Source organism: Bombina bombina, chromosome 2 (genome assembly GCF_027579735.1).
Source record: "Bombina bombina isolate aBomBom1 chromosome 2, aBomBom1.pri, whole genome shotgun sequence".
NCBI lineage: Eukaryota > Metazoa > Chordata > Amphibia > Anura > Bombinatoridae > Bombina > Bombina bombina.
This window is the reverse complement of record NC_069500.1, coordinates 385,583,657-385,655,745: the sequence shown is the minus strand read 5'-3', so window position 1 is coordinate 385,655,745 and position 72,089 is coordinate 385,583,657.

Genomic DNA, 72,089 nt, shown 5'->3' with positions numbered 1-72,089 from the left:
ACACTAGCAGACTGATGTTTCACAGTCAAAAAAGTTGTTTAAAAAAAATGTACAATACTGTTACAACAGATATGAGTGGTGGCACTAGTTGGCAAGTGGGTCTGGCACACACACTGGCAGGCAGGCAACTGCAATTAGATTACACTAGCAGACTGATGTTTCACAGTCAATAATTTTTTTATTTTTTTTTAAATTACACTACTGTTACAACAGATATGAGTGGTGGCTCTAGTTGGCAAGTGGGCCTGGCACACACGCTGGAAGGCAGGCAACTGCAATTAGATTTCACTAGCAGACTGATGTTTCACAGTCAAAAAAGTTTTTTTTTTAAATTTACAATACTGTTACAACAGATATGAGTGGTGGCACTAGTTGGCAAGTGGTTCTGGCACACACGCTGACAGGAAGGCAACTGCTATTAGATTACACTAGCAGACTGATATTTCACAGTCAAAAAAGTTTTTTAAAATTTTTTTTTACAATACTGTTACAACAGATATGGTTGGTGGTGGCACTAGTTGGCAAGTGAGCCTGGCACACACGCTGGCAGGCAAGCAACTGCAATTAGAATACACTAGCAGACTGAGGTTTCACAGTCAAAAAAGTTTTTTTTTTAAATATTTACACTACTGTTACAACAGATATGAGTGGTGGCACTAGTTGGCAAGTGGGCCTGGCACACACGCTGGCAGGCAGGCAACTGCAATTAGATTACACTAGCAGACTGATGTTTCACAGTCAAAAAAGTTTTTTTTTAAAAATTTACACTACTGTTACAACAGATATGAGTGGTGGCACTTGTTGGCAAGTGGGCCTGGCACACACGCTGGCAGGCAGGGAACTGCAATTATATTACACTAGCAGACTGATGTTTCACAGTCAAAAAAGTTTTTTTTAAAAAATTTACAATACTGTTACAACAGATATGAGTAGTGGCACTAGTTGGCAAGTGGTTCTGGCACACACGCTGGCAGGCAGGCAACTGCTATTAGATTACACTAGCAGTCTGATGTTTCACAGTCAAAAAAGTTTTTTTTTAAAACAAATTTACACTACTGTTACAACAGATATAAGTGGTGGTGGCACTAGTTGTCAAGTGGGCCTGGCACACACGCTGGCAGGCAGGCAACTGCAATTAGATTACACTAGCAGACTGATGTTTCACAGTCAAAAAAGTTTTTTTTTAAATTTACAATACTGTTACAACAGATATGAGTGGTGGGACTAGTTGGCAAGTGGGCCTGGCACACACTCTGGCAGGAAGGCAACTGCAATTAGATTACACTAGCAGACTGATGTTTCACAGTCAAAAAAGTTTTTTTTTTTTTTAAATTTACAATACTGTTACAACAGATGTGAGTGGTGGCACTTAGCAAGTGGGTCTGGCACACACACTGGCAGGCAGGCAACTGCAATTAGATTACACTAGAAGACTGATGTTTCACAGTCAAAAAAGTTTTTTTTTAAAAAAATTACAATACTATTACAACAGATATGAGTGGTGGCACTAGTTGGCAAGTGGGCCTGGCACACACGCTGGAAGGCAGGCACCTGCAATTAGATTACACTAGCAGACTGATGTTTCACAGTCAAAAAAGTTTTTTTAAAATATTTACACTACTGTTACAACAGATATGAGTGGTGGAACTAGTTGGCAAGTGGGCCTGGCACACACGCTGGAAGGCAGGCAACTGCAATTAGATTATACTAGCAGAGTGATGTTTCACAGTCATAAAAGTTTTTTTAAAATATTTACACTACTGTTACAACAGATATGAGTGGTGGCACTAGTTGGCAAGTGGGCCTGGCACACACGCTGGCAGGCAGGCAACTGCAATTAGATTACACTAGCAGACTGATGTTTCACAGTCAAAAAAGTTTTTTTTAAAAAATTTACACTACTGTTACAACAGATATGAGTGGTGGGACTAGTTGGCAAGTGGGCCTGGCACACACTCTGGCAGGCAGGCAACTGCAATTAGATTACACTAGCAGACTGATGTTTCACAGTCAAAAAAGTTTTTTAAAAAAAATTTACACTACTGTTATAACAGATATGAGTGGTGGCACTTAGCAAGTGGGCCTGGCACACACACTGGCAGGCAGGCAATTGCAATTAGATTACACTAGCAGACTGATGTTTCACAGTCAAAAAAGTTGTTTAAAAAAAAATGTACAATACTGTTACAACAGATATGAGTGGTGGCACTAGTTGGCAAGTGGGCCTGGCACACACACTAGCAGGCAGGCAACTGCAATTAGATTACACTAGCAGACTGATGTTTCACAGTCAATACATTTTTTTTTTTTAAAAATTACATTACTGTTACAACAGATATGAGTGGTGGCTCTAGTTGGCAAGTGGGCCTGGCACACACGCTGGAAGGCAGGCAACTGCAATTAGATTACACTAGCAGACTGATGTTTCACAGTCAAAAAAGTTTTTTTTTTTAGATTTACAATACTGTTACAACAGATATGAGTGGTGGCACTAGTTGGCAAGTGGTTCTGGCACACACGCTGACAGGCAGGCAACTGCTATTAGATTACACTAGCAGACTGATGTTTCACAGTCAAAAAAGTTTTTTTTAAAAAATTTTTACAATACTGTTACAACAGATATGAGTGGTGGTGGCACTAGTTGGCAAGTGGGCCTGGCACACACGCTGGCAGGCAAGCAACTGCAATTAGAATACACTAGCAGACTGAGGTTTCACAGTCAAAAACGTTTTTTTTTAAAATATTTACACTACTGTTACAACAGATATGAGTGGTGGCACTAGTTGGCAAGTGGGCCTGGCACACACGCTGGCAGGCAGGCAACTGCAATTAGATTACACTAGCAGACTGATGTTTCACAGTCAAAAAAGTTTTTTTATTTAAATTTACACTACTGTTACAACAGATATGAGTGGTGGCACTTGTTGGCAAGTGGGCCTGGCACACACGCTGGCAGGCAGGGAACTGCAATTATATTACACTAGCAGACTGATGTTTCACAGTCAAAAAGTTTTTTTTTAAAAATTTACAATACTGTTACAACAGATATGAGTAGTGGCACTAGTTGGCAAGTGGTTCTGGCACACACGCTGGCACGCAGGCAACTGCTATTAGATTACACTAGCAGACTGATGTTTCACAGTCAAAAAAGTTTTTTTTTAAAACAAATTTACACTACTGTTACAACAGATATAAGTGGTGGTGGCACTAGTTGTCAAGTGGGCCTGGCACACACGCTGGCAGGCAGGCAACTGCAATTAGATTACACTAGCAGACTGATGTTTCACAGTCAAAAAAGTTTTTTTTAAACAATTTACACTACTGTTACAACAGATATGAGTGGTGGGACTAGTTGGCAAGTGGGCCTGGCACACACACTGGCAGGCAGGCAACTGCAATTAGATTACACTAGCAGACTGATGTTTCACAGTCAAAAAAGTTTTTTTTTACAAAATTTACACTACTGTTACAACAGATATGAGTGGTGGCACTAGTTGGCAAGTGGGCCTGGCACACACGCTGGCAGGCAGGCAACGCAATTAGATTACACTAGCAGACTGAAGTTTCACAGTCAAAAAAGTTTTTTTTTTTTTTAAATTTACAATACTGTTACAACAGATGTGAGTGGTTGCACTTAGCAAGTGGGTCTGGCACACACACTGGCAGGCAGGCAACTGCAATTAGATTACACTAGAAGACTGATGTTTCACAGTCAAAAAAGTTTTTTTTTTTTTAAATTACAATACTATTACAACAGATATGAGTGGTCGCACTAGTTGGCAAGTGGGCCTGGCACACACGCTGGAAGGCAGGCAACTGCAATTAGATTACACTAGCAGACTGATGTTTCACAGTCAAAAAAGTTTTTTTTAAATATTTACACTACTGTTACAACAGATATGAGTGGTGGCACTTAGCAAGTGGGCCTGGCACTAGCAGACTGATGTTTCACAGTAAAAAAAGTTTTTTTTTTAAATATTTACACTACTTTTACAACAGATATGAGTGGTGGCACTAGTTGGCAAGTGGGCCTGGCACACACACTGGCATGCAGGCAACTGCAATTAGATTACACTAGCAGACTGATGTTTCACAGTCAATAAAGTTTTTTTTTTTTAAATTACACTACTGTTACAACAGATATGAGTGGTGGCACTAGTTGGCAAGTGGGCCTGGCACACACGCTGGCAGGCAGGCAACTGCAATTAGATTACACTAGCAGACTGATGTTTCACAGTCAAAAAAGTTTTTTTTTAAAACATTTACGCTACTGTTACAACATATATGAGTGGTGGCACTTGTTGGCAAGTGGGCCTGGCACACACGCTGGCAGGCAGGCAACTGCAATTAGATTACACAAGCAGACTGATGTTTCACATTCAAAAAAGTTTTTTTTTAAAAAATTTAGAATACTGTTTCAACAGATATGAGTGGTGGCACTTAGCAAGTGGGCCTAGCACACACGCTGGCAGGAAGGCAACTGCAATTAGATTACACTAGCAGACTGATGTTTCACAGTCAAAAAAGTTTTTTTTTTTTACAAAATTTACACTACTATTACAACAGATATGAGTGGTGGCACTAGTTGGCAAGTGGGCCTGGCACACACACTGGCAGGCAGGCAACTGCAATTAGATTACACTAGCAGACTGATGTTTCACAGTCAAAAAAGTTTTTTTTTTTACAAAATTTACACTACTGTTACAACAGATATGAGTGGTGGCAATAGTTGGCAAGTGGGCCTGGCACACACGCTGGAAGGCAGGCAACTGCAATTAGATTACTCTAGCAGACTGATGTTTCACAGTCAAAAAAGTTATTTTTTTAAATATTTACACTACTGTTGCAACAGATATGAGTGGTGGCACTAGTTGGCAAGTGGGCCTGGCACACACTGGCAGGCAGGCAACTGCAATTAGATTACACTAGCAGACTGATGTTTCACAGTCAATAAAGTTTTTTTAAATTACACTACTGTTACAACAGATATGAGTGGTGGCACTAGTTGGCAAGTGGGCCTGGCACACACGCTGGAAGGCAGGCAACTGCAATTAGATTATACTAGCAGAGTGATGTTTCACAGTCATAAAAGTTTTTTTAAAATATTTACACTACTGTTACAACAGATATGAGTGGTGGCACTAGTTGGCAAGTGGGCCTGGCACACACGCTGGCAGGCAGGCAACTGCAATTAGATTACACTAGCAGACTGATGTTTCACAGTCAAAAAAGTTTTTTTTTAAAACATTTACGCTACTGTTACAACATATATGAGTGGTGGCACTTGTTGGCAAGTGGGCCTGGCACACACGCTGGCAGGCAGGCAACTGCAATTAGATTACACAAGCAGACTGATGTTTCACAGTCAATAAAGTTTTTTTTTTTTAAAATTACACTACTGTTACAACAGATATGAGTGGTGGCACTAGTTGGCAAGTGGGCCTGGCACACACGCTGGCAGGCAGGCAACTGCAATTAGATTATACTAGCAGAGTGATGTTTCACAGTCATAAAAGTTTTTTTAAAATATTTACACTACTGTTACAACAGATATGAGTGGTGGCACTAGTTGGCAAGTGGGCCTGGCACACACGCTGGCAGGCAGGCAACTGCAATTAGATTACACTAGCAGACTGATGTTTCACAGTCAAAAAAGTTTTTTTTTTTAAATTTACACTACTGTTACAACAGATATGAGTGGTGGGACTAGTTGGCAAGTGGGCCTGGCACACACTCTGGCAGGCAGGCAACTGCAATTAGATTACACTAGCAGACTGATGTTTCACAGTCAAAAAAGTTTTTTTTAAAAAATTTACACTACTGTTATAACAGATATGAGTGGTGGCACTTAGCAAGTGGGCCTGGCACACACACTGGCAGGCAGGCAACTGCAATTAGATTACACTAGCAGACTGATGTTTCACAGTCAAAAAAGTTGTTTAAAAAAAATGTACAATACTGTTACAACAGATATGAGTGGTGGCACTAGTTGGCAAGTGGGTCTGGCACACACACTGGCAGGCAGGCAACTGCAATTAGATTACACTAGCAGACTGATGTTTCACAGTCAATAAATTTATTTTTTTTAAAAAATTACACTACTGTTACAACAGATATGAGTGGTGGCTCTAGTTGGCAAGTGGGCCTGGCACACACGCTGGAAGGCAGGCAACTGCAATTAGATTACACTAGCAGACTGATGTTTCACAGTCAAAAAAGTTTTTTTTTTTAAATTTACAATACTGTTACAACAGATATGAGTGGTGGCACTAGTTGGCAAGTGGTTCTGGCACACACGCTGACAGGCAGGCAACTGCTATTAGATTACACTAGCAGACTGATGTTTCACAGTCAAAAAAGTTTTTTTTTAAAACATTTACGCTACTGTTACAACATATATGAGTGGTGGCACTTGTTGGCAAGTGGGCCTGGCACACACGCTGGCAGGCAGGCAACTGCAATTAGATTACACAAGCAGACTGATGTTTCACATTCAAAAAAGTTTTTTTAAAAAAAATTTAGAATACTGTTTCAACAGATATGAGTGGTGGCACTTAGCAAGTGGGCCTAGCACACACGCTGGCAGAAAGGCAACTGCAATTAGATTACACTAGCAGACTGATGTTTCACAGTCAAAAAAGTTTTTTTTTTTACAAAATTTACACTACTATTACAACAGATATGAGTGGTGGCACTAGTTGGCAAGTGGGCCTGGCACACACACTGGCAGGCAGGCAACTGCAATTAGATTACACTAGCAGACTGATGTTTCACAGTCAAAAAAGTTTTTTTTTTTACAAAATTTACACTACTGTTACAACAGATATGAGTGGTGGCACTAGTTGGCAAGTGGGCCTGGCACACACACTGGAAGGCAGGCAACTGCAATTAGATTACACTAGCAGACTGATGTTTCACAGTCAAAAAAGTTATTTTTTTAAATATTTACACTACTGTTGCAACAGATATGAGTGGTGGCACTAGTTGGCAAGTGGGCCTGGCACACACTGGCAGGCAGGCAACTGCAATTAGATTACACTAGCAGACTGATGTTTCACAGTCATAAAAGTTTTTTTTTAAATATTTACACTACTGTTACAACAGATATGAGTGGTGGCACTAGTTGGCAAGTGGGCCTGGCACACACGCTGGCAGGCAGGCAACTGCAATTAGATTACACTAGCAGACTGATGTTTCACAGTCAAAAAAGTTTTTTTTTTAAAATTTACACTACTGTTACAACAGATATGAGTGGTGGGACTAGTTGGCAAGTGGGCCTGGCACACACTCTGGCAGGCAGGCAACTGCAATTAGATTACACTAGCAGACTGATGTTTCACAGTCAAAAAAGTTTTTTTAAAAAAATTTACACTACTGTTATAACAGATATGAGTGGTGGCAGTTAGCAAGTGGGCCTGGCACACACACTGGCAGGCAGGCAACTGCAATTAGATTACACTAGCAGACTGATGTTTCACAGTCAAAAAAGTTGTTTAAAAAAAATGTACAATACTGTTACAACAGATATGAGTGGTGGCACTAGTTGGCAAGTGGGTCTGGCACACACACTGGCAGGCAGGCAACTGCAATTAGATTACACTAGCAGACTGATGTTTCACAGTCAAAAAAGTTGTTTAAAAAAAATGTACAATACTGTTACAACAGATATGAGTGGTGGCACTAGTTGGCAAGTGGGCCTGGCACACACGCTGGCAGGCAGGCAACTGCAATTAGATTACACTAGCAGACTGATGTTTCACAGTCAAAAAAGTTTTTTTTAAAAAATTTACACTACTGTTACAACAGATATGAGTGGTGGGACTAGTTGGCAAGTGGGCCTGGCACACACTCTGGCAGGCAGGCAACTGCAATTAGATTACACTAGCAGACTGATGTTTCACAGTCAAAAAAGTTTTTTTAAAAAAATTTACACTACTGTTATAACAGATATGAGTGGTGGCACTTAGCAAGTGGGCCTGGCACACACACTGGCAGGCAGGCAATTGCAATTAGATTACACTAGCAGACTGATGTTTCACAGTCAAAAAAGTTGTTTAAAAAAAAATGTACAATACTGTTACAACAGATATGAGTGGTGGCACTAGTTGGCAAGTGGGCCTGGCACACACACTAGCAGGCAGGCAACTGCAATTAGATTACACTAGCAGACTGATGTTTCACAGTCAATACATTTTTTTTTTTTAAAAATTACATTACTGTTACAACAGATATGAGTGGTGGCTCTAGTTGGCAAGTGGGCCTGGCACACACGCTGGAAGGCAGGCAACTGCAATTAGATTACACTAGCAGACTGATGTTTCACAGTCAAAAAAGTTTTTTTTTTTAGATTTACAATACTGTTACAACAGATATGAGTGGTGGCACTAGTTGGCAAGTGGTTCTGGCACACACGCTGACAGGCAGGCAACTGCTATTAGATTACACTAGCAGACTGATGTTTCACAGTCAAAAAAGTTTTTTTTAAAAAATTTTTACAATACTGTTACAACAGATATGAGTGGTGGTGGCACTAGTTGGCAAGTGGGCCTGGCACACACGCTGGCAGGCAAGCAACTGCAATTAGAATACACTAGCAGACTGAGGTTTCACAGTCAAAAACGTTTTTTTTTAAATATTTACACTACTGTTACAACAGATATGAGTGGTGGCACTAGTTGGCAAGTGGGCCTGGCACACACGCTGGCAGGCAGGCAACTGCAATTAGATTACACTAGCAGACTGATGTTTCACAGTCAAAAAAGTTTTTTTATTTAAATTTACACTACTGTTACAACAGATATGAGTGGTGGCACTTGTTGGCAAGTGGGCCTGGCACACACGCTGGCAGGCAGGGAACTGCAATTATATTACACTAGCAGACTGATGTTTCACAGTCAAAAAGTTTTTTTTTAAAAATTTACAATACTGTTACAACAGATATGAGTAGTGGCACTAGTTGGCAAGTGGTTCTGGCACACACGCTGGCACGCAGGCAACTGCTATTAGATTACACTAGCAGACTGATGTTTCACAGTCAAAAAAGTTTTTTTTTAAAACAAATTTACACTACTGTTACAACAGATATAAGTGGTGGTGGCACTAGTTGTCAAGTGGGCCTGGCACACACGCTGGCAGGCAGGCAACTGCAATTAGATTACACTAGCAGACTGATGTTTCACAGTCAAAAAAGTTTTTTTTAAACAATTTACACTACTGTTACAACAGATATGAGTGGTGGGACTAGTTGGCAAGTGGGCCTGGCACACACACTGGCAGGCAGGCAACTGCAATTAGATTACACTAGCAGACTGATGTTTCACAGTCAAAAAAGTTTTTTTTTACAAAATTTACACTACTGTTACAACAGATATGAGTGGTGGCACTAGTTGGCAAGTGGGCCTGGCACACACGCTGGCAGGCAGGCAACGCAATTAGATTACACTAGCAGACTGAAGTTTCACAGTCAAAAAAGTTTTTTTTTTTTTAAATTTACAATACTGTTACAACAGATGTGAGTGGTTGCACTTAGCAAGTGGGTCTGGCACACACACTGGCAGGCAGGCAACTGCAATTAGATTACACTAGAAGACTGATGTTTCACAGTCAAAAAAGTTTTTTTTTTTTAAATTACAATACTATTACAACAGATATGAGTGGTCGCACTAGTTGGCAAGTGGGCCTGGCACACACGCTGGAAGGCAGGCAACTGCAATTAGATTACACTAGCAGACTGATGTTTCACAGTCAAAAAAGTTTTTTTTAAATATTTACACTACTGTTACAACAGATATGAGTGGTGGCACTTAGCAAGTGGGCCTGGCACTAGCAGACTGATGTTTCACAGTAAAAAAAGTTTTTTTTTTAAATATTTACACTACTTTTACAACAGATATGAGTGGTGGCACTAGTTGGCAAGTGGGCCTGGCACACACACTGGCATGCAGGCAACTGCAAGTAGATTACACTAGCAGACTGATGTTTCACAATCAATAAAGTTTTTTTTTTTTAAATTACACTACTGTTACAACAGATATGAGTGGTGGCACTAGTTGGCAAGTGGGCCTGGCACACACGCTGGCAGGCAGGCAACTGCAATTAGATTACACTAGCAGACTGATGTTTCACAGTCAAAAAAGTTTTTTTTTAAATCATTTACGCTACTGTTACAACATATATGAGTGGTGGCACTTGTTGGCAAGTGGGCCTGGCACACACGCTGGCAGGCAGGCAACTGCAATTAGATTACACAAGCAGACTGATGTTTCACATTCAAAAAAGTTTTTTTTTAAAAAATTTAGAATACTGTTTCAACAGATATGAGTGGTGGCACTTAGCAAGTGGGCCTAGCACACACGCTGGCAGGAAGGCAACTGCAATTAGATTACACTAGCAGACTGATGTTTCACAGTCAAAAAAGTTTTTTTTTTTTACAAAATTTACACTACTATTACAACAGATATGAGTGGTGGCACTAGTTGGCAAGTGGGCCTGGCACACACACTGGCAGGCAGGCAACTGCAATTAGATTACACTAGCAGACTGATGTTTCACAGTCAAAAAAGTTTTTTTTTTTACAAAATTTACACTACTGTTACAACAGATATGAGTGGTGGCACTAGTTGGCAAGTGGGCCTGGCACACACGCTGGAAGGCAGGCAACTGCAATTAGATTACTCTAGCAGACTGATGTTTCACAGTCAAAAAAGTTATTTTTTTAAATATTTACACTACTGTTGCAACAGATATGAGTGGTGGCACTAGTTGGCAAGTGGGCCTGGCACACACTGGCAGGCAGGCAACTGCAATTAGATTACACTAGCAGACTGATGTTTCACAGTCAATAAAGTTTTTTTAAATTACACTACTGTTACAACAGATATGAGTGGTGGCACTAGTTGGCAAGTGGGCCTGGCACACACGCTGGAAGGCAGGCAACTGCAATTAGATTATACTAGCAGAGTGATGTTTCACAGTCATAAAAGTTTTTTTAAAATATTTACACTACTGTTACAACAGATATGAGTGGTGGCACTAGTTGGCAAGTGGGCCTGGCACACACGCTGGCAGGCAGGCAACTGCAATTAGATTACACTAGCAGACTGATGTTTCACAGTCAAAAAAGTTTTTTTTTAAAACATTTACGCTACTGTTACAACATATATGAGTGGTGGCACTTGTTGGCAAGTGGGCCTGGCACACACGCTGGCAGGCAGGCAACTGCAATTAGATTACACAAGCAGACTGATGTTTCACAGTCAATAAAGTTTTTTTTTTTTAAAATTACACTACTGTTACAACAGATATGAGTGGTGGCACTAGTTGGCAAGTGGGCCTGGCACACACGCTGGCAGGCAGGCAACTGCAATTAGATTATACTAGCAGAGTGATGTTTCACAGTCATAAAAGTTTTTTTAAAATATTTACACTACTGTTACAACAGATATGAGTGGTGGCACTAGTTGGCAAGTGGGCCTGGCACACACGCTGGCAGGCAGGCAACTGCAATTAGATTACACTAGCAGACTGATGTTTCACAGTCAAAAAAGTTTTTTTTTTTAAATTTACACTACTGTTACAACAGATATGAGTGGTGGGACTAGTTGGCAAGTGGGCCTGGCACACACTCTGGCAGGCAGGCAACTGCAATTAGATTACACTAGCAGACTGATGTTTCACAGTCAAAAAAGTTTTTTTTAAAAAATTTACACTACTGTTATAACAGATATGAGTGGTGGCACTTAGCAAGTGGGCCTGGCACACACACTGGCAGGCAGGCAACTGCAATTAGATTACACTAGCAGACTGATGTTTCACAGTCAAAAAAGTTGTTTAAAAAAAATGTACAATACTGTTACAACAGATATGAGTGGTGGCACTAGTTGGCAAGTGGGTCTGGCACACACACTGGCAGGCAGGCAACTGCAATTAGATTACACTAGCAGACTGATGTTTCACAGTCAATAAATTTATTTTTTTTTAAAAATTACACTACTGTTACAACAGATATGAGTGGTGGCTCTAGTTGGCAAGTGGGCCTGGCACACACGCTGGAAGGCAGGCAACTGCAATTAGATTACACTAGCAGACTGATGTTTCACAGTCAAAAAAGTTTTTTTTTTAAATTTACAATACTGTTACAACAGATATGAGTGGTGGCACTAGTTGGCAAGTGGTTCTGGCACACACGCTGACAGGCAGGCAACTGCTATTAGATTACACTAGCAGACTGATGTTTCACAGTCAAAAAAGTTTTTTTTTAAAACATTTACGCTACTGTTACAACATATATGAGTGGTGGCACTTGTTGGCAAGTGGGCCTGGCACACACGCTGGCAGGCAGGCAACTGCAATTAGATTACACAAGCAGACTGATGTTTCACATTCAAAAAAGTTTTTTTAAAAAAAATTTAGAATACTGTTTCAACAGATATGAGTGGTGGCACTTAGCAAGTGGGCCTAGCACACACGCTGGCAGGAAGGCAACTGCAATTAGATTACACTAGCAGACTGATGTTTCACAGTCAAAAAAGTTTTTTTTTTTACAAAATTTACACTACTATTACAACAGATATGAGTGGTGGCACTAGTTGGCAAGTGGGCCTGGCACACACACTGGCAGGCAGGCAACTGCAATTAGATTACACTAGCAGACTGATGTTTCACAGTCAAAAAAGTTTTTTTTTTTACAAAATTTACACTACTGTTACAACAGATATGAGTGGTGGCACTAGTTGGCAAGTGGGCCTGGCACACACACTGGAAGGCAGGCAACTGCAATTAGATTACACTAGCAGACTGATGTTTCACAGTCAAAAAAGTTATTTTTTTAAATATTTACACTACTGTTGCAACAGATATGAGTGGTGGCACTAGTTGGCAAGTGGGCCTGGCACACACTGGCAGGCAGGCAACTGCAATTAGATTACACTAGCAGACTGATGTTTCACAGTCATAAAAGTTTTTTTTTAAATATTTACACTACTGTTACAACAGATATGAGTGGTGGCACTAGTTGGCAAGTGGGCCTGGCACACACGCTGGCAGGCAGGCAACTGCAATTAGATTACACTAGCAGACTGATGTTTCACAGTCAAAAAAGTTTTTTTTTTAAAATTTACACTACTGTTACAACAGATATGAGTGGTGGGACTAGTTGGCAAGTGGGCCTGGCACACACTCTGGCAGGCAGGCAACTGCAATTAGATTACACTAGCAGACTGATGTTTCACAGTCAAAAAAGTTTTTTTTAAAAAATTTACACTACTGTTATAACAGATATGAGTGGTGGCAGTTAGCAAGTGGGCCTGGCACACACACTGGCAGGCAGGCAACTGCAATTAGATTACACTAGCAGACTGATGTTTCACAGTCAAAAAAGTTGTTTAAAAAAAATGTACAATACTGTTACAACAGATATGAGTGGTGGCACTAGTTGGCAAGTGGGTCTGGCACACACACTGGCAGGCAGGCAACTGCAATTAGATTACACTAGCAGACTGATGTTTCACAGTCAATAATTTTTTTTTTTTTTTTTAAATTACACTACTGTTACAACAGATATGAGTGGTGGCTCTAGTTGGCAAGTGGGCCTGGCACACACGCTGGAAGGCAGGCAACTGCAATTAGATTTCACTAGCAGACTGATGTTTCACAGTCAAAAAAGTTTTTTTTTTAAATTTACAATACTGTTACAACAGATATGAGTGGTGGCACTAGTTGGCAAGTGGTTCTGGCACACATGCTGACAGGCAGGCAACTGCTATTAGATTACACTAGCAGACTGATGTTTCACAGTCAAAAAAGTTTTTTAAAAATTTTTTTTACAATACTGTTACAACAGATATGGTTGGTGGTGGCACTAGTTGGCAAGTGAGCCTGGCACACACGCTGGCAGGCAAGCAACTGCAATTAGAATACACTAGCAGACTGAGGTTTCACAGTCAAAAAAGTTTTTTTTTAAAATATTTACACTACTGTTACAACAGATATGAGTGGTGGCACTAGTTGGCAAGTGGGCCTGGCACACACGCTGGCAGGCAGGCAACTGCAATTAGATTACACTAGCAGACTGATGTTTCACAGTCAAAAAAGTTTTTTTTAAAAAAATTTACACTACTGTTACAACAGATATGAGTGGTGGCACTTGTTTGCAAGTGGGCCTGGCACACATGCTGGCAGGCAGGGAACTGCAATTATATTACACTAGCAGACTGATGTTTCACAGTCAAAAAAGTTTTTTTTAAAAAATTTACAATACTGTTACAACAGATATGAGTAGTGGCACTAGTTGGCAAGTGGTTCTGGCACACACGCTGGCAGGCAGGCAACTGCTATTAGATTACACTAGCAGACTGATGTTTCACAGTCAAAAAAGTTTTTTTTTAAAACAAATTTACACTACTGTTACAACAGATATAAGTGGTGGTGGCACTAGTTGTCAAGTGGGCCTGGCACACACGCTGGCAGGCAGGCAACTGCAATTAGATTACACTAGCAGACTGATGTTTCACAGTCAAAAAAGTTTTTTTTTAAATTTACAATACTGTTACAACAGATATGAGTGGTGGGACTAGTTGGCAAGTGGGTCTGGCACACACGCTGGCAGGCAGGCAACTGCTATTAGATTACACTAGCAGACTGATGTTTCACAGTAAAAAAAGTTTTTTTAAAAAAAATTTACACTACTGTTACAACAGATATGGTTGGGGGTGGCACTAGTTGGCAAGTGGGCCTGGCACACACGCTGGCAGGCAGGCAACGCAATTAGATTACACTAGCAGACTGAAGTTTCACAGTCAAATTTTTTTTTTTTTTTTTAAATTTACAATACTGTTACAACAGATGTGAGTGGTGGCACTTAGCAAGTGGGCCTGGCACACACACTGGCAGGCACGCAACTGCAATTAGATTACACTAGCAGACTGATGTTTCACAGTCAAAAAAGTTTTTTTTTAAATTTACAATACTGTTACAACAGATATGAGTGGTGGGACTAGTTGGCAAGTGGGTCTGGCACACATGCTGGCAGGCAGGCAACTGCTATTAGATTACACTAGCAGACTGATGTTTCACAGTCAAAAAAGTTTTTTTAAAAAAAATTTACACTACTGTTACAACAGATATGGTTGGGGGTGGCACTAGTTGGCAAGTGGGCCTGGCACACACACTGGCAGGCAGGCAACTGCAATTAGATTACACTAGCAGACTGATGTTTCACAGTCAAAATTTTTTTTTTTTTACAAAATGTACACTACTGTTATAACAGATATGAGTGGTGGCACTAGTTGGCAAGTGGGCCTGGCACACACGCTGGCAGGCAGGCAACGCAATTAGATTACACTAGCAGACTGAAGTTTCACAGTCAAATTTTTTTTTTTTTTTTAAATTTACAATACTGTTACAACAGATGTGAGTGGTGGCACTTAGCAAGTGGGCCTGGCACACACACTGGCAGGCAGGCAACTGCAATTAGATTACACTAGCAGACTGATGTTTCACAGTCAAAAAAGTTTTTTTTTAAATTTACAATACTGTTACAACAGATATGAGTGGTGGGACTAGTTGGCAAGTGGGTCTGGCACACACGCTGGCAGGCCGGCAACTGCTATTAGATTACACTAGCAGACTGATGTTTCACAGTCAAAAAAGTTTTTTTTTAAAAAAATTACACTACTGTTACAACAGATATGGTTGGGGGTGGCACTAGTTGGCAAGTGGGCCTGGCACACACACTGGCAGGCAGGCAACTGCAATTAGATTACACTAGCAGACTGATGTTTCACAGTCAAAAATTTTTTTTTTTTACAAAATGTACACTACTGTTACAACAGATATGAGTGGTGGCACTAGTTGTCAAGTGGGCCTGGCACACACGCTGGCAGGCAGGCAACGCAATTAGATTACACTAGCAGACTGAAGTTTCACAGTCAAATTTTTTTTTTTTTTTAAATTTACAATACTGTTACAACAGATGTGAGTGGTGGCACTTAGCAAGTGGGCCTGGCACACACACTGGCAGGCAGGCAACTGCAATTAGATTACACTAGAAGACTGATGTTTCACAGTCAAAAAAGTTTTTTTTTTAAAAAATTACAATACTGTTACAACAGATATGAGTGGGGGCACTAGTTGGCAAGTGGGCCTGGCACACACGCTGGCAGGCAGGCAACTGCTATTAGATTATACTAGCAGTCTGATGTTTCACAGTCAAAAAAGTATTTTTTTTTAAATTTATACTACTGTTACAACAGATATGAGTGGTGGTGGCACTAGTTGGCAAGTGGGCCTGGCACACACGCTGGCAGGCACGCAACTGCAATTAGATTACACTAGCAGACTGATGTTTCACAGTCAAAAAAGTTTTTTTTTAAATATTTACACTACTGTTACAACAGATATGAGTGGTGGCACTTAGCAAGTGGGCCTGGCACACACGCTGGCAGGCACGCAACTGCAATTAGATTACACTAGCAGACTGATGTTTTACAGTCAAAAAAGTTTTTTTTTAAATATTTACACTACTGTTACAACAGATATGAGTGGTGGCACTTAGCAAGTGGGCCTGGCACACACACTGGCAGGCAGGCGGGCAACTGCAATTAGATTACACTAGCAGACTGATGTTTCACAGTCAAAAAAGTTTTTTTTCGTAAAATGTACAATACTGTTACAACCGATATGAGTGGTGGCACTAGTTGACAAGTGGGCCTGGCACACACACTGGCAGGCAGGCAACTGCTATTAGATTACACTAGCAGACTGATATTTCACAGTCAAAAAAGTTTTTTTTTTACAAAATTTACACTATTGTTACAACAGATATGAGTGGTGGCACTGCAGGCAGGCAACTGCAATTAGATTACACTAGCAGACTGATGTTTGACAGTCAAAATTACACAGGCAAAAAAAAAAAAAAAAGATCTTCTAGCCCTAAAAAGGGCTTTTTGGGGTGCTGTCCTTACAGCAGAGATCAGATGAGTCCTTCAGGACTGTAGTGGACACTGAATACACTAGCCTAGCTATCAATTTCCCTATAAAATCAGCAGCAGCTACACTATCCCTCCTCTCACTAAGAATGCAGGATCAGAATGAATCTAAAATGGCTGCTGCACAGGAGCTGGGAGGGTCTGGGAGGGAGTGTCTGCTGCTGATTGGCTGATATTTGTCTGCAGACTGTGAGATACAGGGTCAAAGTTTACTCAATGATGACGAATAGGGGGCGGATCGAACATCGCATATGTTCGCCCGTCACTGCGAACGCGAACAAGCTATGTTCGCCGGGAACTATTCGCTGGTGAACTATTCGCGACATCACTAGTCAGAAGAACCCTTCTTTAATGCAGTCCGGATTGCCGACCTTTGATTGACCATGCAGGTGCTTAAATCATCGGACTTCTTTCCTACATAAAAAAGTCTGCAAATGCAGTGTAGGAGACACACAATATGTATTGTTGTACAGGTCATCCTATGCTTATGATAGAACTTTTGACGCTTGTGTGGATGAGTGAAGTATTGTCCTGTGATTAGGCCTCTGCATGTTGTGTAGCCTATGCAGCGAAAGCAACCATTCTTCTCTACAGTCAGCCAAGAGCTCTTTATGTAGCTTTTTTGTAGGTCCGTATTAACAAGGATATCTCGAAGAGACCTAGACCGTTTAAAGCCCACCATTGGTGGTTGCATATGCTGAAAGGGAAGAGATTTATCAGTTGTTAATATATGCCAATTTTCATGGAGATGTTTACTGATAATTTTCACCAGTGTAGGTCGTAACAAATGTCATTCTATTCTCAGTTGTACCCCTGTGTTTTACCAGTGCTCCTTCTTGTAATACAGCTTGAGTTTGTTCCTATAACAGCTTTGATGGGTAGCCCCTCTCTACAAACCTGTTCCTCATTTCGTCCAGTTGGCATTCTCTGTTGGACTCGTCTGTATTGTTGTGGATCACCCTTTGTAGTTGTGATTTTGGTAAAGCACTCTTAAGTGCTGGAGGATGATAGAATGTATAATGTTGCAGGGAATTCCGATCCGTGTCTTTCCTGAACAGAGTGGAGTGTATTCTTCAATCAGTTTTGTACAGGCATACATCCAAAAACTCAATTTTCTTAGTGTTGTAAATTTTGTTGTAAAATTTGATCTGCTGGTCCTTAAGGAGGTTTGTTCCCACTGTTTCAAACATAGCCATAAAAAGATTGGCATAGGATGGGGCCACAATCGACCCCATCGCCGTGCCCTGAAGTTGTAGGTAGAAATGTTGTTCAAATTTAAAATAATTTGTTTTTAAACAGAACTTCAATAAGTGGATCAGCACATCCACCGGTGGACCCACATATGGGTATTTCAGCAGGTGGTATTGAGTCGCTAAGAAAATCAAATAGCTGATAAGGAGCACCAGGCAATCGAAAATTATAAAACTTAGCTTTTATTTCAGCTTGCAGCCGTATGTATCAAACAATGCTAAAATCCATATATCACATCAGAAAACATGGGTAGTATTCCTGCTTACGCATTTCGGCGTTTGCCATACTCATAGCATAAGGAATAAATACCACTGTGCACCTATTTACATATCTCATCTTCCTCTGATTGGTTAATAACAATTAAAACCAAACCCTCATATGTCTAGGTAAAGTGTATGCTGGTAATTTTGTATCATGTAGACTGTTTATATCATATGAAGTCTGTTTTATTATATCTGGTAATATATTGTACAAGAGTATAGGTAACACAAGAAATAGGAGATACAATATTATCAGTTAGATGAATTTAGATGAATTTAATGTTCAGAATTTATAACAGAAATCCAATAAGAGTATTGGTATAATGTACTCATAATTTGTGTTTATTATATCTTATGTCTTTTAGCATAAAGATAGAACATAATCTATATCAGATTAGAGAATCTGTTAGTATACTCAAAATTTATGGAAAGTCTCAGTTCATAAAGTAGAAATTTTAAAGTCCATATAGTTGGCTAGGAATCAAGTGGTTCATTAAGAGCAACATTAAGCCCCAGGTGATGTGGTCTGTTAGGAGTTTAGAACACATGAAAACATCAAATCAGTGACAGGGTAGAGGGTTTGGTTTTAATTGTTATTAACCAATCAGAGGAAGATGAAATATGTAAATAGGTGCACAGTGGTATTGTTCATTATGCTATGAGTATGGCAAATGCCGAAACGCGGTAAGCAGGAATGCTACCCATGCTTTCTGATGTGATGTATGGATTTTAGCATTATTTGATGCATATGGCTGCAAGCTGAAATAAAAGCTAAGTTTAATCATTTTCGATTGCCTGGTGCTCCTTATCAGCTATTTGATGTTATAAGTATTTGTGGGGGCAAGAGAGCACAGACTATTAAGGCCACTGAGAAAAGGCTTGATTGTCCAGACCCTGGGAACCGGTGAACTTCACAGACGTGAACAGTCTAAGGAGCATCAGGAGTGAGAGACAGAGACCTGCAGATGACGTCATCAGCTATGGCCCATGGTTGATGGAGGGAGCCAGGTACAGGTCGGAAGCAACAGCAAAAAGTGAGGCAAGAGTTACAAAGCATGGCGTATTGCTATCCAGACAGCTCCTGTGGACCGACCGTGGAGGAGAACGGGCTGCATGAGGAATTGTGACACAAGCACTGGTAAGACCAGATGATTAATACACAAACTTTTTTAATGTAAACACGATCGTCTCTCAGACCGGATTACATGCCGGATATCTGCCGTTACACTTGAAATGGTAAATGACTCTAATGGAAAATTTAACTGTGGAGGAATAATTGATTATATATTGGATCCCAGTTTAATATGTTATATATGTGTCCCAATTGGTGCTTAGGCTAAAGAACTGTGTTTGTTTGGTATTGAGTCGCTAGTATGCCCTCCGGGTGTGGAATGTGTATAAACTGATGACATCCAGTGTCACCAGTATGTCACCTTCCTCACACTCTTGGAGATAATTTTCAAAAGCATAGTAGAGTCTTGTAAAAAAACTATCCATCTGTAGTACCAGTGGCTGAAGAAAGGAGTCAACGAACTTGGCAATAGGCTGTTGTAGGGAGCCAATAGCAGACACAATAGGCCTTTCAGGTGGGTTGGTTAAGCTTTTTTGTATTTTGGGCAGGGATAAAGTATTGGTACCCAAGGAAATGTTAGTTAGGTAATCAAGTGTAGATTTATTCAAGATTCCTTTGTTATGTTGTTCCATTAGAAAGGTGTCAATTTGACTTTTGTATTTATTCACTGGATTGTTGGGTGATTTGAAAGTTGCAAGAAAAAAAAAAGCTATCCTCAGAGAAGATTTTAAGGATACAAACTGCTCTCTCAGCAAATTAATACATAGGGGACAAATCCAAAAGCCAGTCCAAGGACAGTATCTGAACCTAATACAATGCAGAAGGCATGGGACAAGACAGCATCAGAAGTCATGAGCCAGGCCAAGAACCAAAGTAGCAGCCAAGGAAGTAATGCCAAGGTCAGGAGCAAGAACATGCAAAAATGAATCCATCAGTATAAAGGTGAAGAGGAGGGGTGGTGCAAACTGGCCAGTATTGAGTGTAAAGTTATAGATTGGCTAGGCTACAAAAATGCTGTGGATATGGATGTTAGCATTCTCACATGGTGCTCTGATCAGTTGAAAAAGTGGTATCTATTTGCCTTTTTCCCATCAATTTAAAATTGCTGTCCGTGCAAAGTGATTTAGTGATTATTAAGTTTTCACTTCATGCACTTAGGTATTATCTAATGCATAGATATGTCTCCCCTCTGTTTTAATTTCTGTGTTGACAATGCTTTGTAGAATTTTTTTTATTGATGCTGCAACCTTTGGCTTTTGGAATGTATTGTTTATAGGTCATTTAAAAAAAAAAAAGATTGATTTAATTAATCTATAAATGCTCAGATATGGCAAAGGGGACAATATTTCCCCCTATGTGCAAATATATATATTGCCTGGGATATGGTTATATAGCACAGAGAATATGCAGTGGTCTCAGGGTGTTCATTATGGGAAGATGGTAAATACCGTCAAACACAGAAGTTCTGATGTATGGGAAGTAAATAAATGCACTGCATAAGGCTACAAACCTAGACACTTTGGCAGTGACATCTCTTCTCGAGTGCTCTAATTTGATGCTTGCATATGTACTGCATGCAGTACTTTATGCTGTGTAGCCTGGATGCTTACATCCCACTGGCTATGCCTATGATCTTGCGTTATAAGAAGCTTTTTTAAACAGGTGTAGGAAGCTGCATTTCTAAATTTGTCATAACAATACACACTTAATTTATTTGTCGTTTGGCAGTGGGGACACAAAATGAATGTGATAGCTGACCAAGTCACCTTATGATGTGTAGTTAAACACTATTTTGTTGCCACTAGCCTTGTGCAGTGCATATACTGTCTATACACAAGAACTTATGTGTTTGACATTATTTTTATGCTCCTATAATGAACATCCTGAGGCCACAGCATAGTCTCTGTTATAGTTTTAAAATGGCTGATCAGTGATTTATCTGTGAGGCGCAACTTTATTAATGTGAATTTAACGTTTTAGTAAACTAACTTTTGGCAGAGAAATCATTATTATAAGCAGATATCTACATTATTACTATCAGCAACAAGGGCAAGGGAGGCAAAATCAGCCCACATAGGATTGGGAGAAAATACATCCTTTGCTCAGAAACTATTTTCTTTTTACTAAATAACATTTCTCCAACATAGGTGTGTCCGGTCCACGGCGTCATCCTTACTTGTGGGATATTCTCTTCCCCAACAGGAAATGGCAAAGAGCCCAGCAAAGCTGGTCACATGATCCCTCCTAGGCTCCGCCTACCCCAGTCATTCTCTTTGCCGTTGTACAGGCAACATCTCCACGGAGATGGCTTAGAGTTTTTTAGTGTTTAACTGTAGTTTTTATTATTCAATCAAGAGTTTGTTATTTTAAAATAGTGCTGGTATGTACTATTTACTCTGAAACAGAAAAGAGATGAAGAATTCTGTTTGTATGAGGAAAATGATTTTAGCAACCGTTACTAAAATCCATGGCTGTTCCACACAGGACTGTTGAGAGGAATTAACTTCAGTTGGGGGAACAGTGAGCAGTCTCTTGCTGCTTGAGGTATGACACATTCTAACAAGACGATGTAATGCTGGAAGCTGTCATTTTCCCTATGGGATCCGGTAAGCCATGTTTATTAAGATAGTAAATAAGGGCTTCACAAGGGCTTATTAAGACTGTAGACTTTTTCTGGGCTAAATCGATATATTAACACATATTTAGCCTTGAGGAATCATTTAATCTGGGTATTTTGATAAGATTATATCGGCAGGCACTGTTTTAGACACCTTATTCTTTAGGGGCTTTCCCATATCATAGGCAGAGCCTCATTTTCGCGCCGGTGTTGCGCACTTGTTTTTGAGAGGCATGACATGCAGTCGCATGTGTGAGGAGCTCTGATACATAGAAAAGACTTTCTGAAGGCGTCATTTGGTATCGTATTCCCCTTTGGGCTTGGTTGGGTCTCAGCAAAGCAGATACCAGGGACTGTAAAGGGGTTAAAGTTAAAAACGGCTCCGGTTCCGTTATTTTAAGGGTTAAAGCTTCCAAATTTGGTGTGCAATACTTTTAAGGCTTTAAGACACTGTGGTGAAATTTTGGTGAATTTTGAACAATTCCTTCATATTTTTTCGCAATTGCAGTAATAAAGTGTGTTCAGTTTAAAATTTAAAGTGACAGTAACGGTTTTATTTTAAAACGTTTTTTGTACTTTGTTATCAAGTTTATGCCTATTTAACATGTCTGAACTACCAGATAGACTGTGTTCTGAATGTGGGGAAGCCAGAGTTCCTTCTCATTTAAATAAATGTGATTTATGTGACAATGACAATGATGCCCAAGATGATTCCTCAAGTGAGGGGAGTAAGCATGGTACTGCATCATTCCCTCCTTCGTCTACACGAGTCTTGCCCACTCAGGAGGCCCCTAGTACATCTAGCGCACCAATACTCCTTACTATGCAACAATTAACGGCTGTAATGGATAATTCTATCAAAAACATTTTAGCCAAAATGCCCACTTATCAGCGTAAGCGCGACTGCTCTGTTTTAGATACTGAAGAGCATGACGACGCTGATGATAATGATTCTGAAAGGCCCCTACACCAGTCTGATGGGGCCAGGGAGGTTTTGTCTGAGGGAGAAATTTCAGATTCAGGGAAAATTTCTCAACAAGCTGAACCTGATGTGATTACATTTAAATTTAAGTTGGAACATCTCCGCGCTCTGCTTAAGGAGGTATTATCCACTCTGGATGATTGTGACAATTTGGTCATCCCAGAGAAACTATGTAAAATGGACAAGTTCCTAGAGGTCCCGGGGCTCCCAGAAGCTTTTCCTATACCCAAGCGGGTGGCGGACATTGTAAATAAAGAATGGGAAAGGCCCGGTATACCTTTCGTCCCTCCCCCCATATTTAAAAAATTGTTTCCTATGGTCGACCCCAGAAAGGACTTATGGCAGACAGTCCCCAAGGTCGAGGGAGCGGTTTCCACTTTAAACAAACGCACCACTATACCCATAGAAGATAGTTGTGCTTTCAAAGATCCTATGGATAAAAAATTAGAAGGTTTACTTAAAAAGATGTTTGTTCAGCAGGGTTACCTTCTACAACCAATTTCATGCATTGTCCCTGTCGCTACAGCCGCGTGTTTCTGGTTCGATGAGCTGGTAAAGGCGGTCGATAGTGATTCTCCTCCTTATGAGGAGATTATGGACAGAATCAATGCTCTCAAATTGGCTAATTCTTTCACCCTAGACGCCACTTTGCAATTGGCTAGGCTAGCGGCTAAGAATTCTGGGTTTGCTATTGTGGCGCGCAGAGCGCTTTGGTTGAAATCTTGGTCAGCTGATGCGTCTTCCAAGAACAAACTACTTAACATTCCTTTCAAGGGGAAAACGCTGTTTGGCCCTGACTTGAAAGAGATTATCTCTGATATCACTGGGGGTAAGGGCCACGCCCTTCCTCAGGATCGGCCTTTCAAGGCCAAAAATAAACCTAATTTTCGTCCCTTTCGTAGAAACGGACCAGCCCAAAGTGCTACGTCCTCTAAGCAAGAGGGTAATACTTCTCAAGCCAAGCAAGCTTGGAGACCAATGCAAGGCTGGAACAAGGGAAAGCAGGCCAAGAAACCTGCCACTGCTACCAAGACAGCATGAAATGTTGGCCCCCGATCCGGGACCGGATCTGGTGGGGGGCAGACTCTCTCTCTTCGCTCAGGCTTGGGCAAGAGATGTTCTGGATCCTTGGGCACTAGAAATAGTCTCCCAAGGTTATCTTCTGGAATTCAAGGGGCTTCCCCCAAGGGGGAGGTTCCACAGGTCTCAGTTGTCTTCAGACCACATAAAAAGACAGGCATTCTTACATTGTGTAGAAGACCTGTTAAAAATGGGAGTGATTCATCCTGTTCCATTAGGAGAACAAGGGATGGGGTTCTACTCCAATCTGTTCATAGTTCCCAAAAAAGAGGGAACGTTCAGACCAATCTTAGATCTCAAGATCTTAAACAAGTTTCTCAAGGTTCCATCGTTCAAAATGGAAACCATTCGAACTATTCTTCCTTCCATCCAGGAAGGTCAATTCATGACCACGGTGGATTTAAAGGATGCGTATCTACATATTCCTATCCACAAGGAACATCATCGGTTCCTAAGGTTCGCATTCCTGGACAAGCATTACCAGTTCGTGGCGCTTCCTTTCGGATTAGCCACTGCTCCAAGGATTTTCACAAAGGTACTAGGGTCCCTTCTAGCGGTGCTAAGACCAAGGGGCATTGCTGTAGTACCTTACTTGGACGACATTCTGATTCAAGCGTCGTCCCTTCCTCAAGCAAAGGCTCACACGGACATCGTCCTGGCCTTTCTCAGATCTCACGGATGGAAAGTGAACGTGGAAAAGAGTTCTCTATCTCCGTCAACAAGGGTTCCCTTCTTGGGAACAATAATAGACTCCTTAGAAATGAGGATTTTTCTGACAGAGGCCAGAAAAACAAAACTTCTAGACTCTTGTCGGATACTTCATTCCGTTCCTCTTCCTTCCATAGCGCAGTGCATGGAAGTGATAGGTTTGATGGTAGCGGCAATGGACATAGTTCCTTTTGCGCGCATTCATCTAAGACCATTACAACTGTGCATGCTCAGTCAGTGGAATGGGGACTATACAGACTTGTCTCCGAGGATACAAGTAAATCAGAGGACCAGAGACTCACTCCGTTGGTGGCTGTCCCTGGACAACCTGTCACAAGGGATGACCTTCCGCAGACCAGAGTGGGTCATTGTCACGACCGACGCCAGTCTGATGGGCTGGGGCGCGGTCTGGGGATCCCTGAAAGCTCAGGGTCTTTGGTCTCGGGAAGAATCTCTTCTACCGATAAATATTCTGGAACTGAGAGCGATATTCAATGCTCTCAAGGCTTGGCCTCAGCTAGCGAGGGCCAAGTTCATACGGTTTCAATCAGACAACATGACGACTGTTGCGTACATCAACCATCAGGGGGGAACAAGGAGTTCCCTGGCGATGGAAGAAGTGACCAAAATCATTCAATGGGCGGAGACTCACTCCTGCCACCTGTCTGCAATCCACATCCCAGGAGTGGAAAATTGGGAAGCGGATTTTCTGAGTCGTCAGACATTGCATCCGGGGGAGTGGGAACTCCATCCGGAAATCTTTGCCCAAATCACTCAATTGTGGGGCATTCCAGACATGGATCTGATGGCCTCTCGTCAGAACTTCAAAGTTCCTTGCTACGGGTCCAGATCCAGGGATCCCAAGGCGACTCTAGTAGATGCACTAGTAGCACCTTGGACCTTCAAACTAGCTTATGTATTCCCGCCGTTTCCTCTCATCCCCAGGCTGGTAGCCAGGATCAATCAGGAGAGGGCGTCGGTGATCTTGATAGCTCCTGCGTGGCCACGCAGGACTTGGTATGCAGATCTGGTGAATATGTCATCGGCTCCACCATGGAAGCTACCTTTGAGACGAGACCTTCTTGTTCAAGGTCCGTTCGAACATCCGAATCTGGTCTCACTCCAGCTGACTGCTTGGAGATTGAACGCTTGATCTTATCGAAGCGAGGGTTCTCAGATTCTGTTATTGATACTCTTGTTCAGGCCAGAAAGCCTGTAACTAGAAAAATTTACCACAAAATTTGGAAAAAATATATCTGTTGGTGTGAATCTAAAGGATTCCCTTGGGACAAGGTTAAGATTCCTAAGATTCTATCCTTCCTTCAAGAAGGATTGGAAAAAGGATTATCTGCAAGTTCCTTGAAGGGACAGATTTCTGCCTTGTCTGTGCTACTTCACAAAAAGCTGGCAGCTGTGCCAGATGTTCAAGCCTTTGTTCAGGCTCTGGTTAGAATCAAGCCTGTTTACAAACCTTTGACTCCTCCTTGGAGTCTCAACTTAGTTCTTTCGGTTCTTCAGGGGGTTCCGTTTGAACCCTTACATTCCGTTGATATTAAGTTATTATCTTGGAAAGTTTTGTTTTTGGTTGCAATTTCTTCTGCTAGAAGAGTTTCAGAATTATCTGCTCTGCAGTGTTCTCCTCCTTATCTGGTGTTCCATGCAGATAAGGTGGTTTTACGTACTAAACCTGGTTTTCTTCCAAAAGTTGTTTCTAACAAAAACATTAACCAGGAGATCATCGTACCTTCTCTGTGTCCGAAACCAGTTTCAAAGAAGGAACGTTTGTTGCACAATTTGGATGTTGTTCGCGCTCTAAAATTCTATTTAGACGCTACAAAGGATTTTAGACAAACATCTTCCTTGTTTGTTGTTTATTCCGGTAAAAGGAGAGGTCAAAAAGCAACTTCTACCTCTCTCTCTTTTTGGATTAAAAGCATCATCAGATTGGCTTACGAGACTGCCGGACGGCAGCCTCCCGAAAGAATCACAGCTCATTCCACTAGGGCTGTGGCTTCCACATGGGCCTTCAAGAACGAGGCTTCTGTTGATCAGATATGTAGGGCAGCGACTTGGTCTTCACTGCACACTTTTACCAAATTTTACAAGTTTGATACTTTTGCTTCTTCTGAGGCTATTTTTGGGAGAAAGGTTTTGCAAGCCGTGGTGCCTTCCATCTAGGTGACCTGATTTGCTCCCTCCCATCATCCGTGTCCTAAAGCTTTGGTATTGGTTCCCACAAGTAAGGATGACGCCGTGGACCGGACACACCTATGTTGGAGAAAACAGAATTTATGTTTACCTGATAAATTACTTTCTCCAACGGTGTGTCCGGTCCACGGCCCGCCCTGGTTTTTTAATCAGGTCTGATGATTTATTTTCTTTAACTACAGTCACCACGGTATCATATGGTTTCTCCTATGCAAATATTCCTCCTTAACGTCGGTCGAATGACTGGGGTAGGCGGAGCCTAGGAGGGATCATGTGACCAGCTTTGCTGGGCTCTTTGCCATTTCCTGTTGGGGAAGAGAATATCCCACAAGTAAGGATGACGCCGTGGACCGGACACACCGTTGGAGAAAGTAATTTATCAGGTAAACATAAATTCTGTTTTTATATTTGCTGGGAAATGAACAGGGTGTGTATAATATAGTATAGGAAGTTGTATCAATAATGGTCCACTATAGAGACATTCCAGAATACCTTAGCTGAAATGTTTCATTTTTCATAGTAGATGTTTGTTATGTAACCCATACTCGTATTGTTAATTTTGTGGGAATTGTGTGGTATGACTATTAGAAAAAGGAAACCCCCCCTCCCTTTCAAACATATTTACAGTCCAATTTGCCATTGAGAAGGGATCTATGTAGAGCTAACAATGTAAACTACAATACTTTCTGACAGATTCAGATGCTTTACATTAGCTTAATCTTTGCTGGTGTTAGCGTTTGATTTATTAAATTCACGAAGCCACCAAGTCAATGACATTTGTTTTGACTGTATCACACACATATGTAGTTGTTAATGTGTTCCAGGAGTAAAGCATGCAATACTTAAAGGGATATGAATCCTATTTTTTTTATTTCATGATTCAGATACAGCATACAATTTTAATTTACTTCTGTTATCAATTTTCTTTATTCTCTTGGTATCTTTTGCTGAAAAGCAGGGATGTAGGAGCTGGTCCATTTCTAGAGCACTATATGGCAGCAATTTTTCAAGACTGTTATCCATTTGCCAGAGCACTAGATAGCACCACTATTTCCTGCCATGTAGTGCTCCAGATGCCGCCTACCTAGGTATCTCTTCAACACAGAATATCAGGGGATAAAGCAAATTTGATAAAAGAAGTAAATTAAAAACTTTATTAAAATGACAAAAAAAGGAGATTTTTGGGTTTCAGATCCCTTTAAACATGGCATTTAGACCTGATAAGGGCTTTAGTGACCAAAAAGCTGATCTGAGACGTACATCTGATTTGATCATTTACCTCTGTGATTACCTTGTATGTGATTCTCTGCAGACTGCCCCCTTATTTTAGTTCTTTTGACAGACTTGCATTTTAGCCAATCAGTGCCGATTTATAAATATCACCACGGGAGTGAGCACATTGTTATCTATATGGTACACATGAACTAGCACTGTCTAGTTGTAAAAAACTGTCAAAATGCACAGAGATAAGAGGAAGCCTTAAAGAGCTTCGAAATTAGCATATGAGCCTACCTATTTTAGCTTTCAACAAAAAATACCAAGCGAACAAAGCAAATTTGATTATAAAAGTAAATTGGAAGGTTGTTTAAAATTGCATGCCCTATCTGAATCATGAAAGTTTTATTTTGACTAAACTGTCCCTTTAATGGTCATAAATGTATGCAGCCTTTAACGTTTTTAAAATATTGATCTGTGGCCCCCATAAGTTAGGAAGTTGGCCATCACTGGTGTAGAGGATTCTGTGCAAACATTAAAATTGAAAAAATAATGTTGTTAAAGGGGTAGTAAAAACATTAAGGGCCAGATTACGAGTGGAGAGCTATTTAGCACTCCCAATTGAGGGTTAACTGCGCTAGGTTACGCTCGTATTGTAGTTTAAAGTAAACTGTTTTCGCTCGCAAGCTAACCCAATGCATGTTAAAAGCCGAAAATTAGGATATCGTGCACGTGATAATCTATTCCCCCCTAGAAGTCAATGGAAAAAAAAGTGGGAAAAAAACCCTACTCGCACTCAAACACGATCGCATATTCTCAAGAGTGCTGAACTGACAGCAAAATATTAATATTTTACATTCCAATGTTCTGCCCGTAGCAGAATATGTTCTATTTATTCATAAATACATCTGTATATATCTGATGTGTTTTTTCTTTGGTATATAATATAATTAACAGATAGACAGGACATGGAAAATCTTCCCAGTGCGGCTCAAGGTGTGTGGTGTATGGGGAGGGAATCCCAAGTTCAATCGGTAGTTTAGGTTAGAGTGAAACAGAACGTCTAACAGACTCTAATACGTAATATAGGCTTGTACTCACAGTCGTATGTCATGGAGGCTTTAGTAGCAAAGTAACAAGGTCTACGGTATAGCATATATGGTAACGGCTGAAATCGGAATGGTGCACAACTCACCACTCTGCTCCTGAATCCTTTCGCTTACCCGTGCCTCTCACCGGACCTTGCTCTCCTGCTTGTAAAAGTGATTGCCTACTTCCCGGCATCTGTAAAGAGATGTGCCGCTCCAACACAAATGAACCGCTGTCTCGCTGTACGCCTTCACAGTATACTTCCGGTCTGTGATGTAATCAGTCCTTTCAACCAATGGGATTCCCTCCTATGTCTCCGTAGCCCCAAAGCACTGCCGTGATCACCTGTGTGCCGAGATTCCAACCCGGTAAACTTCTCCAAAATGTATACACACACAAATAACTGGGTGAGTCTCGAGGCACAATTCTGTAAAAAACTTCAAGCTTTATTCGAAATAAGTTAAAGCCTTACTCATAGACTTACTCATGTCTATGAGTAAGGCTTTAACTTAGCCGAAACGCGTAAGACAATCCAGCTTATTGTTCTTATGAACCCAATCTTGTTTTAAGAAAGTGTTTTTCTTATGGTTTTCAAATAAAGCTTGAAGATTTTTACAGAATTGTGCCTCGAGACTCACCCGGTTATTTGTGTGTATATATATTTACCAATATAAATCTATACCTATATATATATATATACGTTTGCCAAACAAAAATCTACATATATACCACCTAGATTCATTCAAAATAGAAATAGAAATAATACACATAACTATACACATAAGGATGACTATCACAATAACTACCATTATGGAAATTATAACTCATCCCAACAGTCACGTTTTTTAGACCACCGCAAACAAATATCACCAAGACCGCAATATCTCTATCAACATCACTACAATCCAAAACTCCAACAAAACAGGAACCAATACCATCAACAACAAATTCCAAGACAATCATATACAAATCACCCACAGAAAGAGTCTCAGATACAACTAGACATACGAACAACTCCATTTTGGAGACAAAAAACAAATCCACAAAAAAGAGGAAGGGGAGAAGAAGAAGAGGGTGCAGAGCAGGAAGAATGGTCCAACTAAAAAAAACAAAAAGGGACAAGATCAACAAAGATGTAACAGAAAAAGATAATTGTATTATAATTTTTAATCTTTACATTAAAGTACTAACAGAGACAGAAAACAACATACTACAGAAGGGTCTAACTTTTGCCCCTAAAAAGTGCCCAAACGCCTTTGAATTATTCATAGACACACATAAATTTATAATTAAATTGACCCTATATAGACATTTCGAAAAAATAAAGAAAGACCGTATTAAAAATATGGAAACCACCGATGTAAGGGATCTAGATGATCAGGATTTAGAATCTCTAATTAACTTAGAACAATTATTTATAGAAAGCAACATGACAGATAGCCAAGCAGACATAAAAATAGAAGATTCAACTAAAATCTGCTTTGGTCCTCACACTAAATTTAAACCCTCTTCTACCTTCTTTCCCACACAATCTAAAGGATATCATATTCCGGTCTTTTACCAACTTGTACAAGATGACCTATATAAAATGTGCAGTGAACACAAGATAAAACATGACAATTTAACTAAAAAAGAAAAGAACATTCTAAAGCAACTTAAGGACAATACAGACATTACAATAAGAGAGGCAGACAAAGGAGGCAGTATTGTCATCCAAGATAGAATAACATATATTCAAGAAGCAGAGAGATTACTAAAAGATGAGAAGACATACAATAAAGTACAGAGTGATCCCACACAACCTTTTTTGAAAAAATATAAGAGTCACTTAGACACAGCGAAATCTGAAGGGGTACTAAATGAACAGGAGATAAAAATTTTAACACAAAATACACAGAAGGTAGCAACCTTTTATCACCTACCGAAAATCCATAAAGACCAACAGAACCCACCGGGGAGACCGATAATTTCGGGCATAGGGTCATTAACAACCAAATTATCAGAATTTGTAGATTCTTATTTACAGCCATTAGTACCAACCTTGAGAGCATACATTAGAGATATCCCACACGTCATAGAAAAACTAACTAACATAGAATGGAAATCAAATTACAAATGGCTCACACTAGATGTAAGCGCACTTTACACTAACATACCCCACCATCAAGGTATTGAAGCAATTAAATACTGGCTCAATAAGATCACCAACCTCGAGGAAAATAAAAAGGAGTTCATAATAGAATCAATAAGATTCATTCTGGAAAAAAAATATTTCAAATTCAATAATGACTTCTATGTACAGATTGGCGGCACAGCTATGGGGACTAAATTTGCCCCTAGCTACGCCAATCTGTACATGGGACTATGGGAAGATACCCACATCTGGAACAACAACCCCTTCATGTCCAAAATAGTGACATGGGCCCGCTTCATAGATGACATTATAGTCATATGGAGTGGTGATGACACAGAATTGAGAAATTTTGTGTCATATATAAATCAAAATGACTATAACCTCAGCTTTACATAAAAAAACAGTATAATAGAAATAGAATTTCTTGACTTAATTTTATTTACAGAAAACAATAAGATTATGACCAGACTTTACAAGAAACCGACCGACAGTAATAGTTACCTTAATGCCACGAGCGGACATCATCAAAATTGGATAAATAATATCCCATTTGGACAGTACCAGAGATTAAAAAGAAACTGCTCAAAAAATGGAGATTTTGAGGTAGAATCTAAATCTTTAACAACTAAACTATTACATAAGGGCTATAAAGAACAAAATTTGAAAACTGCTTATGAAAAATCAAAATAAAAATAAGAAGAGAAACACAGGAATTACTTTCATAACTACCTTTAATACAGGTGCAAAAGAAATATAACAAATTTTTAAAAAACATTGGCATGTATTAACTAAAGACCCACTACTAAAAGACATTGGGGACAAAAAAACAGAAATAATATATAGAAAAAACAGAAATCTAAAATCCATAATAGCACCAAGTAAACTTAAGACTAAGGAGAAAGACAAAACCAAAAGCAATTGGCTGGGATCAAACAGTATAGGATTTTTCAAGTGCAACAGGTTAAATTGTGTAGCCTGTACACATCATTACAATGGCAACAAACCGACCAAAAAAATTGTCTCAACCTCTACCAATAAAACTCACAACATCACCACACTAACTAATTGCAAAACAGACTTCGTTGTGTACCTTCTTGAATGTAGTTGTAAATTTCAATATATAGGGCGAACAACACGTCCCTATAAGAAAAGGCTACTAGAGCATATTAGGAATATTGAAGGTGGTGAAAAGAACCACAGTGTACCATTACATTTTAAAAACCTTCATAACAAGGATCCTACGAACCTAAAAGGAACTATTTTAGAACACATTAGAAAATCCCCTGAATGCACCACTAGGGAATTATATTTGAGAAAAAGGGAAACCTTTTGGATTCATCAGTTCGGAACAATGAATCCAAGAGGTTTAAATAAGGATATTGACCTTGCCGCTTTCCTAGAATAAGGAGAATCCAATTGTAAAGAGATTTATTTACTTTTTTCATATACACTCTATCTTTCTAAACCTGACAAGACCATAAATGTAATCTTTATAAGTTTTTCCCTCCTTTTTTACCAATTATATACCCTTCTTCCCCCCCCCCATCCCGCTGCCTCAGTCCACTCCCCACTTCCCTGACTCCATCTCATCCAACAGATGTCTCCAATTATAAGTTGGGAATATTCTCATACATGCCATATAACATTCAAGAATCTCTACCTATCCCCCCTCCCCCCCCCCTTTTATTGGACAAAACTAATTATAGGACATACATGAAAAAACATACAAAAAACCCCAAAAAGTCAAAAAACACACAAAAAAAATGTAAATTGAAGTGTTGTTACCTTTATTCACTTTTGTATTATGTATATCAAGCAACTGTTTTTCATTGGGTAATACAAAACAAAAACATTCAAACACTATATGATATGAATGATGATTGAATTACTATAGATCTAGACCAAGAGTTAACTACAGCTACAAACAACTATTATGTTTTAAGTACTTTTACATTTAATGTGAATAATACTGGATCAATTAAATCCATTCAATTGGGAATTTTATAAACGATAAGTAATATATATTTTTAAAAAAAACAAATAAAATAAAAAGATAGAATTTAAATTTGCATATAGATTCTATAATAATAAAGACAAAAGTTTTTGCAGCTTAATACATTGAGCGAAAAAGCAGCAAAAAACTTGAAATTATATCATCATTCATTACGTACAAAAAGAACATTTTCATTCACCCTGTAGAAATGTCTAAAGCACTAATGTTATATACATTTGTGGGTGCAATCCATTATGTAATTAACCATAATCGGAACCAAAAATCAGCTGTTAAAGAAGCAGATTACGCTCTGGTCTGTTTGAAATAATATCAAGACCACACTGATCGTATTCAAAACAGCATGTAATATACTATATATCGTATGACTACCTGCTCACTCAGTGTTTCATCTATTATTATAGTTATGCCCTAATGTTTAGTACCTGTATATATTATATTCATGTAAACACTGAACGTAACCATAGTAACTACAGAAAACACCATAGACACAGACGCAAGTACCATAGTTACGTACACACTTAATTTACGTCACACGTCACGCTTTTAAGACAACCACTACCCAAGCACGCTTACAATAGAAAAGATCACGCCTTGGGCAGTCAAGATGATGGACAGATATGTTGTCTAATCGTATACAATTATTGAACTTTAGGGGCGTGCCGCCGCCCGGCTTTTATACCCAAAGATAAGTAATAGGAACAACATGAATACCCTCTGAAGAAGAAGGAGAAATACACCTTTGAAACGCGTAAGGGACTATATATAACTCCAATTGGAGTGCTTTTATACCACATATACTATTCGGACTGTGTATTTATTTGCCTATTTAAAACACCCATTGGGGCTTGTGTTTTAACACGGAACGATCATCTACATATGGGAGGAACTGTTCTCTTTTGACTAAGACACAGCATTACCGGTTTCCCATATATACAGGCTACTGCTAAGTGTGTTGTACATACCTCATATGTTTGAGGATTTTTAATGTGAGTGGCCATCTGTCTGTTTTTATATATCTTTTTATTTTAATAAACAGTATTACACTATGTATTTTTTCTCTTCTGCCTCTTATTCTTCATAAATCTGCTGGATCACTGGAGAGAATTTACCACCAGTCTGCAATCTGGATCTCAACTCCATACTCTGAGAGGAGAAGAATAAAAGACAAGGCCAAGTACACTTTGCCACTGCAGATCTTCGGAAGTTTCCCACTTACAGAGGCGGCAACTTACCTCATATGATTGAGGTTTGTTCTGGTAAGTGCAATACCTACCAGATATCAATGTGTGATAAACCGACTAATTACTATTTCTTATTTTAATTTTGAATGGACTTTATTAATATTACTTTTTTAATATTGGTTTTGTAACAAAAAATCTTTCAAATTTTATTTTATAAGATTTTGACTAAGGAGTTATTATAACAAGTGGTTTAATTACTAATCACTACCACAGACTTTGTAGAATACTACATATACAAACATATCCAGACTGATTCTCCTTAAAACAGTGAAATGTAAGAACTGATCTTTGCCTAGCGCTTTTCTCATCCTTCACTGTCCATATATATATATATATATATATATATATATATATATATATATACACATATATATATATATATGTATATACTGTATATATATATATATATATATATATATATATATATATATATATATATATATATATATACAGGTATAGATATATACAGAGATATATAGAAATGTTTATTTATAAATACATAAAACATATTCTGCAATGTGCAGAAGATTGGGATATGAAATATTTACAATAAATATACAGTATAACACTTTATTAAATATGAATATTGCATAAATATGTTTTTACATGTTTTCATCTACTTTACTTCAAAGGGCTCCAATGCACTTAAATATGTCTTATGCGTGTACATATGCATGTATGTGTTTATGTCTGTAATATAGACATATAAATACATACATACAAACATTTATACATTCACACACACATATATATATATATATATATATATATATATATGCATATCCATATTTAGACATGTATACAGTATGTATGTATCTCAATGTTAAAGCCCTTTGCCTCAAGCTTCATATCTTTGAGACCTTACAACTTTTTTGTGCAATATTTTTGTTTTAATAATTTTTATCAGATAGAGTTACAATGAGTGTAACTTTACTTTGCAATGTATTTTTTATGTACCCCTAAACCGAGGCCCCCCCACATCGCCGCCACTCTATTAAAAATTTTTAACCCCTAATCTGCCGACCGCACACCGCCGCCACCTACGTTATCCCTATGTACCCCTAATCTGCTGCCCCTAATACCGCCGACACCTACATAATATTTATTAACCCCTAATCTGCCCCCCTCAACATCACCGACACCTACCTACACTTATTAACCCCTAATCTGCTGACCGGACCACACCGCTACTCTAATAAATGTATTAACCCCTAAAGCTAAGTCTAACCCTAACCCTAACACCCCCCTAAGTTAAATATAATTTAAATCTAACTAAATAAATTAACTCTTATTAAATAAATTATTCCTATTTAAAGCTAAATACTTACCTGTAAAATAAACCCTAATATATCTACAATATAAATTATAATTATATTGTAGCTATTTTAGGATTAATATTTATTTTACAGGCAACTTTGTATTTATTTTAACCAGGTACAATAGCTATTAAATAGTTAATAACTATTTAATAGCTACCTAGTTAAAATAATTACAAAATTACCTGTAAAATAAATCCTAACCTAAGTTAAACCTAACACTACACTATCAATAAATAAATTAAATAAAATACCTACAAATAAATACAATTAAATAAACTAAAGTACAAAAAATAAAAAAGAACTAAGTTACAAAAAATAAAAAAATATTTACAAACATTAGAAAAATATTACAACAATTTTAAACTAATTACACCTACTCTAAGCCCCCTAATAAAATAACAAAGACCCCCAAAATAAAAAAATGCCCTACCCTATTCTAAAATTAAAATAGAAAAGCTCTTTTACCTTACCAGCCCTTAAAAGGGCCATTTGCGGGGCATGCCCCAAAGAATTCAGCTCTTTTGCCTGTAAAAAAAAACATACAATACCCCCCCCAACATTACAACCCACCACCCACATACCCCTAATCTAACCCAAACCCCCTTAAATAAACCTAACACTAAGCCCCTGAAGATCTTCCTACCTTATCTTCACCACACCGGGTATCACACCGATCCGTCCTGGCTCCGATGTCTTGATCCAAGCCCAAGCGGGGGGCTGAAGACATCCATCCTCCGGCTGAAGTCTTGATCCAAGCGGGCAGAAGAGGACATCCGGACCGGCAAACATCTTCATCCAAGCCGCATCTTCTATGTTCTTCCATCCGATGACGACCGGCTCCATCTTGAAGACCTCCAGCGCGGATCCATCCTTTTCTTCCGACGACTAGACGACAAATGAAGGTTCCTTTAAGGGACGTCATCCAAGATGGCGTCCCTCGAATTCCGATTGGCTGATAGGATTCTATCAGCCAATTGGAATTAAGGTAGGAAAAATTGCCTGATCCAATTAGCCAATCAGATTGAGCTCGCATTCTATTGGCTGTTCCGATCAGCCAATAGAATGCAAGCTCAATCTGATTGGCTGATCGGATCAGCCAATCGGATTGAACTTGAATCTGATTGGCTGATTCCATCAGCCAATCAGATTTTTCCTACCTTAATTCCGATTGGCTGATAGAATCCTATCAGCCAATCGGAATTCGAGGGACGCCATCTTGGATGACATCCCTTAAAGGAACCGTCATTCATCGGGAAGTCATCGGTGAAGATGGATGTTCCGCGTCGGCGGGATGAACTACATGGATCCGGAAGAAAGAAGATTGAAGATGCCGCTTGATAGAAGACTTCAGTCGGATTATGGACCTCTTCAGCTCCCGCTTGGATGAAGACTTCAGCCGGATCATGGACATCTTCAGCCCCCCGCTTGGGCTTGGATCAAGACATCGGAGGCTCTTCTGGATCGATTGGTGAACCCACCGTGGTGAAGACAAGGTAGGGAGATCTTCAGGGGGGTAGTGTTAGGTTTATTTAAGGGGGGTTTGGGTTAGATTAGGGGTATGTGGGTGGTGGGTTGTAATGTTGAGGGGGTATTGTATGTTTTTTTTTTACAGGCCAAAGAGCTGAATTCTTTGGGGCATGCCCCGCAAAGGGCCCTTTTCAGGGCTGGTAAGGTAAAAGAGCTTTTCTATTTTCATTTTAGAATAGGGTAGGGCATTTTTTTTTATTTTGGGGGTCTTTGTTATTTTATTAGGGGGCTTAGAGTAGGTGTAATTAGTTTAAAATTGTTGTAATATTTTTCTAATGTTTGTAAATATTTTTTTATTTTTTGTAACTTAGTTCTTTTTTATTTTTTGTACTTTAGTTAGTTTATTTCATTGTATTTATTTGTAGGTATTGTATTTAATTAATTTATTGATAGTGTAGTGTTAGGTTTAATTGTAGGTAATTGTAGGTATTTTATTTAATTAATTTATTGATACTGTAGTGTTAGGTTTAATTGTAACTTAGGTTAGGATTTATTTTACAGGTAATTTTGTAATTATTTTAACTAGGTAACTATTAAATAGTTCTTAACTATTTAATAGCTATTGTACCTGGTTAAAATAAATACAAAGTTGCCTGTAAAATAAATATAAATCCTAAAATAGCTACAATATAATTATAATTTATATTGTAGCTATATTAGGGTTTATTTTACAGGTAAGTATTTAGCTTTAAATAAGATTAATTTATTTAATAAGAGTTAATTTATTTAGTTAGATTTAAATTATATTTAATTTAGGGGTGTTAGTGTTAGGGTTAGACTTAGCTTTAGGGGTTAATACATTTATTAGAGTAGCGGTGAAGTCCGGTCGGCAGATTAGGGGTTAATAATTGTAGGTAGGTGGCGGCTACTTTGGGGGCGGCAGATTAGGGGTTAATAAATATAATATAGGGGTCGGAGGTGTTAGGGGCAGCAGATTAGGGGTACATAGGGATAACGTAGGTTGCGGCGGTGTACGGAGCGGCAGATTAGGGGTTAATAATAATATGCAGGTGTCAGCGATAGCGAGGCGGCAGATTAGAGGTTAATAAGTGTAAGGTTAGGGGTGTTTAGACTCGGGGTACATGTTAGAGTATTAGGTGCAGACTTAGGAAGTGTTTCCCCATAGGAAACAATGGGGCTGCGTTAGGAGCTGAACGCTGCTTTTTTGCAGGTGTTAGATTTTTTTTCAGCACAAACTGCCTGATTGTTTCCTATGGGGGAATCGTGCACAAGCACGTTTTTTAAGCTGGCCGTGTCCGTAAGCACCGCTGGTATTTAGAGTTGCAGTGGCGGTAAATTATGCTCTACGCTCCCTTTTTGGAGCCTAACGCACTGAAAACGCAGCCATTCTGTGTACTCTAAATACCAGCGGTATTTAAAAGGTGCGGGGGAAAAAAAGCATGCATAGCTAACGCACCCCTTTGGCCGCAGAACTCTAAATCTAGCCGAGTATTTGCTAACATAATAACCATGGCTTGCCTTGTCTACTCCTCCAAATAAGGCAAATTGTGGTGGAATTTGTCTAATGAGAAACAATTGCGGAAAACAAGGTGTTACTATGTTTTTAAACTGTTGAAACTTGACTAATGTGTTATTCTATAGCAAGAAAACAAAAAATATAATGTAATTACAATGTGCTTAGTGACCCTTTAACCCTTTGCTACCGGGAATTTCAGAGAAAACTTGCCCAAAGTACTGGAGAATTGTTAGCATTTTTGCTATCACTCTGTTTAAACAAAAATAGAGCCTTTGTTTTTATTATTTTACTATGAAAACTATATATTTATTTTTTGGCAAGAGATCTTTTAGAGGATGATAGTTTCAACTAGCTATTTATTCACATATTTTCAAAATTATTGTAAAATTACCCAAAAAAGTAAAATAGACAAAAAGATTCATTAGGAACGGTGGACGTGCAACAGAGCAGCAGCAAGCCTTAGGGCTAGATTTATGAAGAACTTGCTCGCCGTAATTTATCAAGCAGCGGTCACCAGACCACCGCTTCCCTAACCTCTTCGCCACCTCTAAGGTGGCGAAATTCAATCTCCTTGGTCTAGTCAGACAGAGGAGATTGACAGCTCCTGCCCGCGCTTGATTGGCTGTGCGCGGGCAGGGGGCAGGATTGCACGCAAGCGCAAAATTGCGCTCGTGTGCAATGGCGAATACCTGCGGGTAATTTCGCCCCGCCACAGGCAAGCTGAGGCGTATAGGTGTGCGTATACGCGCCCCTGTATGCCTCAGCTTTAATAAATCTAGCCCTTAAGGGCTCCATGCTATAATTCTAAGAAAACATTTATTTTCAAGCAGATAATAGCCCTGTGTGATCTATTCTTAGCACAGAAGGTGTTTAGAGCTATTTCATCACAGGAGAAAAGACATCTGTCCCCCACTGGAGGCAATACTGCCTGTTATATGCCAGAACCATTGACTTAAAAGTATTCACAACTTAGTTATCACTTTGACTTAGGAGTAGTCACCACTTAGTTGTCACTTTAGAGGGGTGTGAGCACATAAACTCCCTTAAAGCTCAAGTATATTGCAGGACCAACTTACCTATAGCCTTGACTGCTTCTTTTACAAATAAGCCCACTCTGGTTTCGGCAGTGACTGGAGTAATAGACCCTGAGAAACCACATGGCAGAGTCGCTGTTTGTGAAGAGCGGCCTAAATGGAAGGAGCTAAACTGAGACAGTGATCTCAAGCCCTAACAGTGACTCACCTACCTTGATCTTGGTGAATTTCGGCTTTACTGCAGTGGTGGGAAATTAATCGGCAGCTATCTTGGTATGGAAGAAGAAGCGACGACAGATGCTAGCTACCATTGCAGGCTTCTCTACCCTTTGACAATTACCACTCAAAATACAGCTGGCACAAATATTGGCATCTATGCTGTTTTGGATCCACAGAAGGTTTAAAAGTTATATCTTTATAAGTCTGCCGGCTGAGGTCTTCCTGGCGTGGCTCTGTAAAAACAAGAGCCTGACCTAAGGCTTTTCCACAGACATCTCTGCCCTCTCATCCTAGAACCAAGGGATAATAAGGGGGTGTACACCTAGCCTCAGACTTTTACCTTTTGCTGACTTGCTCCGTTACCACTTTCACATTCATTTATATTGGCAAAAGACTCTTTTAAAGCAAAATGTTGCCTAATTTAATCGTTTCTATTACTGTTGTTACACAGCTACTGTGGTATTTTTCTATTACTGTGGTATTTATGATTGCTGTACCATGCACATGCCTAGACTACTGGTCTTTGCGGGCGTAATAGTCAGGGATTCGATATTACAAGTCACACGTTCTGTCTTTCCCTCGCGTGATATGGTCTTTTCCGCAAAAATCCATTCCGCTATCTTATTAAAAAAAACTTACTTGTAAAAGAAAATTAAAACCTAAGCTTAAACTAAAAAAATAAATAACATTATATGAAAAAATATATTTTGGAAAAAATAAAAACCCTACCGTTACCAAAAATAAAAAACCTACCATTACAGAAAAAAAAATTCCATTACAGAAATAAAAAGTGGAGCACTATTTTAACGTGCTCCCGTAAAAGGAAAAAGTTACAAGCCATTACAAGTGGTTAATGCTGCCGCGAGCTTGCAGGAGCACTTTGCACAATTGCTAAGCACAATTAACTAGAGGTCAGACCTCTGGTTAATTAAGAAAATATGCCCCAAGTGCCCCCAAATAAAGTGGACTGTTCCTTTCCTGCAATAAAAATTATAAGCATCTTTATTTTTAGTTTAAACCCCTAGTACTGTATATTGCAGCACCAAGATAGATTTAACTATATCATTCTAATATAGAAAATACATTTTTCTTCAACACAGCTGCTATTATATATAAAACTAAAGCAGTAACTAAACGCATTTAGTAGTTATTTTCGGTTACATTTGAGTTACCACAACAGTGACTGACCACGGATTAATATCTACATCCTAGGCAATTTAAAGGGATAGTACCCTTTCCCACCCTATATCCTTCTTACTTATTTGAGTAGCAATCCCTAAATCCAGCATAGTTTCCTTGTGTTTTTAACGTGTTACCATTTTTAACTGAATCATGAAAGTTTAATTTTGACTAGACTGTCCCTTTAATAAAAGTTATATTTTAATTTTAACTCTGCCTATTAAAACCTGTTCTATTTCAAGCTATTTGGAAAGTGAGTGCTTGAAGTTGTACATTAATATCAGTCTTGTACTGATACAGTTGTATAAAAATCAAAACGCTTTGTGGTAGAATCATGTCCGCTCGACCTTGCTAAATGCTGACAGCATACGCTGTCTGCATTTAACATTGCACAAGCATTTCTGGTGAAATGCTTGTGCAATGCCGCCCCCTGCCCACTCACGGCCAATCAGATTGGATCGGGATGATTTCAGTCTTACGACTGCTGCTTCTTAACTTCCGTTTCTGGCGGACCAGAAACGATGGGGCGTCCATGCAGCATCCACTGCTTAATAAATCGACACCTTTGTCTTCCTTTCTTGAAATTAACCCTTTTTAGATGTTATTACTTAAAAAGTTAATTTGTTACGGAATGTGCTTTTTTTTTTAAAGTAATTCTGTATTCGTAATTTCTTTCGAAAGTGTCTATTGATCAATTGCATTATCAACCTTGAACTTAGAAATTCAAATGTGTATATTATAAATATTAAATGTCCAAACTCATGTATTTATGATTAATGTTTATTTTGAAATAAAAAATAAATGAATACAATTGTATTCATAAGTAAAGCAATGCAATGCAATGTAATTATACATTTCTCTTACTTGGTGTATTCAGTCCACGGATTCATCCTTACTTGTGGAATATTCTCAATCCCTACAGGAAGTGGCAAAGAGAGCACACAGCAAAGCTGTCCATATAGCTCCCCTCAGGCTCCGCCCTCCCAGTCATTATTTTTGCCGCTCTAACAAGTAGCATCTCCACGGGAGGGTAAAGAGTATGTGGTGTTAGATTTGTAGTTTTTTATTTCTTCAATCAAGAGTTTGTTATTTTAAAATAGTGCCGGTTTGTACTATTTACTCTGAGGCAGAAAGGGATGAAGATTTCTGCTGAGAGGAAAAAGATTTTAGCATGTTGAAACTAAAATCCATTGCTGTTCCCACACAGGACTGTTGAGTACAGGAGAACTTCAGTTGGGGGGAACAGTTTGCAGGCTTATACTGCTTAAGGTATGTTCAGTCATTTTTTCTAACAAGACCTGGTAGTGCTAGAAGACTGACAGAAATCCCATGAGGGAAGGTAAGCCATTTTCTGAGACACAGTATAGAATGATGGCTTCAGTTAAGGGCTTTAATACTGGCAGACACTGTGATGGGCTAAATCGATTACTTTATTAGGGTAATCTTATGTTTATTAAGCGTTTTAGACGTTGGAAACACTTTTTGGGGACTTTTTTATGCCTGGCATTTTGTAAGACAGCTAATCTGACTCAGAAAGGCCCCATTACTCTAGAGTGATGGAGGAGGGGGCCTCATTTTCGCGCCTCAATTGCACAGTTAATTTGCAACACAGCTCCATGCAGCTTCATGTGCAGAGCCTTTAGAGTACAGGAGGACTTCAGGGAGGCCTAATTACACCTGCAATTAACCCTAAAGGAAGGTAAAGCCACAGCAAAGATTGTGGCATCGTACTGTAGTGGGTTAAACCGGGTGTTTACTTCATTTTGCTCCGGTTTGGGCATTAAGGGGTTAAACGATTTGAAAATTTTTGTGCAATCATTTCAAGGCATTAGGATCATATGGTGAAAATTTCATTAAGATCGGATGGTTTTTGATGATTTGGTAAAAAAGTGTGTGCCTTTTATTATTTAAAGAGACAGTAACGTTTTTTCAAAAAGTATTTTTTTCAACATTTTAGTGTGGTCTGAGTCTGTCAAACATGTCTGAGCCTTCAGATAGACCTTGTCCTTTATGTTCAAAAGCCATGGCAGTACCCCCATTGCATTTATTTTTAAAGTGTGCAAAAACATCTAAGCATTTTAAAGATCATCCAGTGACAATTAAAAATGCTGCCCAGGATGATTCCTTAACGGAGGGTAATGAGGATAGTCCTTCTTCCTCCCCCCATGTGTCTACACCAGTTACGCCCACGCAAGCGATGCCTAGTACCTCTAGTGCATTGGCCCCTATCACTTTACAACAATTAGCAGCAGTAATGGATAATTCCCTTGCAGCATTTTTATCCAAACTGCCAGTTTTTCCAAGAAAGCGCGATAGCTCAGTTTTAAATACAGAGGATGAGCAATCTGAAGCTTTGGATAATTTATCTGTAGTACCCTCACAAAACTCAGAGGTAGCAGTGAGGGAAGGGCTGTCTGAGGGAGATATTTCTGACACAGGAAAAGTTTCTCAGCAGGCAGAGTCAGATTCCTAAGCGTTTAAATTTAAGCTGGAACACCTCCGCGTCCTGCTTAAGGAGGTTTTAGCTGCGCTGGATGATTGTGACCCCATGGTGGTCCCTGAAAAATTGTGTAAGATGGACAGATTTCTAGAGGTCCCTGTATACACTGAGGCATTTCCGATCCCAAAGAGGCTGGCGGATATTGTGACTAAGGAGTGGGAGAGACCAGGTGTACCCTTTGTTCCCCCACCTATCTTTAAGAAAATGTTCCCCATAAACGACCCTAGGCGGGACGCGTGGCAGACGGTCCCTAAGGTAGAGGGGGCTGTTTCAACACTGGCTTAGTGTACAACTATACCAATAGAGGACAGTTGTGCTTTCAAAGATCCTATGGATAAAAAATTGGAAGGATTGCTGAAGAAAATTTTTGTTCAGCAAGGTTTTCTGCTTCAACCAATTGCCTGCATTATTCCGGTAACTACTGCAGCGGCATTTTGGTTTGAGGCTCTGGAGGAGAGACTTCATACGATGAGGTCATGGATAGAATTCATGCTTTAAAGCTGGCTAATTCTTTTATCACTGATGGCACTTTCCAATTAGCTAAGTTAGCGGCGAAAAACTCAGCGAAGAGCGCTTTGGCTCAAATCGTGGTCGGCAGATGTGTCGTCCAAAACGAAACTGTTAAATATTCCCTTCAAGGGGAAAACCCTATTCGGCCCAGAGCTGAAAGAAATTATTTCAGATATCACCGGGGGAAAGGGCCATGCCCTTCCACAAGATAGGCCGTTCAAGGCCAAAAACAAGGCTAATTTTCACTCCTTTCGCAACTTCAGGAGCGGACCTGCTGCAACCTCTGCTGCCGCAAAGCAAGATAACGCTTCACAGCCCAAAGCAACCTGGAAACCCTTGCAGGGCTGGAATAAGGGTAAACAGGCCAAGAAGCCTGCTCCTGCTACCAAGACAGCATGAAGGGGTAGCCCCCGATCCGGGACCGGATCTAGTAAGGGGCAGACTTTCTCTCTTTGCTCAGGCTTGGGCAAGAGATGTTCCAGATCCCTGGGCATTAGAAATAGTTGCTCAGGGGTACCTTCTAGAATTCAAGGATTCTCCCCCAAGGGGAAGGTTCCACATCTCTCGTTTGTCTTCAGACCAAACAAAGAAACAGGCGTTCTTACGCTGTGTAGAAGATCTTCTAAAAATGGGAGTGATACACCCAGTTCCAATTGCAGAACAAGGACTGGGCTTTTACTCAAACCTGTTTGTAGTTCCCAAAAAGGAAGGAACTTTCAGGCCAATCCTGGATCTAAAAATTCTAAATAAATTCCTCAGAGTTCCGTCTTTCAAGATGGAAACCATTCGGACAATCTTGCCGATGATCCAGGAAGGTCAATATATGACTACCGTGGATCTAAAGGATGCGTATCTACATATTCCTATCCACAAAGATCACCATCAGTTCCTAAGGTTTGCCTTTCTGGACAAACATTACCAGTTCGTGGCCCTTCCTTTCGGGTTGGCCACCGCTCCCAGAATTTTCCCAAAGGTGCTAGGGTCCTTCCTAGCGGTTCTAAGACCGTGGGGCATTGCAGTAGCACCTTACCTAGACAACATATTAATGCAGGCGTAGTCCTTTCACAGAGCCAAGGCTCATACGGACATCGTTCTGGCCTTTCTAAGGTCTCATGGGTGGAAGGTGAACGTAGAAAAGAGTTCTCTGTCCCCGCTCACAAGGGTTCCCTTTCTGGGAACACTAATAGACTCGGTAGAAATGAAAATCTTTCTGACAGAGGTCAGGAAGTCAAAACTGCTGAATACTTGCCGAGTTCTTCATTCCATTCCTCGGCCTTCCGTGGCTCAATGCATGGAAGTAATTGGTTTAATGGTTGCGGCAATGGACGTTGTCCCTTTCGCCCGAATCCATCTCAGACCACTGCAACTGTGCATGCTCAAACAGTGGAATGGAGATTACGCAGATTTGTCTCCTCAAATTCAAATGGATCAAAGAACCAGAGGCTCTCTTCTCTGGTGGTTGTCTCAAGTTCACCTGTCTCAGGGAATGAGTTTCCGCAGACCGGAGTGGATCATTGTCACGATCGATGCCAGTCTGGTAGGCTGGGGTGCGGTCTGGAACTCCCTGAAGGCTCAGGGACTAGGGTCTCGGGAAGAATCTTTTCTCCCGATAAACATTTTGGTGCTGAGAACGATATGCAATACGCTCCAGGCGTGGCCTCAACTAGCAGAGGCCAAATTCATCAGGTTTCAGTCGGACAACATCACGACTGTGGCATACATCAATCATCAGGGAGGAACAAAGAGTTCCCTAGCGATGAAGGAAGTAACCAAGATCATCAAATGGGCGGAGGATCACTCCTGCCATCTATCTGCAATTCACATCCCAGGGGTAGACAACTGGGAGGCGGATTTTCTAAGTCGTCAGACTTTCCATCCGGGGGAGTGGGAACTCCACCCGGAGGTTTTTGCTCAGCTGACCCAGCTATGGGGCATTCCAGAGTTGGATCTGATGGCGTCCCGTCAGAACACCAAACTTCCCCTTTACGGATCCAGATCCAGGGATCCCAAGGCGGCATTGATAGATGCATTAATAGCGCCTTGGTCATTCAGTCTAGCTTATGTCTTTCCACCGTTTCCTCTTCTCCCTCGGCTAATAGCCAGAATCAAACAGGAGAAGGCTTCGGTAATTCTGATAGCGCCTGCGTGGCCACGCAGGACTTGGTATGCAGACCTAGTGGACATGTCATCGGTCCCACCATGGAAACTGCCATCGAGGCAGGATCTTCTAATCCAAGGTCCTTTCAAGCATCCAAATCTAGTTTCTCTGCAACTGACTGCTTGGAGATTGAACGCTTAATCCTAGCTAAGCGGGGTTTCTCTGATTCAGTTATAGATACTCTGATACAGGCCAGAAAGCCTGTCACCAGGAAAATTTACCATAAGATATGGCGGAAATATGTTTGGTGGTGTGAATCCAAGGGTTACTCGTGGAGTAAAGTTAGGATTCCAAGGATATTGTCTTTTCTCCAAGAAGGTTTGTGGAAAGGTCTGTCAGCTAGTTCCTTAAAAGGACAGATATCTGCTCTGTCTATTCTGTTACACAAGCGTCTGGCAGCTGTACCAGACATTCAGGCGTTTGCACAGGCCCTAGTTAGAATCAAGCCTGTCTACAGACCTGTGGCTCCTCCATGGAGTCTAAATTTAGTTCTTTCAGTTCTTCAAGGGGTTCCGTTTGAACCTTTGCATTCCATAGATATCAAGTTATTATCTTGGAAAGTTTTGTTTTTAGTAGCGATTTCTTCTACTCAAAGAGTTTCAGAATTGTCTGCTTTGCAGTGTGATTCACCCTATCTGGTGTTCCATGCAGATAAGGTTGTTTTACGCTCTAAACCTGGTTTCCTTCCAAAGGTGGTTTCTAAAAGGAATATTAACCAGGAAATCATTGTTCCTTCTCTGTGCCCTAATCCAGTTTCTAAAACGGAACGACTGTTGCACAATCTCGATGTGGTTCGTGCTTTAAAGTTCTATCTAAAAGCAACCAAAGATTTCAGACAAACATCATCCTTGTTTGTTGTGTATTCTGGTAAGAGGAGAGGTCAGAAAGCGACTGCTACCTCTCTGTCATTTTGGCTGAAAAGCATCATCCGATTGGCTTATGAGACTGCTGGTAAGCAGCCTCCTGAACGAATTACAGCTCATTCCACCAGAGCTGTGGCTTCCACATGGGCTTTCAAGAATGAGGCTTCTGTTGAACAGATTTGTAAGGCAGCGACTTGGTCTTCACTGCATACATTTGCCAAATTTTATAAATTCGATACTTTTGCTTCTGCGGAGGCTATTTTTGAGAGAAAGGTTTTGCAAGCAGTGGTACCTTCCGTTTAGGTTACCTGACTTGTTCCCTCCCTTCATCCGTGTCCTATTGCTTTGTTATTGGTATCCCACAAGTAAGGATGAATCCGTGGACTGAATACACCAAGTAAGAGAAAACAGAATTTATGCTTACCTGATAAATTACTTTCTCTTACAGGTGTATTCAGTCCACGGCCCGCCCTGATATTTAAGTCAGGTTCAAATTTAATTTACAATAACTACAGTCACCACTGCACCCTATGGTTCTCCTTTTTCTCCTAACCGTCGGTCGAATGACTGGGGGGGGCAGAGCCTGAGGGGAGCTATATGGACAGCTTTGCTGTGTGCTCTCTTTGCCACTTCCTGTAGGGATTGAGAATATCCCACAAGTAAGGATGAATCCATGGACTGAATACACCTGTAAGAGAAAGTAATTTATCAGGTAAGCATAAATTCTGTTTTTTAAATAAAGAATAAGTATTAATCATGTGTTCCCTCACACTGATGTTTACAGCAGGGTCCTGTGAAGAAAATTCGTTTTGAATTATTTCATGTTCATAATCATAATCTACAACAATATCTAGATTATCTTCAATGGCTAAATTATGAAGCATACAACACAAAGTTATTATGTCTACAGCCTTTGTTGGCTGATATTTCAATGCTTCTCCAGTTTTATCTATACAATGGAATCTACTCTTAAGAAGTCCAAATGTACGTTCAATAGTGGATCTTGCTTTTGAGTGTGCGTCATTAAACTTCATTTCTTTTCTGTTTGCTGGTTTGGAGACAGATGTGATTAACCATTTGTAACATGGGTATCCTGCATCTTCTGTTGGATGTATGATTTATGGTTAGTATTAGAAATAATTTATGGTATGTATTAGACAATTAAAAATCTTAGTACATAACTTAACAAGTATCAAACCATTTCCACAAATTCCTACATTCATATCTTCATAAAGGAGTGATTGCTTCAGAATATAAGAATCATGTGCACTCCCTTGAAAAGCTGACAACAGAGAAATAATTTTGTATTTGTGGTCACATACTACTTGAGTGTTTAGAGAGTGCCACCCCTTTCTGTTAAAATATGTTTCTGGATGATTAATCGGTGCAAAAATGTGTTTGTGTGTGCAGTCAATACATCCTAGAGTATATGGTATTCCATAATGTTCATAGAAATATTCCTTAATTATATTTTTCTCATTTTCAGTAATTGGAAATTTAATAAATCTGTTGAAAACATTAATAACCTGGTTAAGAAATCTGGAAAAAGCACTTTGTGACACACCTGTTATTGAACTGGTGGTATGTTGGAAAGAACCTGTTCCCAAAAATGAAATGTAGTCAATAATTTAACAATTCCTGTTATTGCTCTATTTCTCCTTGTTCTAGGATACAAATCAACTTCGTAAATTCGTAAAGGGTAATTATAACTGATTTGTTATATCTAAATCTTTGAAATACAATATCATCAGGCATGTCACTTAAAAATTGTCTTTCTCTGTATGTTCTGGGCCTGTATACCCTGTGTGTCTTTGTGGTTGTTGTTTCTGAAATTAATCCTTGAGATTGTTCAACATCATTTTCATTCAATATTTCTTTCATATTTGTATATTCCCTTCTTCTCCTTTGAATTCTTCTATCTTGAAATAATGCATAATATATATATTCTGCCATCTGTAATTATAAATACAAAATTGAATACTAAATTAAATATTTTAGTAAATGTAAAATCTTATTTTTCAAAATCATTTTCGTAAACCTACCCTCATGAAATTGAATTTTGCACACGTTTTTTTCAAATTACGTCAAAATATTTATAGTCTAGCAATTGCTTATTCTGACGCTCTTTGATCATGTCATTTGTGATTATTGCGCATTTTGTAATGTAAGGTTTTACAGTGAAAACATACGCAATCATTCTTCGCTATTTCAATATAAACTTCGTAAATGTATTTGTGAATATTCATAACTGCAATCGTTACGTAATTCGACATTATAAAAGTACCCTTTTTATGGCGTGAAATTTTCTATGCTACTTTCCTGAGGAAACTTAAAATTTGATTTTCATTCTCCAAAGCAAAACAAGTGTATATAAATTCAGAAAATATTAACAATGGTAAGTTCATATATTCTACCATATTATATATTTATTGTATATGTTATTTTACATTTCCTTTTATTTTTTAAAGAAATATGACACATTTAATGCTAATGATATTTTATAAAATATTTTTTAAATATTTTATTCATAGGTTCTACCAACTGGAGTATCATTCCAAAATAGTGAGTCTGGTAGAAACCCTGCATTCACAGAAGAGGAAAATCTTGCATTAGCACAGCAAATGGAAATGTATTATGATAAACTGTTTGGATCCATGTCTGCAAAAACTTCTAATTTTGAAAATAATTTAATATGGGAAAAATTGCAAAATCTGTATCAGCTGTAGGTGTTAGGCCCAGATCAGTGTCCAAATGCAAAAAAAGATACTCTGATTTAAAAATTAAAGTTAAATCAAAAATGTGAAAAAAAAACTGAAAGAAAGAAAACAGGTGGCGGAACATATGTACCAATCACATACTCTGAAAAGATAATTAGAGAATTAATCCCAGCTGCAATGGTTTCTGGAGTTCCTGGACTTACTAATATTGGTGTAAGAACAGGTCATTTTGAATATGTTTATGGATAATGTAATTAAATATATGTATGTGAAATAAGAAATATAGCAAAGAATGAAGGACAAGCACCACTGCTGACTTAAAACAACGATTTATTCCAGAAAGTTAAAAATATATTTAGGACAGCAGTATCCTGATATAAAATGGGTTAGAAAGAGCAGAGCAAATTAGGGCTTAAGCGTTTCAGCATAAAGCCGTAGTCATAGCCTAACACTTTGCTAACACCCTCAAGTTTAAAAAGCACATATGTACCAATCACATACTCTGAAAAGATAATTAGAGAATTAATGCCAGCTGCAATGGTTTCTGGAGTTCCTGGACTTACTAATATTGGTGTAAGCACAGGTAATTTTGAATATGTTTATGGATAATGTAATTAAATATATGTATGTGAAATAAGAAATATAGCAAAGAATGAAGGACAAGCACCACTGCTGACTTAAAACAACGATTTATTCCAGAAAGTTACAAATATATTTAGGACAGCAGTATCCTGATATAAAATGGGTTAGAAAGAGCAGAGCAAATTAGGGCTTACGCGTTTCAGCATAAAGCCATAGTCATAGCCTAACACTTTGCTGACAACATCAAGTTTAAAAAGCACACTCTAAAAGCTAATTGGGTATCTGGGTAACTCCTCTTTAACCCTTTCCTAACATGCCACATACTATGTGATGATAGATATACCAATGAGGTTTATACAACCACTGGGCTGGTTATTATCAATGCTTAACCCTTTCTTTATTATTGTGAATTAAATTTCTTTACACACAAGTAAAGGCAATATATTGTGATCTGACAGCACATTCTCACCTTGGTATATCCAATTTTAGACGACCTAGGTAACAATATTCTTTTTGATTAAAAATGTGTTCAATTTGTATGAAATATCTAACTGTCATTCCAATGGAGTTTTAACGTAGTGTCACATCCTGATACAATTCATGTAAAAAGGTTATGACTAGCATGTCTTGAAACTATGTATCGCCAACTTGTAACAAAGTAACCCAGAACCTACCTATTCACCGGGATACATCCCCCTGACAAATCTAGGAAGCATTAGTAGCTTTTACTTATATTTATATATTAATGGATAGGATATCCTACTGGATTAGTGTCATCTCTGTCACTTAGATATAATCAGTACAGTGTGACCAAATAAGAAATAAAATAAAAGATAAGAATAAGCATATAATGATGCTACTATCCTCAGCTATATTAATCCTTTGGGTTCAGTGTATATGTGGATAATATGAAGCTCCAGTTAAAGTTTAACCTATGCGACTACCTAGTATGACATTACATTGATTTTTGCTGTTATAGTCTGGGGGGCAGATATGACGAAATTACCTGGGATATAATTACTCCCAGTAGTTAATCAGGTCATATCTTGAGTTCATGCCCTCTGGTTGTCTGGTTTTAAGTCTGAACATCCAGAAGGCCTCTCTCTTGGCAAGTAGTTTATCTACATCGCCCCCTCTCTTTGGTGTTTTGACCTTCTCAATGGCACACCATCGTAGCGTATCAATGTCACCTTTGTGTTTATTCTTAAAGTGCCACACCAGAGGGGTGTTGGATTTACCCCTACTGATAGTGGATAAGTGCTCTCTGATTCTAGATTTTATGTCTCTAGAGGTGAGACCTATATATTGCAATCCACATGTGTGGCAATATAATAGGTAAATAACCTCTGTAGACATACAGTTTAGACAAGACATTATCTTGAACGTCACTCTCCCCTGTTACGTATGAAGTGAACTGCTTAGTTTTCATTAAGTAATCACACGGTTTGCATTTGTGGTGACCACAGGGGTACATGCCCAGAAATATAACCAAAAATAAAAAACATTTCTTTTTTTGTTGCAGAAGAACAAAATGAAAGCTCACAAGAAAATATTGAGACACCATCATTGGATCTTAATGAATCTAATATTAATGAAAATGAAATGTTTGATAGTTTAGAATGTAATATAATTAATAAAGAAATAAGTGTTTAAAGTGAACTACCACCCACCAATATATCATCTCAAAATGAAATACCAATAAATGTAGTGTTGGATTTATCACAAGTCACATTTTCAATTAGTAACATAGAACAGGAGGAGGAAAACACCATTAGCAAAGAAGCTGAACATACAATTATTTATTTACAAAATGGAAATAATTCATTGCCATCAGACAATGAGAACAATCCTGAGGACAATGAATTTTATAAGGATGTTGGTGAATTTAGTTATAAATTAATACAACATAATGATTTATTACGTGACAGACTTGAGATTATGAATAACACCATGCTTGAATTTAAGGAAGAAATAGTTCAACAAAATCATGCAATAGAAAAACACATTAGTGAGTCCTTAAAATCAATAGCTCAGTCAATGATTTTTCTATGTAAAAAAAATGATTGTACTAATACACCTTTAAATTTAAATGTTAGTTCTTCAGAAAATGCTGAAAATTTAAATTCATTTGTAACAGAATCAACCAATTTAGGTCATTCAGATATTGATGGAATAAATTCGGATGTTATAATTTCTGATGGAAAAAGAAAAGGAAATCAGAATTCTGGGGCGCAATCCGATATACGGCGCAGGTTTCGGCGCAAGCGTGGAAACCTGTGCCGCCCGTAGTTTGACCTCGCACATCGAGCTATCACATATACGGCGCCGGCAGTTGCTAAAGCTGTAAGTCGGACAAACTAGCGATGTCCAGAAATAAGCGTAAGTACAAATTTCTGGAGTCGCCAGTGACTTACGGCACTTTAGAAACTGCTGCCGCATAAAAAAACTAACTAAAGTATAAAATATCCCGTAACTGTCTAATGCGCCTCCCAAAAATAGCCCGACACGTATACCCCTCTATCCGCAATCCCCCCTCTCACTCCTAACAATAAATGTATTAACCCCTAAACAACCGCTCCCGGACCCCGCCGCCACCTATATTATATGTATTACCCACTAATCTAACCTCCCTACACCACCACCACCTATTTTAAATATATAAACCCCTAATCCGATCCTCCTACACCGCCGCCACCTATTTTAAATATATATACCCCTATTATGATCCCCCTACACCGCCGCCACCTATTTTAAATATATATACCCCTAATCTGATCCCCCTACACCGCCGCTACCTGTTTTAACTCTATTAACCCCTAATATGATCCCCCTACACCGCCGCCACCTATTTTAAATATATATACCCCTAATCTGATCCCCCTACACCGCCGCCACCTATTTTAACTCTATTAACTCCTAATATGATCCCCCTACACCGCCGCCACCTATTTTAAATATATATACCCCTAATCTGATCCCCCTACACCGCCGCCACCTATTTTAACTCTATTAACTCCTAATATGATCCCCCTACACCGCCGCCACCTATTTTAAATATATATACCCCTAATCTGATCCCCCTACACCGCCGCCACCTATTTTAACTCTATTAACCCCTAATATGATCCCCCTACACCGCCGCCACCTATTTTAAATATATATACCCCTAATCTGATCCCACTACACCGCCGCCACCTATTTTAAATATATATACCCCTAATATGATCCCCCTACACCGCCACCACCTATTTTAAATATATATACCCCTAATCTGATCCCCCTACACCGCCACCACCTATTTTAACTCTATTAACCCCTAATATGATCCCCCTACACCACCGCCACCTATTTTAAATATATATACCCCTAATCTGATCCCCCTACACCGCTGCCACCTATTTTAAATATATATACCCCTAATATGATCCCCCTACACCGCTGCCACCTATTTTAAATATATATATACCCCTAAAATGATCCCCCTACACCACCGCCACCTATTTTAACTATATATACCCCTAATATGATCCCCCTACACCGCCGCCACCTACATTAACTCTATTAACCCCTAATATGATCCCACTACACCGCCGCCACCTATTTTAACTCTATTAACCCCTAATATGATCCCCCTACACCGCCACCACCTATTTTAAATATATATACCCTTAATCTGATCCCCCTACACCGCCGCCACCTATTTTAACTCTATTAACCCCTAATATGATCCCCCTACACCGCCGCCACCTATTTTAAATATATATACCCCTAATCTGATCCCCCTACACCGCCGCCACTTATTTTAAATATATATACCCCTAATATGATCCCCCTACACTGCCGCCACCTACATTAACTCTATTAACCCCTAATATGATCCCACTACACCACCGCCACCTATATTAACTATATTACCCCCTAGACCTAAGTCTAACCCTAACACCCCCTAACTTAATTATTATTTAAATAAATCTAAATAATATTAATATTATTCACTAAATAATTCCTATTTAAAACTAAATACTTACCTATAAAATAAACCCTAAGATAGCTACAATATAATTAATAATTACATTGTAGCTATTTTAGGGTTTATATTTATTTTACAGGTAAATTTGTATTTTTTTAACTAGGTACAACAGCTATTAAATAGTTAATAACTACTTAATAGCTACCTAGTTAAAATAATTACCAAATTACCTGTAAAATAAATCCTAACCTAAGTTACCATTACACCTAACACTACGCTATCAATAAATTAATTAAATAAACTACAATTCTCTAAAATACAATTAAATACACTAAACTATATTACAAAAACAAACAAACACTAAATTACAAAAAATAAAAAAAGATTACAAGAATTTTAAGCTAATTACACCTAATCTAAGCCCCCTAATAAAATAAAAAAGCCCCCCAAAATAATAAAATTTCCCTACCCTAAAATAAATGAAAAAAGTAATCAGCTCTATTAAAAAAACCTAAGTCTAACCCCCAAGTGGTCCTTACCTGTCCTGAAGACCGGCGGATAAGGTCCTGTTCCAGGAGGAGAAGTCTTCTTCCAAGCGGCGACCTCTTCTTCTTCCAGGAACCAGCCGGCGCGGAAAGGAGGAGTTGAAGACAGATGACTGCGGAGCTGAAGACCGTCCACTCTGGAACTGAAGACCGGCGATGCTGGAACTGAAGATCGGCGACGCTGGAACTGAAGACCGGAGCCATGGAGCGTGGAGGATCCTCTTCATACGATCTCCGCCGTACACTGAATAGGAATTCAAGGTACGCGATTAAAGGACCACTTGGGGGTTAGACTTAGGTTTTTTTAAGGGGGGATCGGGTGGGTTTTAGAGTAGGGGTGTGTGGGTGATGGGTTGTAATGGGGGAGGGTTGTTCTTTTTTTACAAGTAACAGAGCTGATTACTTTGGGGCAATGCCCGCAAAAGGACCTTTTAAGGGCTGGTAATAGAGCTGATTACTTTTGTAATTTAGTTTAGGGTAGGGAAATTTTAATATTTTGGGGGGCTTTTTTATTTTACTAGGGGGCTTAGATTACGTGTAATTAGCTTAAAATTCTTGTAATCTTTTTTTTGTTTTTGTAATTTAGTGTTTTTTTTTGTAATATAGTTTAGTGTATTTAATTGTATTTTAGTTGAGATAATTGTAGTTTATTTAATTAATTTATTGATAGTGTAGTGTTAGGTGTAATGGTAACTTAGGTTAGGATTTATTTTACAGGTAATTTTGTAATTATTTTAACTAGGTAGCTATTAAATAGTTATTAACTATTGTACCTAGTTAAAATAAATAAAAAGTTACCTGTAAAATAAAAATAAACCCTAGGCTAGCTACTATGTAACTATTAGTTATATTGTAGCTATCTTAGGCCTAGATTTAGAGGCCTAGATTTAGAGTTTTGTCTGTAACGACCCGCGTAGCTAACGCTGGCTTTTTTCTGGCCGCACCTTTTAAATACCTCTGGTATTGAGAGTTCACAGAATGGCTGCGTTAGGCTCCAAAAAGGGAGCGTACAGGCATATTTACCGCCACTGCAACTCTCGATACCAGAGTTGCTTACGGACGCGGCCAGCTTCAAAAACGTGCTCGTGCACGATTCCCCCATAGAAAACAATGGGGCTGTTTGAGCTGAAAAAAAACCTAACACCTGCAAAAAAGCCGCGTTCAGCTCCTAACGCAGCCCCATTGTTTCCTATGGGGAAACACTTCCTACGTCTGCACCTAACACTCTAACATGTACCCCGAGTCTAAACACCCCTAACCTTACACTTATTAACCCCTAATCTGCCGCCCCCGCTATCGCTGACCCCTGCATATTATTTTTAACCCCTAATCTGCCGCTCCGTATACCCCCGCCACCTACATTATCCCTATGTACCCCTAATCTGCTGCCCTAACATCGCCGACCCCTATATTATATTTATTAACCCCTAATCTGCCGCCCCCAACGTCACCTCCACCTAACTACACTTATTAACCCCTAATCTACCGACCGGACCTGAGCGCTACTATAATAAATGTATTAACCCCTAATCCGCCTCACTCCCGCCTCAATAACCCTATAATAAATAGTATTAACCCCTAATCTGCCCTCCCTAACATTGCCGACACCTAACTTCAAGTATTAACCCCTAATCTGCTGACAGGAGCTCACCGCTACTATAATAAATTTATTAACCCCTAAAGCTAAGTCTAACTTTAACCCTAACACCCCCCTAAATTAAATATAATTTAAATCTAACAAAATAAATTAACTCTTATCAAATAAATTATTCCTATTTAAAGCTAAATACTTACCTGTAAAATAAACCCTAATATAGCTACAATATAAATTATAATTATATTATAGCTATTTTAGGATTTATATTTATTTTACAGGTAACTTTGTATTTATTTTAACCAGGTACAATAGCTATTAAATAGTTAATAACTATTTAATAGCTAAAATAGTTAAAATAATTACAAAATTACCTGTAAAATAAATCCTAACCTAAGTTACAATTAAACCTAACACTACACTATCAATAAATTAATTAAATAAAATACCTACAATTATCTACAATTAAACCTAACACTACACTATCAATAAATAAATTCAATACAATTCCTACAAATAAATACAATTAAATAAACTAACTAAAGTACAAAAAATAAAAAAGAACTAAGTTACAAAAAATAAAAAAATATTTACAAACATTAGAAAAAAATTACAACAATTTTAAACTAATTACACCTACTCTAAGCCCCCTAATAAAATAACAAAGACCCCCAAAATAAAAAAATGCCCTACCCTATTCTAAATTACAAAAGTTCAAAGCTCTTTTACCTTACCAGCCCAGAACAGGGCCCTTTGCGGGGCATGCCCCAAAGAATTCAGCTCTTTTGCCTGTAAAAAAACACATACAATACCCCCCCAACATTACAACCCACCACCCACATACCCCTAATCTAACCCAAACCCCCCTTAAATAAACCTAACACTAAGCCCCTGAAGATCTTCCTACCTTATCTTCACCTCGCCGGGTATCACACCGATTGGTCCTGGCTCCAAATTCCTGGGTCCTCATCGGATGAAGATAGAAGATGCCGCTTGGATCAAGATGGTTGCCGGTCTGGATCGCCTCTTCTTCCCGGATAGGATGAAGATTTTGGAGCCTCTTCTGGACCTCTTCAGCCGCCGGATGATGGATGTCTAGCCCCCGCTTGGGTTGGATGAAGATTTTGGAGCCAGGACTGATCGGTGATACCCGGTGAGGTGAAGATAAGGTAGGAAGATCTTCAGGGGCTTAGTGTTAGGTTTATTTAAGGGGGGTTTGGGTTAGATTAGGGGTATATGGGTGGTGGGTTGTAATGTTGGGGGAGGGGTATTGTATGTGTTTTTTTACAGGCAAAAGAGCTGAATTTCTTGGGGCATGCCCCGCAAAGGGCCCTGTTCAGGGCTGGTAAGGTAAAAGAGCTTTGAACTTTTGTAATTTATAATAGGGTAGGGCATTTTTTTATTTTGGGGGTCTTTGTTATTTTATTAGGGGGCTTAGAGTAGGTGTAATTAGTTTAAAATTGTTTTGTAATATTTTTCTAATGTTTGTAAATATTTTTTTATTTTTTGTAACTTAGTTCTTTTTTATTTTTTGTACTTTAGTGAGTTTATTTAATTGTATTTATTTGTAGGAATTGTATTTAATTAATTTATTGACAGTGTAGTGTTAGGTTTAATTGTAGATAATTGTAGGTATTGTATTTAATTAATTTATTGATATTGTAGTGTTAGGTTTAATTGTAACTTAGGTTAGGGTTTATTTTACAGGTAATTTTGTAATTATTTTAACAATTTTAGCTATTAAATAGTTCTTAACTATTTAATAGCTATTGTACCTGGTTAAAATAAATACAAAGTTGCCTGTAAAATAAATATTAATCCTAAAATAGCTATAATATAATTATAATTTATGTTGTAGCTATATTAGGGTTTATTTTACAGGTAAGTATTTAGATTTACATAGGAATAATTTATTTAATAAGAGTTAATTTATTTTGTTAGAATAAAATTATATTTAACTTAGGGGGGTGTTAGGGTTAATATTAGCTTTAGGGGTTAAAAAATGTATTAGAGTAGCGGTGAGCTCCGATCGGCAGATTAGGGGTTAATACTTGAAGTTAGGTGTCGGCGATGTTAGGGAGGGCAGATTAGGGGTTAATACTATTTATTATAGGGTTATTGAGGCGGGAGTGAGGCGGATTAGGGGTTAATAACTTTACACAGTAAAGTAGTTAAGAGCTTTTGAACCGGCATTAGCCCAGAAAGCTCTTAACTACTGACTTTTTTCTGCGGCTGGAGTTTTGTCGCTAGATTTCTAACGCTCACTTCAGACACGACTCTAAATACCGGAGTTAGAAAGATCCCATTGAAAAGATAGGATACGCAATTGACGTAAGGGGATCTGCGGTATGGAAAAGTCGCGGCTGAAAAGTGAGCGTTAGACCCTTTCCTGACTGACTCCAAATACCGGCGGTAGCCTAAAACCAGCGTTAGGAGCCTCTAACGCTGGTTTTCACGGCTACCGCCAAACTCTAAATCTAGGCTAGAGTTTGGCGGTAGCCATCAAAACCAGCGTTAGAGGCTCCTAACGCTGGTTTTAGGCTACCACCGGTATTTGGAGTTAGTCAGGAAAGGGTTTAACGCTCACTTTCCAGCCGTGACTTTTCCATACCGCAGATCCCCTTACGTCAATTGCGTATCCTATCTTTTCAATGGGATCTTTCTAACTCCGGTATTTAGAGTCGTGTCTGAAGTGAGCGTTAGAAATCTAACGACAAAACTCCAGCCGCAGAAAAAAGTCAGTAGTTAAGAGCTTTCTGGGCTAACGCCGGTTTATAAAGCTCTTAACTACTGTGCTCTAAAGTACACTAACACCCATAAACTACCTATGTACCCCTAAACCGAGGTCCCCCCACATCGCCGCCACTCGATTAAATTTTTTTAACCCCTAATCTGCCGACCGCCACCTACGTTATACTTATGTACCCCTAATCTGCTGCCCCTAACACCGCCGACCCCTATATTATATTTATTAACCCCTAATCTGCCCCCCACAACGTCGCCTCCACCTGCCTACACTTATTAACCCCTAATCTGCTGAGCGGACCGCAACGCTATTATAATAAAGTTATTAACCCCTAATCCGCCTCACTCCCGCCTCAATAACCCTATAATAAATAGTATTAACCCCTAATCTGCCCTCCCTAACATCACCGACACCTAACTTCAAACATTAACCCCTAATCTGCCGACTGGAGCTCACCGCTATTCTAATAAATGTATTAACCCCTAAAGCTAAGTTTAACCCTAACCGTAACACCCCCCTAAGTTAAATATAATTTTTATCTAACGAAATAAATTAAGTCTTATTAAATAAATAATTCCTATTTAAATCTAAATACTTACCTGTAAAATAAATCCTAATATAGCTACAATATAAATTATAATTATATCTTAGCCATTTTAGGATTAATATTTATTTTACAGGCAACTTTGTAATTATTTTAACCAGGTACAATAGCTATTAAATAGTTAATAACTATTTAATAGCTACCTAGTTAAAATAATTACAAAATTACCTGTAAAATAAATCCTAACCTAAGTTACAATTAAACTTAACACTACACTATCAATAAATGAATTAAATAAAATACCTACAATTATCTACAATTAAACCTAACACTACACTATCAATAAATAAATAAAATACAATTCCTACAAATAAATACAATTAAATAAACTAACTAAAGTACAAAAAATAAAAAAGAACTAAGTTAAAAAAAATAAAAAAATATTTACAAATATTAGAAAAAAATTACAACAATTTTAAACTAATTACACCTACTCTAAGCCCCCTAACAAAATAACAAAGACCCCCAAAATAAAAAATGCCCTACCCTATTCTAAATTACAAAAGTTCAAAGCTCTTTTACCTTACCAGCCCTTAAAAGGGCCCTTTGTGGGGCATGCCCCAAAGAATTCAGCTCTTTTGCCTGTAAAAAAAACACATACAATACCCCCCCCAACATTACAACCCACCACCCACATACCCCTAATCTAACCCAAACCCCCCTTAAATAAACCTAACACTAAGCCCCTGAAGATCTTCCTACCTTGTCTTCACCATGCCAGGTATCACCGATCGTTCCAGTCTCCGAAATCTTCATCCAAGCCCAAGCGGGGGCTAGACATCCATCATCCGACGGCTGAAGAAGTCCAGAAGAGGCTCCAAAGTCTTCATCCTATCCGGGAAGAAGAGTAGATCCGGACCGGCAACCATCTTCTTCCAAGCGGCATCTTCTATCTTCATCCGATGAGGACCGGCTCCATCTTGAAGACCTCCACCGCGGACCCATCTTCTTCTTCCGATGACTTCCCGACGAATGACGGTTCCTTTAAGGGATGTCATCCAAGATGGCGTCCCTCGAATTCCGATTGGCTGATAGGATTCTATCAGCCAATCGGAATTAAGGTAGGAAAATTCTGATTGGCTGATGGAATCAGCCAATCAGAATCAAGTTCAATCCGATTGGCTGATCCGATCAGCCAATCAGATTGAGCTCGCATTCTATTGGCTGATCGGAACAGCCAATAGAATGCAAGCTCAATCTGATTGGCTGATTGAATCAGCCAATCGGATTGAACTTGATTCTGATTGGCTGATTCCATCAGCCAATCAGAATTTTCCTACCTTAATTCCGATTGGCTGATAGAATCCTATCAGCCAATCAGAATTCGAGGGACGCCATCTTGGATGACGTCCCTTAAAGGAACCGTCATTCTTCAGTTGGACGTCGTCGGAAGAAGATTGGTCCGCGCTGGAGGTCTTCACGATGGAGCCGTTCCTCATCGGATGAAGATAGAAGATGCCGCTTGGATCAAGATGGTTGCCGGTCTGGATCGCCTCTTCTTCCTGGATAGAATGAAGACTTTGGAGCCTCTTCTGGACCTCTTCAGCCACCGGATGATGGATGTCTAGCCCCTGCTTGGGTTGGATGAAGATTTTGGAGCCAGGACCGATCGGTGATACCCGGTGAGGTGAAGATAAGGTAGGAAGATCTTCAGGGGCTTAGTGTTAGGTTTATTTAAGGGGGGTTTGGGTTAGATTAGGGGTATGTGGGTGGTGGGTTGTAATGTTGGGGGGGGGGTATTGTATGTGTTTTTTTACAGGCAAAAGAGCTGAATTTATTGAGGCATGCCCCGCAAAGGGCCCTGTTCAGGGCTGGTAAGGTAAAAGAGCTTTGAACTTTTTTAATTTAGAATAGGGTAGGGCATTTTTTTATTTTGGGGGCTTTGTTATTTTATTAGGGTGTAATTAGTTTAAAATTGATGTAATATTTTTCTAATGTTTGTAAATATTTTTTTATTTTTTGTAACTTAGTTCTTTTTTATTTTTTGTACTTTAGTTAGTTTATTTAATTGTAGTTATTTGTAGGTATTGTATTTAATTCATTTATTGATAGTGTAGTGTTAGGTTTAATTGTAGGTAATTGTAGTTATTTTATTTAATTAATTTATTGATAGTGTAGTGTTAGGTTTAATTGTAACTTAGGTAAGGATTTATTTTACAGGTAAATTTGTAATTATTTTAACTATTTTAGCTATTAAATAGTTCTTAACTATTTAATAGCTATTGTACCTGGTTAAAATAAATACAAAGTTGCCTGTAAAATAAATATAAATCCTAAAATAGCTATAATATAATTATAATTTATATTGTAGCTATATTAGGGTTTATTTTACAGGTAAGTATTTAGCTTTAAATAGGAATAATTTATTTAATAAGAGTTAATTTATTTCGTTAGATTTATATTATATTTAACTTAGGGGGGTGTTAGTGTTAGGGTTAGACTTAGCTTTAGGGGTTAATACATTTATTAGAATAGCGGTGAGCTCCAGTCGGCAGATTAGGGGTTAATTTTTTAAGTTAGGTGTCGGCGATGTTAGGGAGGGCAGATTAGGGGTTAATACTATTTATTATAGGGTTATTGTGGCGGGAGTGAGGCGGATTAGGGGTTAATAACTTTATTATAATAGCGGTGCGGTCCGCTCGGCAGATTAGGGGTTAATAAGTGTAGGCAGGTGGAGGCGACGTTGTGGGGGGCAGATTAGGGGTTAATAAATATAATATAGGGGTCGGCGGTGTTAGGGGCAGCAGATTAGGGGTACATAGGGATAATGTAAGTAGCGGCGGTTTACGGAGCGGCAGATTAGGGGTTAAAAAAAATGCAGGGGTCAGCGATAGCGGGGGCAGCAGAATAGGGGTTAATAAGTGTAAGGTTAGGGGTGTTTAGACTCGGGGTACATGTTAGGGTGTTAGGTGCAGACGTAGGAAGTGTTTCCCCATAGCAAACAATGGGGCTGCGTTAGGAGCTGAACGCGGCTTTTTTGCAGGTGTTTTTTTTCAGCTCAAACAGCCCCATTGTTTTCTATGGGGGAATCGTGCACGAGCACGTTTTTGAAGCTGGCCGCATCCGTAAGCACCGCTGGTATCGAGAGTTGAAGTTGCGTTAAATATGCTCTACGCTCCTTTTTTGGAGCCTAACGCAGCCATTCTGTGAACTCTCAATACCAGAGGTATTTCAAAGGTGCGGCCACAAAAAAGCCAGCGTTAGCTACGCGGGTCGTTACCGACAAAACTCTAAATCTAGGCCTAAGGGTTTATTTTATAGGTAAGTATTTAGTTTTAAATAGGAATAATTTAGTTAATAATATTAATATTATTTAGATTTATTTAAATAATAATTAAGTTAGGGAGTGTTAGGGTTAGACTTAGGTTTAGGGGGTAATATAGTTATTATAGGTGGCGGCGGTGTAGGGGGATTAGATTAGGGGTTTATAAATTTAATATAGGTGGTGGCGGTGTAGGGGGATCATATTAGGGGGTAATAGAGTTAATATAGGTGGCGGCAGTGTAGGGAGATCATATTAGGGGGTAATAGAGTTAATATAGGTGGCGGCAGTGTAGGGGGCTCAGATTAGGGGTTACTATATTTAAAATAGGTGGCGGCGGTGTAGGGGGGTCAGATTAGGGGTTACTATATTTAAAATAGGTGGCGGCAGTGTAGGGGGGGTCAGATTAGGGGTTACTATATTTAAAATAGGTGGCGGCGGTGTAGGGGGATTATATTAGGGGTTACTATATTTAAAATAGGTGGCGGCGGTGTAGGGGGGTCAGATTAGGGGGTAATACATTTAATGTAGCTGGCGGCGGTGTAGGGGGATCAGATTAGGGGGTAATACATTTAATGTAGCTGGCGGCGGTGTAGGGGGGTCAGATTAGGGGGTAATACATTTAATGTAGCTGGCGGCAGTGTAGGGGGATCAGATTAGGGGGTAATACATTTAATGTAGCTGGCGGCAGTGTAGGGGGGTCAGATTAGGGGGTAATACATTTAATGTAGCTGGCGGCAGTGTAGGGGGGTCAGATTAGGGGGTAATACATATAATATAGGTGGCGGCGGGGTCCGGGAGCGGCGGTTTAGGGGTTAAACACTTTATTAGGGATTGCGGCGGGGGATTGCGGTTGACATGTAGATAGACATTGCGCATGCGTTAGGTTTCATTTTGCAGGCAGTTTAGGGAGTTACGGTGCTCCAATACTCAGCGTAAGGCTTACTACGCCTGCATTTTGTGGCAAGGTGAAAATGGAGTAAGATTTTTTGCCACGTAAGTCCTTACGCTGTATATTGGCTACCAAACTGCGCGGGTTTGGTATATCACTCTATGGGCCAAAAAACTACGGCCGAAGGGTGAAATATACGAGCGTAACTTCTAGGTTACGCCGTATATAGGATACCAAACCAGCGCAATATTTGGCGTCGCCGGCTTTTGTGGGCAACGCTGCATATCGGATCGGGCCCCTGATGGTAATCTTCCAGCTAGTAAAAAAAACCAATAAGAAAATATAGAAAAAGAAAATAAATTTAATATGTGTATATTATTATTCTGTGAGTTAAACATAGTAATTTTAAATAAATAAAGATAAAATGCTCATTGTAAAATATTTGTAAGATTGTTTTGTTTAAGAAATATTAAAGGGACAGTGCACACAAATATGCAGACAACCATGTGTATTATAAACTAATATGATTTTATAATGATATAAACATCCATGTTCATTAATTATATAATCATACTTGTGAACACCCCCGACTAAAATCATAAATCAAATGTACCTGTCCCTTTAATACATGTGAGATAAATATGTACCGCTAGATTTGGAGTTTTGTCGGTAACGACCCGAAAAACTAACGCCGGCTTTTTTCTGGCCGCACCATAAAAATAACTCTGGTATTGAGAGTCCACATAAAGGCTGCGTTAGGCTCCAAAAAAGGAGCGTAGAGCATTTTTAACGCAGCTTCAACTCTCAATACCAGCGGTGCTTACGGACGCGGCCAGCCTCAAAAACGTGCTCGTGCACGATTCCCCATAGAAAACAATGGGGCTGTTTGAGCTGAAAAAAAACCTAACACCTGCAAAAAAGCTGCGTTCAGCTCCTAACGCAGCCCCATTGTTTGCTATGCGGAAACACTTCCTACATCTGCACCTAACACTCTAACATGTACCCCGAGTCTAAACACCCCTAACCTTACACTTATTAACCCCTAATCTGCCGCCCCCGCTATCGCTGACACCTGCATTTTATTTTTAACCCCTAATCTGCCGCTCCGTAAACCGCCGCTACTTACATTATCCCTATGTACCCCTAATCTGCTGCCCCTAACACCGCCGACCCCTATATTATATTTATTAACCCCTAATCTGCCCCCCACAACGTCGCCTCCACCTGCCTACACTTATTAACCCCTAATCTGCTGACCGGAGCTCACCGTTATTCTAATAAATGTATTAACCCCTAAAGCTAAGTCTAACCCTAACACTAACACCCCCCTAAGTTAAATATAATTTACATCTAACGAAATTAATTAACTCTTATTAAATAAATTATTCCTATTTAAAGATAAATACTTACCTGTAAAATAAATCCTAATATAGCTACAATATATTTTAGGATTAATATTTATTTTACAGGCAACTTTGAAATTATTTTAACCAGGTACAATAGCTATTAAATAGTTAAGAACTATTTAATAGCTAAAATAGTTAAAATAATTACAAAATTACCTGTAAAATAAATACTAACCTAAGTTACAATTAAACCTAACACTACACTATCAATAAATTAATTAAATAAACTACCTACAATTACCTACAATTAACCTAACACTACACTATCAATAAATGAATTAAATACAATTCCTACAAATAAATACAATTAAATAAACTAGCTAAAGTACAAAAAATAAAAAAGAACTAAGTTACAAAAAATAAAAAAATATTTACAAACATAAGAAAAATATTACAACAATTTTAAACTAATTACACCTACTCTAAGCCCCCTAATAAAACAACAAAGCCCCCCAAAATAAAAAATGCCCTACCCTATTCTAAATTACTAAAGTTAAAAGCTCTTTTACCTTACCAGCCCTGAACAGGGCCCTTTGCGGGGCATGCCCCAAGAAGTTCAGCTCTTTTGCCTGTAAAAAAAAACATACAATACCCCCCCCCCAACATTACAACCCACCACCCACATACCCCTAATCTAACCCAAACCCCCCTTAAATAAACCTAACACTAAGCCCCTGAAGATCTTCCTACCTTGTCTTCACCTCACCGGGTATCACCGATCGGTCCTGGCTCCGATATCTTCATCCAACCCAAGCGGGGGCTAGACATCCACTGAAGAAGTCCAGAAGAGGGTCCAAAGTCTTCATCCTATCCAGGAAGAAGAGGCGATCCGGACCGGCAACCATCTTGATCCAAGCGGCATCTTCTATCTTCATCCGATGACGACCGGCTCCATCCTGAAGACCTCCACCGCGGACCCATCTTCTTCCGGCGACGTCCAACTGAAGAATGACGGTTCCTTTAAGGGACATCATCCAAGATGTCCAAGGTAGGAGTATTCTGATTGACTGATGGAATCAGCCAATCAGAATCAAGTTCAATCCGATTGGCTGATCCAATCAGCGAATCAGATTGAGCTTGCATTCTATTGGCTGATCGGAACAGCCAATAGAATGTGAGCTCAATCTGATTGGCTGATTGGATCAGCCAATCGGATTGAACTTGATTCTGATTGGCTGATTCCATCAGCCAATCAGAATATTCCTACCTTAATTCCGATTGGCTGATAGAATCCTATCAGCCAATCGGAATTCGAGGGACGCCATCTTGGATGACGTCCCTTAAAGGAACCGTCATTCTTCAGTTGGACGTCGCCGGAAGAAGATGGGTCCGCGGTGGAGGTCTTCAGGATGAAGACTTTGGACCCTCTTCTGGACTTCTTCAGTGGATGTCTAGCCCCCGCTTGGGTTGGATGAAGATATCGGAGCCAGGACCGATCGGTGATACCCGGTGAGGTGAAGACAAGGTAGGAAGATCTTCAGGGGCTTAGTGTTAGCTTTATTTAAGGGGGGGTTTGGGTTAGATTAGGGGTATGTGGGTGGTGGGTTGTAATGTTGGGGGGGGTATTGTATGTTTTTTTTACATGCAAAAGAGCTGAACTTCTTGGGGCATGCCCCGCAAAGGGCCCTGTTCAGGGCTGGCAAGGTAAAAGAGCTTTTAACTTTAGTAATTTAGAATAGGGTAGGGCATTTTTTATTTTGGGGGGCTTTGTTGTTTTATTAGGGGGCTTAGAGTAGGTGTAATTAGTTTAAAATTGTTGTAATATTTTTCTTATGTTTGTAAATATTTTTTTATTTTTTGTAACTTAGTTCTTTTTTATTTTTTGTACTTTAGCTAGTTTATTTAATTGTATTTATTTGTAGGAATTGTATTTAATTAATTTATTGATAGTGTAGTGTTAGGTTAATTGTAGGTAATTGTAGGTAGTTTATTTAATTAATTTATTGATAGTGTAGTGTTAGGTTTAATTGTAACTTAGGTTAGTATTTATTTTACAGGTAATTTTGTAATTATTTTAACTATTTTAGCTATTAAATATTTCTTAACTATTTAATAGCTATTGTACCTGGTTAAAATAATTACAAAGTTGCCTGTAAAATAAATATTAATCCTAAAATAGCTACAATATAATTATAATTTATATTGTAGCTAAATTAGGATTTATTTTACAGGTAAGTATTTATCTTTAAATAGGAATAATTTATTTAATAAGAGTTCATTAATTTCGTTAGATGTAAATTATATTTAACTTAGGGGGGTGTTAGTGTTAGGGTTAGACTTAGCTTTAGGGGTTAATACATTTATTAGAGTAGCGGTGAGCTCCGGTCGGCAGATTAGGGGTTAATAATTGAAGTTAGGTGTCGGCGATGTTAGAGAGGGCAGATTAGGGGTTAATACTATTTATTATAGGGTTAGTGAGGCGGATTAGGGGTTAATAACTTTATTATGATATCGGTGCGGTCCACTCGGCAGATTAGGGGTTAATAAGTGTAGGCAGGTGGAGGCGACGTTGTGGGGGGCAGATTGGGGTTTAATAAATATAATATAGGGGTCGGCGGTGTTAGGGGCAGCAGATTAGGGGTACATAAGGATAACGTAGGTGGCGGCGCTTTGCGGTCAGCAGATTAGGGGTTAATAAGTGTAGGCAGATGGAGGCGACGTTGAGGGGGGCAGATTAGGGGTTAATAAATATAATACAGGGGTCGGCGGTGTTAGGGGGAGCAGATTAGGGGTACATAAGGATAACGTAGGTGGCGGTGGGCAGATTAGGGGTTAAAAAAATTTATTCGAGTGTCGGCGATGTGGGGGGACCTCGGTTTAGGGGTACATAGGTAGTTTATGGGTGTTAGTGTACTTTAGAGTACAGTAGTTAAGAGCTTTAGAAACCGGCGTTAGCCCAGAAAGCTCTTAACTACTGACTTTTTTCCTGCTGCTGGAGTTTTGTCGTTAGATGTCTAATGCTCACTTCAGAAACGACTCTAAATACTGGAGTTATAAAAATCCCATTGAAAAGATAGGATACGCAATTTACGTAAGGGGATCTGCGGTATGGAAAAGTCGCGGCTGAAAAGTGAGCGTTAGACCCTATTTTGAGTGACTCCAAATACCGGCGGTAGCCTAAAACCAGCGTTAGGAGCCTCTAACGCTGGTTTTCACGGCTACCGCCAAACTCCAAATCTAGGTCGTAATGTGTTGTATGGTGTATAACTCAAGAAAATAAAGAGTCCAATTGTAAAAATTATTTTTAAAAACTTTCAAACAAAAACAAATAAAACAAAATAATAACAAATTAATGTGGATGATAAAATGGTCCACCACGTGTTTTAACCCCAGAATAAAATGCCCTTCCCTCCCACCTTCTTTCTCTGAACATCATAGCACGTTGTTCTTTTTGGTTAAAAGTCTTTTGATTTTTTGGTTGTGAACTTTATTTTTTCGAAAATGGTGAAGCATTGAGTCTTTCAAAACTGTGATATTAGTGTTTATATTTTCAAGCAAATCACACACGCCTAGATTTGGAGTTTTGTCGGTAACGACCCGAAAAACTAACGCCGGCTTTTTTCTGGCCGCACCATAAAAATAACTCTGGTATTGAGAGTCCACATAAAGGCTGCGTTAGGCTCCAAAAAAGGAGCGTAGAGCATATTTAACGCAGCTTCAACTCTCGATACCAGAGTTGCTTACGCAAGCGGCCAGCCTCAAAAACGTGCTCGTGCACGATTCTCCCATAGGAAACAATGGGGCTGTTTGAGCTGAAAAAAAACCTAACACCTGCAAAAAAGCCGCGTTCAGCTCCTAACGCAGCCCCATTGTTTGCTATGCGGTAACCCTTTCTACGTCTGCACCTAACACTCTAACATGTACCCCGAGTCTAAACACCCCTAGCCTTACACTTATTAACCCCTAATCTGCCGCCCCCGCTATCACTGACCCCTGCATATTATTATTAACCCCTAATCTGCCGCTCCGTAAACCGCCGCTACTTACATTATCCCTATGTACCCCTAATCTGCTGCCCTAACATCGCCGACCCCTATATTATATTTATTAACCCCTAATCTGCCCCCCACAACGTCGCCTCCACCTGCCTACACTTATTAACCCCTAATCTGCCGACCGGACCTGAGCGCTACTATAATAAAGTTATTAACCCCTAATCCGCCTCACTAACCCTATAATAAATAGTATTAACCCCTAATCTGCCCTCCCTAACATTGCTGACACCTAACTTCAATTATTAACCCCTAACCTGCCGACCGGAGCTCACCACTATTCTAATAAATGTATTAACCCCTAAAGCTAAGTCTAACCCTAACACTAACACCCCCCTAAGTTAAATATAATTTACATCTAACTAAATAAATTAACTCTTATTAAATAAATTATTCCTATTTAAAGCTAAATACTTACCTGTAAAATAAACCCTAATATAGCTACAATATAAATTATAATTATATTATAGCTATTTTAGGATTTATATTTATTTTACAGGCAACTTTGTATTTATTTTAACCAGGTACAATAGCTATTAAATAGTTAAGAACTATTTAATAGCTAAAATAGTTAAAATAATTACAAATTTACCTGTAAAATAAATCCTAACCTAAGTTACAATTAAACCTAACACTACACTATCAATAAATTAATTAAATAAACTACTTACAATTACCTACAATTAACCTAACACTACACTATCAATAAATTAATTAAATACAATTCCTACAAATAAATACAATTAAATAAACTAGCTAAAGTACAAAAAATAGAAAAGAACTAAGTTGCAAAAAATAAAAAAATATTTACAAACATAAGAAAAATATTACAGCAATTTTAAACTAATTACACCTACTCTAAGCCCCCTAATAAAATAACGAAGCCCCCCAAAATAAAAAAATGCCCTACCCTATTCTAAATTACTAAAGTTCAAAGCTCTTTTACCTTACCAGCCCTGAACAGGGCCCTTTGCGGGGCATGCCCCAAAGAATTCAGCTCTTTTGCCTGAAAAAAAAAAACATACAATCCCCCCAACATTACAACCCACCACCCACATACCCCTAATCTAACCCAAACCCCCTTAAATAAACCTAACACTAAGCCCCTGAAGATCATCCTACCTTGTCTTCACCTCACCAGGTATCACCGATCCGTCCAAAATCTTCATCCAACCCAAGCGGGGGCTGGCGATCCATCATCCGGTGGCTGAAGAGGTCCAGAAGAGGCTCCAAAGTCTTCATCCTATCCAGGAAGAAGAGTAGATCCGGACCGGCAACCATCATCTTCCAAGCGGCATCTTCTATCTTCATCCGATGAGGACTGGCTCCATCCTGAAGACCTCCGACGCGGACCCATCTTCATCCGGCGACGTCTAACTGAAGAATGAAGGTTCCTTTAAGGGACGTCATCCAAGATGGCGTCCCTCGAATTCCGATTGGCTGATAGGATTCTATCAGCCAATCGGAATTAAGGTAGGAATATTCTGATTGGCTGATAGATTAAGCCAATCAGAATCAAGTTCAATCCGATTGGCTGATCGGAACAGCCAATAGAATGCGAGCTCAATCTGATTGGCTGATTGGATCAGCCAATCGGATTGAACTTCATTCTGATTGGCTGATTCCATCAGCCAATCAGAATATTCCTACCTTAATTCCGATTGGCTGATAGAATCCTATCAGCCAATCGGAATTCGAGGGACGCCATCTTGGATGACGTCCCTTAAAGGAACCTTCATTCTTCAGTTGGACGTCGCCGGATGAAGATGGGTCCGCGTCGGAGGTCTTCAGGATGGAGCCGGTCCTCATCGGATGAAGATAGAAGATGCCGCTTGGAAGATGATATTTGCCGGTCCGGATCTACTCTTCTTCCCGGCTAGGATGAAGACTTTGGAGCCTCTTCTGGACCTCTTCAGCCACCAGATGATGGATCGCCAGCCCCCGCTTGGGTTGGATGAAGATTTTGGAGCCAGGACGGATCGGTGATACCTGGTGAGGTGAAGACAAGGTAGGATGATCTTCAGGGGCTTAGTGTTAGGTTTATTTAAGGGGGGTTTGGGTTAGATTAGGGGTATGTGGGTGGTGGGTTGTAATGTTGGGGGGGGGATTGTATGTTTTTTTTTTCAGGCAAAAGAGC